The 72,089-nt window shown below is 38.1% G+C and overlaps 1 pseudogene; it reads left to right on the plus strand.

The window, feature by feature from the left end:
- Positions 1 to 15,028: 15,028 nt before the first annotated feature.
- Positions 15,029 to 57,165, plus strand: LOC131434036 (uncharacterized; annotated as a pseudogene).
- Positions 57,166 to 72,089: the final 14,924 nt, after the last annotated feature.

Below are 72,089 nucleotides of genomic sequence, written 5' to 3' on the forward strand. Positions count from 1 at the left end.
TCAAACGCTTAGGTCGTGCTTTCATTTGGACTTCAATCGTCAGGTGGAGCAGTCGTCGATGAAAGCAGACCTTTTGCGTGGTAAAAAACCTCAAACACTTAGGTCGTGCTCTCATTTGGACTTCAATCGTCAGGTGGAGCGGTCGTCGATTAAAGCAGACCTTTTGCGTGGTGCCAAACCTCAAACGCTTAGGTCGTGCTTTCATTTGGACTTCAATCGTCAGGTGGAGCAGTCGTCGATGAAAGCAGACCAGCCAACATTATATAAAATCAGCCGTTCTAATGGCTCTAAATGTTATCTAAAGAACTATTAAGATTACTTCTTTGAAATTCGAAGGTAGAAATCATCAGTTTAGAGAAAATTCAAATTAATTTGATTTGGTTCGTGCACTTTTCGCTGTTCGAAAATCGTTCGAGATAAATGTTCCGAACTGTGCTAAATGTCGTAGAGAACTCCACAATTTGGTCCTTCTAAAAGTCAGAAATTAATCCTGTACAACATCTTAATAGTTTCTTTCAATGAAATATGCAAATCCGAAATGAGATAATCGACGTCAAAACTCGTTGAAAAATATAGTAGTGAAAAGGGGGAAAGTTTCGCAATTCACACAATCGATCAACTATCAATTCGAATTCGAAAGTGTAAAGAAATCGGGTCGGTTTTATTCGTATTCACGACATCCAGTTATGTCTCTGACATTACACATCCGTACTTTTTCAAACTGGTGTGAGGTAAATCGAAGGGCTTTGAACGTTGATAAATGCTCAACCATCACGTTCATACGCAAAAAAGTTCCTATTAGATACAACTACTGCCTTGATAAAGTAGTGACCAACAGAGCCACATGTGTTAAGGATCTCGGTGTAATTCTCGACGAGTAATTGTCTTTCAAGCAGCATTTCAACTTTATTGTAGCAAAGGCAACTCGTAGTTTAGGATTTTTAATGGGAATAGCAACAGATTTCACAGACATTTACTGTTTAAAGTCTCTATATTGCTTACTCATTCGCACAACACTCGAGTACTGCTCTACGATATTAAACCCATATTACCTTAACGGCTCCCACCGAATAGAATCAATACAGCGCAGATTCATCCGTTTTGCTCTTCGACATCTACCTTGGAATAACCCTTACGAGCTGCCTACGAAAACCGTGGATTATTGATTGGACTCGACACCCTTGGCATTTGACGTGATTTGTCCTGTGCTATGTTGGTCGCCGACATGTTGAACAACAAAATAGACTGCCCTGCACTTCTCAGCGAAATTTCTTTAAATGTATGCAGTAGAGCTCTTCGGAATAACATCTTTCTTCGATTGCCTCTTAGCCGTACTAATTATGAATATAACGGTGCTATTATTGGTATACAACGAACTTTCCTTCCAGTAACATACTTAGAAATGGGAATAGTTTTTAATCATTGGGACTACACATTGTCTGTTGATTACATGTTAATAAATTTATAAATTTATAAATAATATATATATATATATATATATATATATATATATATATATATATATATATATATATATATATATATATATATATATATATATATATATATATATATATATATATATAAATATATATATATATATATATATATATATATATATATATATATATATATATATATATATATATATATATATATATATATATATATATATATATATATTAAGTTTTAGATAATGTTAAGAGGGTTTTTAAAAAGCCAAACGTATTGATCGAAGTCTAAATTAGAACTGATTTATTTTCGATACATCGAAGAGCCCTGTCTTTGTCCTAAACTACTGATTTGACGGCTAGCAACGATGGTCCTCCGGTCACGTACGGTGTTGGGTTGCGTTCGTTGGCGTTCCACTTCGGTGTTGCTGACTTCGCTGTATTGCTTGGAACTTCTATCGGTTGTCCGGTTAAGTTTGGTTGGGGAGTATCGCGTTTAACTGCTTTCCCCAATACTTAATTGCTCGTCCCGAGCAATTTCCTGTTTTGGTAAATTTCCAGTATTTGATGATGCCGATGGCCAAAAGTATGAGCGTGAGAATGATGACGGTGCCGAATGATATGGATCCGATTCGGTATTTGAACTCTATAGTTTTCATGAGTTGTCTGTTTTCTAAATGGATATTATGTAGTTCGGAAAAATTTACGTGTCTTTCTACGTGCAACGTTTTGATTTTTGTAAGTTGCAGCGGAAGAATTGATGGTTGATCAAACCGTAGTTCGTAATTCTCAAAAAGCTCATTATTGATGAACAACGAACAGTTGTGAAACGTAACTAGATGAATTCCTTTCAACGTTTCTGGTTGAATGCCGCAGGTGCTATTAATGATTACGTCTTGGTGAACGGTTTGCACTAATAGCGTTCCTGGAGCTATCGTTTTTGTATTCATTGATGGTGGTTTTTCTGATACCGGGCATTGCCCAGGTTGGCCTCTTAGTAGTGGAGCTTCGCATGCATTGTTGCTGATGTCCATTAGTTGACTCCTTTCACAGATCGTAATTTGGTCGGCTTCTCGACATTGTGTTGTAATAGCTAGTATCTGCTGTGGGTTTATCAAAACGGTGTTATGTGTCAGCTTCACTGAGTGGTTGTTACGGGATAACGGTTCAATAATAACTTTCTCGTAGGATATCGGTTGTAGTCTGGGGATGTTTACACATATAATGATTGTTGAGCCCTTATGTAATGTAGTGGTCGTTAAGTAGTTGCTAGCGTCGTCAAAGTGTTGAATTTTCATACCATGCTCTATGAACTCTTGAACAATGATTTGTATTTCTTTTGGTGTAAGTAGAAATTTACTTATGATATTTAATTTTGATAACATAATTGCATATTCTATTGCTTTTAGATTCTCTAGGAATGTGTCTAATTGAAAAGCTATCGATATTTTTTGGTTTTTTCTGACAGAATGTAATCGTCGATTTTTAAAATTGAGTTCAACATGCTTTGGTGATTTCTCTGTTTACTAGGTTAAGCCTGTTTTCGAATTTGGAATTAATTTGGATTTGTCTATTCTTTTGTTTAACGATAGAATTACCAGTTTTTCGCAATTCATCTAAATTATTATTGATAATTTTCAGATCTTCTGCGTCGAGATTACCTGTTATGAACTTGATTGTACTTCCTAATAAGTCGATAGACCTCCTGTATCTGTTTGATTGCAAATTTAGTGTGCTATAAATGAATTTTACTTCTCTGAGTTTCATTTCAAGAATATCTGATAAACTGCTTGATGAATTCTTAGTTTGATTAATTACATTTTCTAAAATAGATATTGAAATTTCAAGTTGCGAGAAATCGATCACATGCAATAATCTGTCGTATCCTGCAATTACTCGTCCATCCCCCCTTTTAAGAAGCAACGCTCCTGCGTTGTTCGTAATGTCATGAATCTGGATGGATTGTGCATGGGATGAAATGAGGGTTATGAAGGTGGTATATAGGAATAGAATCCATTGTTCGCAAGCCATATTTTCTTTTCCTGAAATTAGATTTATGTTAGTTTGTTCTTTTAATATATTCTTTGTGTATTTCCCGCCCAGAGTCGTCTATCAGCAATCTACCTTGATTTTCAGCGACTATGACCGGTGAATACATAGGATATGTTTTTCTTTATTCCTTGCACTTTCTTGTATCTAGTTGAATTTTGTTGGAACTCAGGAATGCTTTCTTTGTTTTTATTGTGATAGCGTAAATTTTCTTGTTTTGATTTTTCATGGGCCAAAATGATCTCATCGTAAATTTTGTTTCTACTTTCTATTAGCATTTCCGTATCTAGAGGCCTATCTTGGGAATCTTTCAGCCCATAAAAAGCTTCTCTAGGTGTCATTTTAATAGCGGAATGGATTGTGCTGTTATATTGTGTGCATGCAATATAGAAGGATTCTTTTAAGTTCAGTTCTTTAAATGTTGGATTGATACAGCGAAAGATTTCTGCAATGGTGGAGTGAAATCTCTCGACATTACCGTTACTCTCACTGTGGTTGGCAGGGGTGAAGAATACTTCAATATTGAGGTCATGAAATAGTCCTCTTATTTCAATTGATCTCAAGGATGGTTCGTTGTCACAAACTATTTTCCGTGGTGTACCATGTATTTTTAAAAACTTAATCAATCCTTTTCTTACGTCTATAATGTTACGGGATTTAATGTGTGTCAACGATCCGAACCTTGAAAATTTGTCAATAGCTGAAAGGAAATATGTTTTCTCTGTAGTAAAGATGTCTATGTGTACTATGTCTAGGGGTCTTTCCGGGTTAGGTGTACTGCCTATTTTTAAATTAAACGGGTGGCGATCATATTTATTTTTATTACATGTTTCGCAAAGCTTGATATATTCTCGTATCTTCGCTTTCATCTTGGGGAAGAAAAATCTATTCGAGATTTGTTCGTTGTTTTCCCAGATACCTCTATGAGCACGTTCGTGCGTTTGCTCTATAATCAGGTTTTCTTCTTCTGGGGTTCTTAGGTCTATTAGCAACTTTTGTGTTAAATAAACTTTAAATTGATTTGCTCTATTAAAATGATTTACACAGTCTGAGTAAGGTTCATGAGGTTCTCTGGACAATAAATACAATTTGTCCGTTTTAAATCCATGTAATCCTTAAACATGCTAAATATTATTGGTACCCCAAAGACAAATCTCGTTATGGTTCTTCGGTAGACTCTCGGAAAGATTTCTTCGTAATGATCGGGTTCATCGGGTCCTATTTTTAGAATAATTTGGTTGCTGAAGGCATTTAGCGGTTGTTCTGTACAACTTATAAACTCGGAATCATCCGTGTCGGCTGAATGAACGGTCATATTGGATGATGCACTTTCATTGATATTAAGCTCATTTCAAATCCGGGAGAGGCTGTCAGCGACTACGTTTTGCTTACCCGGGCGGTAGCGTATTTCATAATCGAATTCGCTCAGTGAAAGACGCCAATGGACAAGTCTATTGTTAGTGTCTTTCATGTTGAGACCATATGTGAGTGGCTTATGATCCGTGTACAGAGTGAATTTCCTTCCGTAGAGGTACGGACGGAAATATTTGCAAGCCCAAACTACGGCTAAGAGCTCTTTCTCTATAGCCGAGTATTTTTCTTCTGATTTGTTAAGGGTTCGGGAGGCAAAAGCTATTGGTTTATCGTTTCCGATAGTCCCTTGAGAGAGTACAGCGCCAATTGAAAAATTACTGGCGTCCGTAGTCAAAATGAATTGTTTAGAAAAATCGGGATACTGCAAAATGTTACTTCCTGTTAGTATTGTTTTACAGTGTTCGAAGGCGATAACAAATTCTTCTGAGTGAGAAATTGTTTCTCCTTTTCTTAGAGCATTAGTGAGTGGTTTCGCAATTTTTGCGAAGTCTCTAATGAATTTACGATAATACCCTAGAATTCCTAGGAAACCGCGCAACTCTTTTTCATTCGAAGGTAATGGCCATTCTTGAATGATTTTGATTTAATCCGGATTCGGTTTGCAACCTTCCGGTGTGACAATGTGGCCTAAGAAAGCAACCTCTTTCTGTAAGAACTCACTCTTGTCCAATTGTACTTTGAGATTGTGCTTTTGCAAAGTTTTGAAAAATTTTGCTAAATTATCCATGTGCTCTGTAAGGCTTGTGGAAAAGACAATGATGTCATCCATATACACTAGACAGATAACACCTATATGCTCGCGAAGAACATTGTCCATCACATGTTGAAAAGTTGATGGTGCGTTCTTTAACCCAAAGGGCATCCTTAAAAATTCATAGTGCCCATTTTCGACACTAAATGCTGTTTTTTGGATGTCTTTTTCTTCTACCTCTACCTGGTGAAACCCAGATGCGAGATCGAGCGTGGAAAAATACATACTCTTTCCTAGTTTGTCTAGGATATCAGTGATGTTCGGTATCGGATAACGATCATCAATCGTTTTCTCGTTTAATTTGTGGTAGTCGATTACGAGTCACCATTTTTGTTTGCCGGAGACATCTATTTTTTTGGTACTATCCATACCGGGGAAGTCCAAGGGCTGTCCGAATGACGGATAATTCCTTGATCGAGTAGTTTTGCAAATTGCCTTTGAACCTCTTCACGGTGACAGTATGGGTACCTATAGGACTTGGCATGTACTGGTACTTCATCCTTTGTTTTAATATTATGTTTTATTGCGCTCGTGAAAGAAAGTTTTGAGCCTTCCGTAAAGAAAATATTTTCGTATTGAGAAATTAATTTAAGTAGTTTCCTTTTTTCATCATCATTAAGATGCTCTGTCCTAAGTTGATCGTATATAGATTCGCTTAATCTTGGATTTTTTTGACTCTAACGTAATGGTTTCAAAGTTATTAATTTCTGGTTTAAGGATATCGTTGTTAATTGAGACGCTACATGGTTCAGAAGAATGATTCATAATAGGCATTATAACATGAGACTCTACTGCTGAGTATAATCCAGAGTGAATTGTGACGTGTGAGTTAACTTCCAAGTCATTTTCTAAAAGAAATTCGCCTTTTACCTTTGTAGGAATTTTGGTAAATTTCGTTTCGTGTGCATTCAGATGTAGAGATATTCTATCAGGGTACTTACGTTTCATTTTGATTGTTTCTCGAGGAAATTGTAGTTCTTTGTTACTAGTAATAATATTTGCCTTGAGATTTTTGAGAAATTCATATCCATATTCATATCCAAAATCAATAATAAGGAATATTTGCTTTTTTGTATCAGGAATTGTATGGAAAGGTTTCAATTCTATGAATTGGTTAACTGTATGTGTGCCTCTTACATTTCTTACGGTAGTGGGTGTTGTGTACCTGCAATTTTGTAATTTTACATGTTTTTCTGAAATATAGTTACGGTTGCTCGCAGAGTCGATTAAAAATTTAAGTTCACCTCTGTTTGTTGAAACGGTGATATACGGAATAAAATTGTTCATGTCTGGCTCGATGGACCGCCGGCCAGTTGAAAATTTAAATCATCGACTGGAGCTGTTTCGTTTGGTTTTGTTTCGGAATCGTTTTCTGCTAACAGTTCGGGTGTATCAACGACGTGGTCGTTTGAATTGCTTTCTATAGGTTGGTAATTGTTGCTTAATTCAGACTCGGGATAGTGATAATAATAATAATCATAGTCGTCGTCGTAGTTATGTGTATCATGCTCTATATGATAGTTGGGTCTGTTCATATAGTTCAATTTACTGGACCTGATGGAGTGGTCGACTTCCATCGGGACTTGTTTCGGTTGTGGTAAAAATCGCGGAGCAAACACATTTTGTATGGGACGTTGTTGTTGTGGCATGTTAAATGAATGCAGTATTGAATAGTGCTGTCTGGGGAAGTTGAACGGAGGTGGATTTGTAGGGTTCTTGGTTTGGTTATGGAAAGGGTTAAGGTTAAACGGGTTCGGTTTGTGTGTATGAATTGGATTTCCTTGAGCTGGGATTAATGGCTTATATGGAAATCGTGGAAATGGTGCGCGATTTTGCATTGGATACTTCTGAATAGGGTGTTGAACTAGTTTACTTGGAATTGGAGGTGGTATTATTAATTGGTTCTGCCTGTTTGGATTTCTTGCATGGTGATAATTTGCTTCTTCTAAACAAAGTCTTAGAGCGTCTTTTAGTGTTGAGAGTGTTTGTGCTCTTATTATCGGTCCTAGGGACTCTTTTAATCCTCCTAAGAAAACTTTAAGGCCCATATAATGATATAGTTTGATTTTAGCTAATTTTACCTGTTCGTTTACCGTGTTCAGGTTAAGTAAATTGATTAGAAGTGAAATAATGTGGGAGACTTTTCCGTAAAAGTCTTCTACTGTCGTTGTTTGCTCGAGGCGATATAGGTCTCGGCTCAAACATACTTCGTCGCGCCTATCGCTATAATGCGTGATTAAATTATTTTTAATTTCGTTCCAATCGAGGTTTGTTCCGTATAGCTCTAGCACGCTATCGGCCTCGCCTTGGATTTTACTTAGAATAGCCTACAACCAGACATTGTAGATTGCAGTCCCTCTAGCGTTGTCAATGATCGGTAGCAATTGATCTATTGACTTTAAAAATGTATGTAATTTTATGGGGTTGCCATCAAACGATGGCTATATATATATATATATATATATATATATATATATATATATATATATATATATATATATATATATATATATATATATATATATATATATATATATATATATATATATATATATATATATATATATATAGATGTATATATATATATATATATATAGATATATATATATATATATATATATATATATATATATATATATATATATATATATATATATATATATATATATATATATATATATATATATATATATATATATATATATATATATATATATATATATATATATATATATATATATATATATATATATATATATATATATATATATATATATATATATATATATATATATATATATATATATATGTATATAATACTATTGGTATTCTATTCAAAACATTTCTCTTCGATTTTTTAAAGAAACCAAGGGTAACCTAGTGTATAGTATAACCTTCAGAATGGAACAGTGCTTTGTTCGCGTTGCTCATGCTTAAGAAAACGAAGTCGGTTCACTATTATATGTAACTAACTGAATTACCCGGCTTTGATGATTTGAGGCGTTTGGAGGGATTTTAATATTTCCTCTACACGCGGTACTGAATTACCCATCTTTGATGATTTGAGGCGTTTGGAGGGATTTTAATATTTCCTCTACACGCGGTACTTGGTTTTGCACAGCAGCGCTGGCTTGAGCAGCGAGTACTGCTTCTGCAGCGCCGATTGCTTCCACTTGAAGCTGTGCGATTTGCTCGTCTTTTTCGTTTAACAGACGACGCAGCTCGCCAATTTGGTTTTGGTATTCCATTGTAAACTTTATTAAATTATTCACTAATTGTTTCGTAAATTATTCACTTTTTGTTTCTTAAATTATTCACTTTTGGTTTCTTAAATTATTCACTTTTTAAATTATTTAAAGATATAAAAATGCAGACTTACCCTTGATTTCACGATGTTCGTTCGCGATCTTAGATGAGTTCTGGATTGCGATTTTCACTAGCGGACTTCTATGTTCGCGAATTTTCCCGGTTTTTAAACACAAATTCACAATATTCACTCGTGAATGCTCGATTGCGGTTCAAAAACTATTCGGTAAAATCCTACCGACTGCGCCAATTAAGTTTAAGATTATGTTAAGAGAGTTTTAAAAAAGCCAAACGTATTGATCGAAGTCTAAATTACACTCTTAGAAAAAATGAAATTTACGCGTGACGTAAATTCAAACATGCCCTAAATTTCTTCGGTGATGACACAATATTACATCTACTAATATGTAAACATAAACTTCGCGTCTATATCGATGTAAGCTTAAGCTACATTAGCTGTTAAGTTACTGATATGACTTATCTTTACATGTTTTTAATCGTGAATGTAAGTGAATCGAGACGCTCCATTTATGTGCATCTATGAAGATGTAAACTTTTCTTAGTGTGTAGAACTGATTTATTTTGTGAAATGTTCGATACATCGAAGAGCCCTGTCTGTGTCCCTAAACTGCTGATTTAACGGCTAGCAACGATGGTCCTCCGGTCACGTACGGTGTTGGGTTGCGTTCGTTAGCGTTCCACTTCGGTGTTGCTGACTTCGCTGTATTGCTTGGAACTTCTATCGGTTGTCCGGTTAAGTTTGGTTGGGGAGTATCGCGTTTAACTTATATATATATATATTATATATATATATATATATATATAATACTATATATATATATATATATATATATATATATATATATATATATATATATATATATATATATATATATATATAATACTATTGGTATTCTATTCAAAACATTTCTCTTCGATTTTTTAAAGAAACCAAGGGTAACCTAGTGTATAGTATAACCTTCAGAATGGAACAGTGCTTTGTTCGCGTTGCTCATGCTTAAGAAAACGAAGTCGGTTCACTATTATATGTAACTAACTGAATTACCCGGCATTGCTCGGAAATGTTTCGGGATGGTAAGGCCGCAAAAACGTTCTCGAAATTGTCCTGCCCAGTGAAATACTCAGATTGTAATGAAGCACAACTTAGCCGGCAATGGCCAGTGTCCCACATCTCACAATAATCATAATTTTCACGGTATTCTCGTCATATCGAGTCAGATTTTTATTGTTATGTTTTCCGTAAAATTCGATTTTACCTTACACTTCCCATGTTTGGGGCACTTGCTATACTCCCTTTCATTAAAATAACTGTTTCGAATGAAACCAAATAAAGCCGTTTCTGTAGCAGCTGTTATTTTTGTATTCAGCAGCTCAAACTGAAATATATTTGTTTCGTGTAATTAAGGTTTTTGATTAACAATTCACTTGACTTACAATTAGTGGTTTTACCCTAGGTTACTTCTTTCTCACCGTTGCCTTCACTCGATCTTATTTTCGCTTTCTTGCTTAAATTATACTTTGCTACATTTCAAACTATTATCGGTAAATAGACTACTTACAATTTTTGCTGTTCAGATTTCGGTAAAGCTTACATATATCCAGTCTGGCGCAACTCACAAGTAAGTATTCTACTTTCTTTTCCTATGCTTTCTTCCTATTCTATTTCTATTGTTTATTTCTTTTCTTTCCAGGTGTAGCTGCAGGTAAGTTGGGAAGCGAATGTAAGTACAACGTATTTCAACTAATAAATATTTTATTTTTACTTACAGATATCAACCTTGCAATCTTTATATCAGTGCTTCAAATCAAATCAAATAATAACTTAATAATTCAATCTACTACTTGACACCGGCTAGTTTTACTGTTTATTCTTGTTTTGTTTAATTGTTTTTGTCTACCTATCAACGAAGCATAAATGTCAGTCGGGGTATGTTTAGCACATCAACTTTATTCCCTCAATGCTGCGTTTAGCGATTCTATCGCCAGTGTTGCCAGCGGTGTTAACATCCCAGCATATAACATCCGATGTTTCTTCGGGACTTCCGGATTTACAACTCTCAATTTCTAAGTCCGCCAAATTCGCCACTAAACGCCTATGGATTCCTGCTGCAGTTCTAACTCTTGCTTCTCGGGCTCGACCATCGGGCCCTTGCATCACTTCTTCGACCATTCCTCTAGACCATTTATTTTTCTATTTGCCGTCCACAATAAACACGAGGTCTCCAACTTTCCGTAGTCGTCGCTCATCGTACCACTTGGTACGCCGATTAATCGTCGGTAGGTAATCTTTACTCCAAGGCTCTCACATCCAGTCCGATAGATACTGTGACCGCTTGTACACATCTTAAAGGTTCACACCGCAATCAACAGTAAGATCTGCATCTTTCACCGTTCCGCGTAGTAAATGGTTCGGGGTCAGAGATTCTATCTCGGCAGATTCTTGAGGAACACAAGAAAGAGGTCGTTTATAATGTCTTCTACCTCCACGAGTGTGGTGCTCAATATCTCGTCCGTTAGCTTCCTGCCATCATCCAGAACCTTCATTGCTTCTTTCACGGAACGAACCATCCGCCTCCATGCACCTCCCATGTGCGGAGTGCCGGGCAGAATGAAGCAACAGGCCGGCATAGCCGTCGTTATTACTTGGGCACAGTCACTGTGAATCTTGTTCAGTTTTCTCTTCATCTCCTTGCTAGCACCCGCAAAACATGTTGCATTATCCGAGAAGATGAAATCAGGAACGCCTCGTTTGCAAGTAAATCGACGAATTGCGTTGTCATACTGTTAACAACGTCGAGATGTACTGCTCTGATGCTGAGGCATATGAACACTGCTATCCATCGCTTTTCTCTCCTTCTTCCAACTGATACTTCTACTGGTTCCAAATAGTTGATGCCGACCGAGCTGAAAGGACGCAATTCTGCCTTGACACGTTGTGTCGGAAAAGGACCCATCATTGGTACTTGCGGGTGACATCGACGAACTTTGCACCATGCGCACTCTCGCATCACTTGGCAGATCACTGCACGGAGGTTTGGCATCCAGAATTTTTGACGTAGTTCATTGCAGACAGTTACTCTGTTTGCGAGCTCGAACCTTTCGTGGTAGGAATGAATCAACTTTTTAGTGATATCGTGGTAATCGGAAACTTCTTATCTTGAGGAACGTTATCCGCCATTGCCAATCTTAAACCCATCCGCAAAACTCCGTTGTCGTTCAGACAATTTTGCTAGAATACTCGATCTTCCGATTTTAGCTGGTATTCGCTCCGGCTTTAGATAGAGAGCTTCCGTTAACGCACTCATTTCATTCGGAAACTTGCCAACTGTACTGTTTCCACAGAATTATCTCGACTTTCTGCAGTTCTTCCTGCTGAAGAGGTTGCAGGACTGTGGGGTATTTCGTTTTAATCGATCGTTGTTGGTTTGTTCTGGCTTTGATCGTTACTACCGGCTGTCCTTTCTTTTTTCGCTTACAATTTTCTGTGAATCGAACCGCATATGCAATAACTCTCACCAGAGTCGCCCATCTTGAAATAGTTACATTGTCAACTAGTTGTAGAAACAGTACCACTCCTCTAGCCTCTTCGCTTGTCTCCTCGAACGGTTTTTCTTTTCTTGGCCAGTCTTCTTCGTGCAGATACAGAAACGATGCTCCGTTGAACCATTCTCCGTCCGACCCATGTCCCCATGACCCATGTCCCCACTTAGTCAATACATCCGCGATATTCAGTTTAGTAGGAACCCAACGCCAATCAGTTACACTAGTTAGTTCCAGTATTTCATCAATTCTGAAAGCAACGAATTGCTTGAATTTGTACTGATCCGACTCTTCACTCTCTGAGGTTGAATTATTTGGGTTGCCCGGAATCATGTTATCCAATAGTTGTCATCTGTACGATTTTTATTGAGGTTTTGAACACTAAGTTTGCGCGATTGATTTTGCTGTTCTCTGAAGTCGGTACCTGAAGTACCCGGTTTTGGAACTTTATTCGAATTGCCCTTTTTAACGCGCAACGCTTCAAACTGTTTATCGAGACGAGCCCTGTGCCTTTTCGAACGAATTTTGATTGGCCTTCCTTCGTTGTTTCTGCTCCTTCTTTCTCCGGAATGCTTCCGCTTGAAGAGCGCACCTTTCTTCTTCTTGCTTCGCGCGCATCTTCTCCTCCAACAATATTCGCTTTTTCGGAAACTCACGTTCCATTTGAATCTCTTCCTCCTTCAACAGCATTTCTTCTTCTAGTTCGTGCTCGAGCAGTTTCTGCTTTACTTGCAGGGATTTTCTTCTCTGTTTCAGAGAGGAAACACTGGGTATCGCGGAAGTATCCGCTGTTTCTGATGTTTTTTTTGAGCGGGACTTTTTGCTCTTTAAATACTCTTGCGCACGTACCTGGCAAATTTCATTCGTACAATACCACCTGTTTTCCTTTTTCACCGCGTCAGTCACTCTGACGCATCGATAGTTCTTTCAGGTGTAGCGAATGTAAGTACAACGTATTTCTACTAATAAATATTTTATTTGTACTTACAGATATCAACTTTGTGATCTTTATATCAGTGCTTAAAATCAAATCAAATAATAACTTAATAATTCAATCTACTACTTGACACCGGCTAGCTTTACTTTTTGTTCTTGTTTTTTTTATTGTTTTTCTCTACCTATCAACGAAACATAAATGTCAGTCGGGGTACGTTTAGCACATAAACTTTGTTCCTTCACTGCTGCGTTTAGCGATTCTATCGCCAGTGTTGCCAGCGGTGTTAAAAACAACCTTATAATCTTCTTTGATGTAAAAGTATTATCTGTATTTGTGAAGAAGCATCGTTTCTCGTCGAATACATTTAACATTGAACTCCCTATGTCTTAGTAAACTTACTACAGTTCTCCTTTATGACTACTCTCATGATCACCTCTGAGTAGTGTAACTTTTTCGATAAATTTTTAAGTGCACAGATACTTTTATCTGTGCACTTAAAAAAATATCGAATTCCAGCTTTGGTGCATGTGCCAAACTTGGTGGCTATTCGTTTGGTAACATAACTACGAAACAAGTTATGTTATGAAACTTGCATACACTTGCGTTCAAAGGCAGATAAAGATTAATATTCCCTTAGTTCTTCGAATTATTTAAAAAAAATTGCGTTGCTTTCGAATTAACAATAGCAACACTATTTTGCACGACTTTGAAACTCTTGCCCTTCTCTTGTTTTACAAAAAATGAGACGAAAATTGATTTTCAAAACTTTCTCCTTCTAGTCTAAATTTGTTCTCTCTCTTCCCTTCAAAATACTCTTCGGATCATCTGAAGTGCAAATAATATCTGTACTTAGCAATAAGTATCGTTTTTTTGTAAAAATCTATCAACTTCATATTAAACTTCTTTTTTTAGAGGCACTCATTATATCCACAAATACTCTCAAGACCATATTTCAGTTTTTCAAAAAGTATATATGGTCTTCAAGAAGTATCGAACCGGAAGTCGGATCCAGATTTAATTCAATAGCAACCTATGAGACTACAAGGCCTTCAATTTAAAGCTTAATTGAAGAAAATCGGTTGAGTGGTCTCTGAGAAAATCAAATGCACTTTCCTTCATTTTTTTGCGCATTTCACCCCGTTACTCTCGAACCGGAAGTCCGATCCGGGTCAAATTCAATAGCACCCCATGGAACCAAGAGACCTTTCATTTGATTCTAAGTTTGTGAAAATCGGTCCAGCCATCTCAGAGAACATCGAGTGCATATTTTTGTTACATACGTACACACACAGATATTTGCTCAGTTCGTCGATCTGAGTCGAATGGTACATTACATTAGACCTTCCGGGTCTTGGACACAGTGATTGCATAACCTTTCTATATGAGAAAGGAAAAAAAACTTATTAAATAATATTTCTCACAGATTATGCCTGATGGAGAAACGAAACGACGTTGTGCTCTAACACCTCACTGCTCTTATACACAAAGTCAGTTTCGATTACAAAAATTTTGAGCGACACTTCAGAGATAAACATCCGGAAGAGTACGAAAGGAATATCGAAAGATGTATACGCTTCGTCAAGTGGACTTGAACCGCCGATGAAAGTTTATTTAAGCAAATCGCGTCTTCTAGGAGGAATTATTAAGCTCGTCAGCATACATTAATCGCCGTTTGCAGCGATAGAATGGGAAGGACTCTGGGAAATAATAGATCCATTGCTGACAGTGCACGATTTATCTGTAAATAGAAGGAATATTACAACGCAGTTAAAAACTGCCGCTATGGCGCTAGATCAAATTATTGCTGAAGAAGTATCTGAGAAGAAGGTTGCTTAAAACTAGATATTGTTTCGAAAATGTACATATCATTTTTGGGAGTAAATTTACAATATCTGTCGAAAGAGGGCATAATCGTAAAACGAAGCCGGTAAGAATATACATTTTTTATCGATTTTTTTTAAAGAATTCGTCATATTTTGATTCAATAGTGTACCTTACTATAAAAAAGCAACGCTAACAAAATTTTACAACTATTTCACGACAAAGGAATATGCGATCTCTCAGAATTTCATAATATTTGGAACAATCTTTCTTCGTAGAAAAATATTAGATTTTGGCACCCAAGGCAAAATAAAATTTGGCGCCCAGGGCAAAATAAAAGACTTGCCGCCTCCATCGTTGGTTTAGTGAGCAAAAAAACAAAGCTGAATTCCATCTCCGGAAAAAAAGGTTCCAAGCATTAGTTTGCCGCCCCTCTAAAATTGTTGCGCCCGGGGCGAATGCCACCTTCGGCTTAAACCCTGATGTATTTTTTTACTCGAATAATCAAAATAATCGATTAAAAGGCTAGAGTAATCGAGTATTTGTAATTGATTAACGGCAGTGGCAGTAATCGAGCAAATCGATTAATAGCAATCAATTAATCGAGATCTTCATCAATTTTTTGATAACGTTTAGTTTCAGGCTGCTGACAGCTGCTGGTGCGTGTCCTCGGCATCGTTGAATAAAAAAAGAGTGAGCGCGAGAAGCTGAGCTGACTGGTATTAGCAAACCAAAAGGTATGATACTAGCAGCAAATCAAGCGATACATTGACATAGCTTTCACTCTGAACGGGTTTCACTGGTTTGCCGTAAGTACATTTTTGGTTTGCCGTAAGTTTTCCGCTTTGATCAGCATCAAGCTTGGCTTAGCTTCTCGCGCTCACTCTGACTACAGCCAAAGGTTGAGTTTTAAGACTGGACCAGATGACAATGTTTTCGCTTATGAAGCCAGATTTGGACAAGCCCACGATTGGTTAAAATTGGTATAAGCAAATACACGACTTTGAATTTTATTTTACCGCAGTGTGAAAAAAGTGTTGTCAGGATCAGCCTTTTCATATTCACGCCGCAGGGTGGATCCCTGATGAAAATGGATTTCATCTTGGAAAAAGCGGGTTGAATCATATACGATTAAAACTGACATGACCTTTTTCACATTTCCGAATATCGATGATTGTGGAACTGGACTCGGGTCACCACCTTGAAAGCATCCCTTACCCGACAGTAATTTAGGTTGAAAAAACCTACGATTGAAGTGGGTTGCTTTTTACAACTTTCCTTGATATGCCGAAAATATAAAATCTTTGTGATGTAATACCTGATGCTGAAGTTGTACTTGAGAATTTATTACAATGTGTTATTTGCACCTTATAAGGGGTGTAAGTATTTAATTAGAGAACTATATGCTTCAGAAGAGAACGTTTTCTTTTTTAATACTTTACGTCACAACGAGTGATAATTAAGTGAATCTCCAAAAGTCGTCGGTTTTACTTCGGCCCGGCACAATTTTCATAAGTTTGCAGCCCGACATCTTCTTTTACCCGACACTGTCGGGCGAGGCCCGAGTACGTGGGAACCCTAAACTGGACTCTATAACTAGACTCAAAATCTGGGACAGGCTCATAAATCAGTTGCGAAATTCTGAAACTGAACTGAACTGAAGTTCTAGAACCTGAATAAAAGAACTGAATTCAGTTCCAAAATCTAGTTCCAGAATCCAAGTTCGGAATGTATTAATTCAGTTCCCAAATGAATGTATTATATTCAGTTCCCAAATTTAGTCTAGAAATCAGTTCCAGAATTTAGAATTAGAATTCAGTTCCAGAGTCATAGTATAAATTTCTGAACCTGTAATCTGGACCTTAATTCTGAAACTGAATTTTGAAACAAAACTTTAAACTTGAATTTAAGCTCAGAATTCAAGTGGACTAGAATCAAGGTTCTGAATGTAGTTTCGAATTTTGTGCCATAACCCAATAAAAAAAAATCGGTTCCCTGATACAGATTCAGCATTCAGAAGCTGTATGCGATTACTGATAATTTGTTGCTGCTGGTTGAGAAGACAAGCTCGACACGACATCCGATTAGCGAATAAAAGCCCGACCTGAACGTTTCACATTTTCTCAGATTTTTGCTTGCTTTATGATACATTAATGATGTATAAAATATTCATTTCGATCTAAGTAACAATGAGAAATTCTCTTTGTTTACTTTATCTTTCGATTAGTATCACGGTACAATCCTTATCTCTTATTGTTTACTGGTAATAATAACTAAAGCTATCATCTTCGTATCCGCATTGCAAAAAATATCAAAATAAGTAGGAATATTTAGCAATAATCGAAAGAGAAGTAAACAAAGAGAATCTTTAATTGTTACTTTGGTCGAAATGAACATTTTATACAGAATGGTAAAGATTTTTTATTCAACATAGATTTTCATTTGGCAGCTCTGATTCCGCCTAGAATAATTTGATCAATTAATTACATTAATCGATTAGTGCTTAATTGTAATCGATTATTCTAATCGTCTACTCTTTTATTAATCTAATACCTAATAATCGATTAATACGAAAAATCAGACATCACTACTTCCAGAGGAAACCGAGCAATATGTAAGTGAAATTATAGATATAGATGACTTATTATTGGATAATGTCGATGAGAAAAACTCGAAACACTCGGATTCTTCTGAATGCAAAGAAGATGATGAAAATGATTTCGATTATAGCAAATCCGAAACCAACATCAACGAAGAATCGGCATGGGCCGACGCACTGCAAGAATAATTTGACAGTAATTTCGTAATGATAATTCGCTGTGGTGCTCAAACAATACAGTTGGTTGTAAACAATACTACAAAATTCGATCCGTTCGATCTAACAGATCGGCTGAAAAGTTCGTATCGTTTCTATGAGCGCCCTCTCATTAAATTACTAGAATTAAATCCATACCATTTTCAGTTAGTACCAACCTTCGAAAGATACGTGTATAAATTTGACAGCTGTCTGATTATTAGTTTGTGAGATGTTGCATTTTGAGTGTAGCTACTTTTGTTATTGTGAAAAAAATGGAAAAAAAGGAATTTCGTGTGTTGATGAAACACTACTTTTTGATGAAAAAAGTGCCGCCGATACCAAAAAATGGTTTGATGAGTGTTATCCAGACTCTGCACCGGGCGAAGCAACAATTCGTAAGTGGTTTGCAAAATTTCGTACTGGTCATATGAGCACCGAAGACGGTGAACGCAGTGGACGTCCAAAAGAGACTGTTACCGGTGAAAACGTGAAAAAAATCCACAAAATGATTTTCAATGACCGTAAAGTGAAGTTGATCGAGATAGCTCACACCCTAAAGATATCAAAGGAACGTGTTGGACATGTTATTCACGAATATTTGGATATGAGAAAGCTTTGTGCAAAATGGGTGCAGCGTGAGCTCACAATCGATCAAAAACAACAACGAATTGATGATTCTGAGCAGTGTTTGGAGCTGTTATATCGAAATAAAACCGATTTTTTCCGCCGATATATAACAATGGACGAAACATGGCTCCACCACTTCACTCCGGAGTCCATTCGAGAGTCATCTGAGTGGACTGCACGCAATGAACCGAACCCAAAGCGTGGAAAGACTCAACAATCGGCCGGTAAGGTTATGGCGTCTGTATTTTGGGATTCGCATGGTATAATTTTCATCGACTACCTTGAAAAGGGAAAAACCATCAACAGTGACCATTATATAGCGTTATTAGAGCATTTGAAGGAAAAATATCAAAAAAACGGCCTCATTTGAAGAAGAAAAATGTTTTGTTTCATCAAGACAATGCACCGTGTCACAAGTCGATATAAACCATGCTGAAATTAAACGATTAGGCTTCGAATTGCTCCCTCATCCACCGTATTCTCCAGATTTGGCCCCCAGTGACTTTTTTCTGTTCTAGGACCTAAAGAGAATGCTCGCTGGTAAAAAATTTAGAAGCAATGAAGAGGTAATCGCTGAAACTGAGACCTATTTTGAGGCAAAGGACAAATCGTACTACAAAAATGGTATCGAAAAGTTGGAAGATCGCTATAATCGCTGTATCGCCTCTGATGGCAATTATGTTGCATAATAAAAACGAATTTTGGCAAAAAAATGTGTATTTCTATTAAACGATATGAATTTTTCAGCCGAACTGTTAGTAGATATCCGTAAAAAGGGTAACAAGTTTAAACTTGCAAGTACATCCTTTTCTTCGAGGCGACGGGAGGGAAATATCCATCCATCTCAAATGGTACGCATTGGAACTCGACTTTTCAGGCCACGCTCGATTCGATAAGCGAAAAGCGACAATTCTTGAATTTGGGAAAACAATTTCCAGAGTTGGGTAAAAATGATGAAGCATTTAAAAGAATTTATAGTCTAACTTTTTTTATTAAAATCTACAGAATTACTCGACAAGAATCGCTTCAAAGTACTGCTACTTCTGACTATGGACGAGAGATAACGTAAACTTTTTTCGAATCGTGCCTTGAAAGCTGCAGTGCACTTCGATTCTAGATTAACGTTTAATGGATCGAGTTTATTTTCTGCAACCCAGAAAGAGGAAATTGTGGTAAGTTTGTTCAAAAGTCTACATGGAGTGTTGTGTATGTGCATATAACCATTTTTTTCAGTAGAAAAAAATATAGAGAATTTCAAGACGTAAAGACTGTCCCAGAAAGTATGGACGCACTTTGATTTCGCTGTAAATATTTCACAAGTGTTAGATATTCAAATTTTATTCGATATACTGATAATATTAGACTTGTTGCCCCGTGACTCGCTCAGTGGACGGTTGAGGAGGGGTTATTCACATTACTACTTTTCAACGTTCGGTGCTAGCATATACTCACCACGTCAATTCTTTTGCTAACGGGAACATTAGGAAAACGAAACATTCACTGCAGGTAATGGTCTAGGTGGACTACCAATAGGCGCAAACGCTACTTTACCAAATGCTCAAAAGCAAAATTCGGATATCTTTCTTTGAGGCTGAAGGCCCCTTTTCGAGCCTGGAAACCGATGCAAACTAGTGTGTAATGACACTAATAATGACTACCCTTCAAACTAAACTGCCACAGATTTTCTGAACATTAATAACAAATTTATTGCTAGCATAAAATTGGTTTTCTTTAATCTATGTGACGTCACATGGGATTGTTTTACTTGCGGTTTTTATTCAGGTATAGTGGTGTACATTATCTTCAACGAGATAATCGATGATTTTCAATATTGACTGACCATGTGCCAGCCGAAGGACGACTTGGAATTTTCTACAGAATCGTCCCAACCAACGGTATGTGGGATGCCATCTCATAGAAGCAACACACGTTTTTTTATCCTGTATGCCTTGATGTTTATCGAATCTGTCTTTAATAGTTCACCAATTGACATGGAACTAGTGAGGTCGGAGTTGCCTTGTTAGTGGCTTGCGGTTGGACCGCGTCAGATTTCTCTCCGTCTCCAGCCCAAAAACAAAAAGGCCGCTGGGGCCTACTCAGAAGACATTAGCTATTTTGTCATGTGTATGCTGAAGTATAACCTACATCCACTATACAGAATTTATTTTATTATTTTACCTTTTAACAAATTTTCCAAAGTTTTCGTGTTAACTGTGGATGCCTTGTCGCTGTTTTAACACTATTAGATATAAGTAAATATTTTAATTTGTATGACACACTTTGAATTTGTAATTTAACTAACCGTATTAATAATTTTAACTGTACAATAGCTTTATAAAATTATAAATGCTCACTGACTTTCATTTTCATTAAGCTATAAGAGAGGATAACATTATTAAATCGGTACATCACTTTATTTTTTTAAGTAAATCACTTTAATCGGGTGAATCGCACGCACTTCTTACTCCTTTGAGTGCTACTAACAAAAAGAACATTCCCAACGTTTGCTGAGCTTAGCCAACTTTGTATAGAATCGGAAATCGGAAATGTTTTTTATTTTATTTTGTTACCTAGTCCATACAGGCTGACTTTATAAACTGTCATATATTGGTAGCTTTTCCAATAGCACCAACCACAGCGAATGGGATGTTGCGCGACAAGATGTTCTAACCGCTGCAGTGATACACGTAAGGTGCATATCTGCCACATTTACCTTCGTGAGTGACCCATCCGTCTCGTATGTAAACCCGGACGTGGAAGGCTATCACTCACACTGGTGAATGCCTTAGACTAATAGGAATCTATGATTTTGGAAGAGAGGAGTGAAAACTGAGCAGGTCGCGTTTAGCCAATGTTTGTGGCGGAGACCAACAATCAAAATTGTATCCACTGGTTACAATATCCCATCGCTCCCCTCCCTTCAACGGGGGGACCTACCGTTTAGATCCTGTGTGCATTGAGTTTCGCGGGCATTATACTTCTGCACCTTGTTTTGTTTTTGTGCTTAAATTAGGCCAGGGAGTTGCCTCTTACGCTTCTCATTTCGGAGTTTCTTTTCTCCCACTTTAGTATATAAAGTATGGAAAGAACTGACCACACCAACACGCTTACGTGTTGAGAGCTGTCAACTTTCCATCAATCAGTGATGTTGCATTCGAACCGTCCGCAATGTTTTTTTTTCAATCGTGTTCACGTTCTATTGAATAACGAGTCATTTCGTGTGTTTTTTCGTCAACAATTAAAGGAGAATCATGTCATTTCAAAAGAAATTTTCTCTGTGTGCAACTATAGTGAGATTGCTAATTTACGTTTTTTTGACACTCTACGATTTGTTTACATCTACCGAGAAGGAAAAATTCGATTGAATGAGGTGTCGTATTCTTTACAACATCGATCGACCTATGAGTTCACTAATTCAATTTTTCATCATGCGGGTGCCCAGGATGTCGAGACGATCCATGGACACAGAATCTATTCTGAACTAGGTTTTGAAGATATACAGTATCGTTCTAGGAAGCTGATTTTAAATCTGCTACGGAGAAAACTCCGACAGGTATTCCCTTTTCATCGGCCAACTCATAACAGTTCGTGCCAACTCGGGCCAAGATTTTGCACGGCACATAAAGTGCATCGTATTTTGCACTATAGGTATTCATCAAGGATGATTGTCGGAAGTTTCGCCTAAATACCAGCTGACCGACCGAATAAACCGGCGCAGGGTGCTTAGATCGGAGATTGTACTGTGTTATGCTCTTATTGTGAGTCTTTCTTAAATTGTTTACAACGATCGATTTTTTTTTTTTATTTCCCTTTTCCTTTCGTCCCTCTCGTCCACCGAAATATCCTTCTCATCCCTATCCATTTTTTGCTCTCCACCTTTTCCTATTATTTCATGTCCGAAAAGAACACGATATGGAAAGTAACTGGTGGTTGAATGCGGCGTACTATTGAGGAAAAATTCGATTTCGGACACACGGATGTCACAAAGTTTTTGGTCTAGTTTCACGTAGGAACGAATACATGAATTAATGGTACGGTTTAGCCGTTCGACTGGATTAGGTTGGCTGTGATACCAGTGTTGTATATCGTATTTGGCTAATAGAGCTTTGAATTCTTTAGAAAGGAATGTGCTTGCATTATCGGAAATGATATAGTATGGGACTGAGTACCGCCTAAACCACATTTCTTCTAGGATTTTCCCAACATGCGTCGCTAAAATTCGTTTTACCGGGACCAGCATGAACCACTTTGTAAAAAAATCCATGATAACTAAAAGGTGAACATGTGCTACTTTAGTTCGAGGCAGCGATTGAATGAAGTCCAGGGCGATTATCTGAAACGGTTTTGTTGTCAGATGTTGCTTGCCTGGTTCAGGAAGTTGAGAACGGTTGGACGGTTTATTTTGTTTACTAATTTCTTCGGCCATGTTTGGCCAGAAGTATTTTTTTTAATTCTAGCTAACGTTTTTTCGCTGGCAAGAGGAGACTATTGTCATGTTCTTATATTAAGATTTGTGTTCGCAACTCTTCCGGTACGCAAATCTTCCACGAGAAACGATAGTCTAGGAGATCGTCCGGTGATGAGATAAATTTCATTAGGGTACCCTTTTCTATTTTGAAGTCTTTATATTTTTCCGGTGCGTTTTCATTTTTTTTGATCATGTTGGCATACCACCCATTCCTCAAGTTCAGTTCTTCAACTGACCTAGATAGGGCATCTACTACCAGATTGTCGGTCCCATTTCTATGGACGATTTTCATGTCATGGCGTTGTAGTTCCATACTCCAACGACATCGCATTATATAAGTAAGAGCAGAGGCATCGGTGAAGACCGTAAATTTCGTACCTTCCAAATAACATCGAAATTTTTCAATGGACTTGAGAACGGCCAGGCTTTCTTTTTCAGTCGCAAAATTTCTCTATTGGGGAGTTGTAAGTTTTTGCGAGAAGTACGCAATTGTTTTCTCCACACCTTCGTAAACTTGCGTAAGAATGCCCGCTATCGCCGAGTCACATGCATCGCAATGCACCGCAAAAGAGCGCGAAAAATCGGGGTTGGCTAAGACTGGAGCCCTTATTATAAGATTTTTAATTTGAAAGAAAGCTTCTTCTGCCTTGTCATTCCAATGGACAGTTTTGGGCTTATTTCTTAATAATTCTGTCAAGGGTTGTGTAACGTTACTGTAGTCGATAAGAAATCTTCGATAATAGTTACACATTCCCAAAAATCTCCGGAGTGACCGAAGAGATGAGGGTCGCTCATAATTTACTATGGCCGACACGCGATCTGGGTTCGGTCTGAAACCTCCTTACCCCATGATATATCCCAAACATGGAACCTCTGGTACACAGAAACGTGATTTTTTAAAGTTTATCGATAAATTGGCTGACTTTAATCGATTGTCTACTTCAGTAAGCAAATTTAAATGCTCCTGAAATGTATTGCTAACGATTATTATGTCATCCAAATATACAAGACGTTCGGTTCCAGTTCAACTGCTGTTACGGACCAGTTTAATAATTCAATTATATCAGTTTATAATTAAATCAAATCAGGGATTTTATCCGATGGCCCAAAGAGTGGGTCTAGACAGTTGTAAAGTATTAAGAAAATAATGAACAAAACAAAACCGCTCTTCAAGCGGTTGTAGTGCCTGAATAAAGCAAGTATAGATTTATGATTTGTGTGCAAGCCGAGATAAGCCGCTCTTCAAGCGGGTCTAGGGCCAAATATAGGAATTTCCACATTTAGAGCAATAAAATCTTTCCGCTCAGCATTCGATAAGGACTAAAATATGTAAACACACAGCATCGGTCTGAGCCGCGCACCAGGATGTATGAAGTAAATAATACCTTTGTAAACAAGCAGGTAAAACTAGTGCAGCGCCCTTAGCAAATTTTCCTTCGAACATGTTAGTATTGTGAATAAAATAGGGAGTCATGAAGGAATAACGACATTGCAAGAACAGCAACCTAGTCGTGAAGGAAAAACTTTCATGTCAGCGTAAACGCGACGAGCAAAAACAAAGCTATTATTTTCACGGACACAGGTCACTGCCTCTGGCCTAGCGACAGTGGTCTCGACTTTCGGTAGAACTTCGGGAGAAAGTCGGATGAACTTTCTACTTGAAATCACAAGCTCGGCTTGTACTAAAATCTTCGGGCTTCACCCGAAAGTAAATGTTAGGAGCTTAAAAACCCATAGTTGGGAAGAGTTAGGAGCAGTTCAGTTTTACAGAGTGCGGTAGCTAGGCGCGAGTCTCGGGAATCGACCCGTAGACAGATTAAGTAGTTTTTGCTTCGAGTATTCGGGTTAGTTCAGTTCGGAGTGTAATACAGTAGCCGTAGGAATATGCGTGCATGGTGAGGCTTGAGTATCAAGTGACCTCAAAATCAAGTAAGAAATATTGTTTATAATGGGATATAGTAGATTTCGGAAGGCATCTAAAGAATTGAGTGAAAGATTGCTGTAATGAGTGAAGATTTAACAGTTTCATGTGCATTGTTTGATACTCATATGCGAGAAGAACAAAATAGTTAGACACAACCATTGCTCGTGTTAGGGTAATGTTGATAATATACGACAACAAAAGTATGTGTTGAAGAATAACTTCTTTTATTAATGTAAGCAACTAAATGTTGAGACATATATTCGACGAGATCACCATGAAGTGTTGTGAATAGTAAACAACATTCGTTTGTATTATAAGACTGAGACAGCCGTTTCACAGTTTCCACGGTTGTGAATAGATTTACAAACTCGTGGAGTATGCACTAGACTGTACTGTAGTAGGACATACGTTCATATGTGCATAAACCTAATGATATGCCGAGCTTAGTGAGACTGCGTGAAGTGTTAGCCTTATTAACAATCGTTAGTGACTTTTGTTAGATTGTGGGAAAGAACTCCTAAAACAGCCTAATCCTTCACTATTGAGAATAAGTAGCCGTCAAGTGAAAAGCACAAAAAAATTTGAAACTCAGAAAAGGTAAAATTCGTGATATTAAACTCAAGTACATGGGTGAATCAATACAATGACATAAAAGAGAAACCGAATTGAAGAGTATTACTTCGTGTAGAACTGAAAGAAACATCCTCTTCGTTATTCCTCTTCCGCCACCGCTCGGCCGGGAGCTTGCACTAGATGCGCGCGCTGACATAGCTAGGTATCCGTGTGAGCTAGGATCCCGCAATGGGATGGAAAGGGAAAACCGAGAATGTTGCGGTTAATGTCGCGCAAGATTTACATTTGTTGTAAGGAAAATACTTGTATATATAGTTAAGATTTTGTTAAAATAAAACACTTGCAATTCACTGCAGTCAGGGGGAAATTGTTACTCATCCGAAAACCAGCCCAAGTGAAATTGATTTCAAGGTGGATAGAGCGCTACGAGAGCTATCCGGCTGCGAAACAATTACACTTGGCTTCATACAGATACCCCTCAGTAACATTGGTGGCCCCAAGAGGAGCCAAGAAAAAACTGGTCTCTTTCGCCAGTAACATTGGTGGCTGCAGAAAGGAATCTCTGCGGTCAATAACATTGGTGACTCTAGAAAAGAGTCTCGCCACTAATATTGGTGTCCTCCAGAGAGGACGAGAACTCACGTTATCAGCACGATATAAGGCTTTCGTTAGCAACGAAAAGGATATCTCGTGAACTAAACACAGCTAGAAACATGATGCTCACGACATATCGACCGAACCCCCATGGCAGTTGCCGTCTGTGTACGGCAGCTGATAAAAAAGAAGCCATGATCGCATGCGACGAATGCGATCGATGGTTCCATCTGAAGTGTGTGAAACTTTCAATTTCACCACCAGAGGAAGAAAGATGGATATGCCCTAAATGTTTAGACGCAGAAAGGGAACTTATTCAATTGAAAACTCAACAAAAACAATCGCTAAATAAAGACGTCATCCAGGAAATACTTCGGGAAAATAGAATTGCGAATACTGAAGAGCCTGTACCAGGTACATCGGCAGCAGGAATAAAACCCACCAAACAAGAGCCCGATTGGACGGTTTATTTGAAACGACAAGCGCTTATGAGTTTGCCCAAATATAGAGGCACGGCCAAGGAATAGCCTAAATTCAAGAAAATATTCTTGGAAACAACCAAAGAGGGGTTGTTTAACAATCTGGAGAATCTCACTAGACTCCAGACTGTGGTGTACGCCAACGCAGAGACCAATTGAAGAGGACGGGTTGATTTTCAACCATTATGGAACATGCATCCTCAAAAGAGGAACCTGGAAGACGAATCTAAATACACAAGTGATTCCGGAAAAGGACATGAATACTATTGATGAAATTCACCATAAGTTATCTACGGCATTGGCTACGATGAAAAAACTAACAAGAGATCGCAATATGGAACAAATAGTAACATCATTACAACGTCAGGCAAGTAATGCAAAATTGGAGATTCAGTATTCTACAAGAATAAAAAGAGGAAGAGGAATATTAGGATTTCTCAAGGACTTATTATTTGGTGGAAACGATGTCGATGACGAAATTCAAGCTATGCGCATACACGAAAATGAAAGGTTCGATAAAATAGCGCATTCTGTGAACCTAATGAATGTAAAAGCAGCACAGATGGGAGACACATTTGCAAGCAGGATTTCTATCCTTCATGACGGAATGGATAAACTAAAGGTTCATTAAATAGAAGACCGTGTAGCTATTACTCAAAGAAAAGCCTTGGAGATAGTATTTCTTGCTCGGGAAATAATCGACGAAATATTGGCAAAATATAGAAGGAGTCGTTCCTATCCTTTGGATAAAATAGAACTTCAGCAAATATTGCATAACATTACTGAGCAATTGCCGAATGGGTATAAGCTTTTAGATCACCCTTCTGCAATTCAATATGATGCAAAGATAGTGAATGGCACAATAATGATTACCATGACGACGGTAATTATAAATAAGAAAAATTATGAAATTTTCAATGTGATGGCCATTCCAGATCACGAGAATAAAACAATAATCTCTGTAGAAAATCCATATATTGCTATAAATGTCAAAGGAGAATACCTCTACTCGATGAAGGAAATGGTAGCATTAAACAGCAGTTATTTTATCATGAATCAACCAAAAATATTAAAGGCACCCGACTGCATATCTGCTGCAATATTACACGTGGAACCAAAAATCGGATGTATAGTTAATCGATTACCTGGTAACTATACACAACTAGTATATCTTCCTATGCGGAACTGTGAACTTTATTATACGAATAATCCCAGCACGATCGTAGTTCATTGTGAAAATACAATAATTTCACCGCCATACGAAGCAGCAATTGTCGAGATGACACCAGAATGCAAGATACAAGCGAAAAAGGAAACAATTTATGCAACCATGGAAATTAGTAACAAGGCAACGTTTAAGCCAAGGTCACAGATTGACATCGAGTTGAATATTGACAACACGACGACAGAAAGATCAACAACACCATGGTCGGTGAATCCTTACAAGAATTTTCTAGATATAGTGGAAACTGAGGCACCGATAAACACTTATAATCGTATTTGGATTATTTCTGGTCAGAATTATAATAACAGCACTTTGTGTTTTAGTGACGAAAACATCGAAACCAGGTTCAACGCAGATGGATCATCAATAGCTCGTCGTAGAGGTCATCCAACTAGAACTACTGACTCAGAAGTCGAGTCCCAGCTGTAAAGAAAGTGAATCATATATAAATGGTCCGTTCATATTTTATAAATTTATTAATTCATCAGGGCTGGAATGTTACGGACCAGTTTAATAATTCAATTATATCAGTTTATAATTAAATCAAATCAGGGATTTTATCCGATGGCCCAAAGAGTGGGTCTAGACATTGTAAAGTATTGAGAAAATAATGAACAAAACAAAACCGCTCTTCAAGCGGTTGTAGTGCCTGAATAAAGCAGGTATAGATTTATGATTTGTGTGCAAGCCGAGATAAGCCGCTCTTCAAGCGGGTCTAGGGCCAAATACAGGAATTTCCACATTCAGAGTAATAAAATCTTTCCGCTCAGCTCAGAGTCTCGCCACTAATACCTGCCCCTAACACTCGGTCCATTAGTTTCGATAACGTGGCATAACTATTGACCAGACCGAAGGGCATGCGAGTGAATTAAAACAGACCTCTCCCGAGTACTGAGAACGCTGTAAATTTTCGAGATCGAGGATGTAATGGAACCTGTAAAAAGGCTTTGGATAAGTCAATCGTCGAAATGAACTCGGCTGTTCCCAGTCGTCTTAATATTCGATCAGCATGAGGAAGCAGATAACAGTCTCTAACGGTGGGATCATTAAGTTTTCTTGCGTCTAAACATAGGCGAACAGTACCATCTGGTTTGTCTACGGGAACAAGAAGCAAGGCCCAGTCACTATAAGACCTTCAATTATTTTTGCTTTAAGCAGTCTGTCCAACTGTTCATTGATCTGTGCTTGTCGTTTGGGTTACGTTGGATATGGATTAGTTCGTGCCGGTAACATTTTTTTTGCTTCTTCCGTTAGCTCAATTCGATGACTAATCCAGGTTGTAGTATCAAGAAACTCTACGTCTGCGACTTTAAATTTCGATTTAACTGTTTCTAATTGTGCGATCTGCTCTTCACTAAGCCTGTCTAACTCGTCTAACCCGACATCGGGTGTTCTGTTTGGGCTTCCTGAGTTGGCGTGGCATTCCAAATTTTCAACCGTCACCGGTTCAATCATAGGATTATTTTGAACGATTTCCAAAAGTTCATTCCTAATAAAAGTCGCCTTTTTAACGAAGGTACGATAAGAGTTTCTACAATTTGTGTCTCGCCATTAAAAGTAACGGGTAGATGAACTGTCCCAGTTACGTTTAATTCTTCTCCATTTTCGGTTCTAAGACACACCTCGGAGGGGAATACTTGTAATTTGCATCTTTCAATCAGTTTGAGAGCACCTATTCCCAGGACACTGAGATGGGCTCCGCTGTTGAGTAAGCCCACCATGGGACTACCGAGAATAGTTATTTGTGCGAACGGTCCCTCGTCATGTTCGAGGTGTATAATATTTTCATAAATTTCAAATTTTGAGGTATGAATATAATCAGTACTAAGTACTTTTTCATAACCAAGAGACTGAAAAACTTCTCTTTGTATATTTTGTGAGAGGGGCTTTACGAACGCTAGACGTGTTGGCCTTCGGGGACAGTCTTTGGCGCGTTTTTTCGCAGAACGGACACGATTTGGTATCCACGTTATGGAAACCACACTTTTGGCAATACTTATGCCTGGGCCGCTCACACTCCCGAGCATGATGCCCTTTCAGACGGCAATTGAAACAAACACCATCTTTAGGCGGTTGGTAATTTTCCAGCAGAATTATAGGACCTTCGTGAGAATCCTTAACTCGTTCCTCCCTACCGGTTCTACCTACGTTTTTGCTTTCTTAAACAGAGTTATTACCGCGGGATTTAGATTTGTAAAAATTTCGCGATCTGTATTGTTCGTTTTCGAGGTTACGCGTATTTTTGGGCCTTGCCCCTGTATTGATTTCGTTCAAGTTTAAGTACGACTTGTCTGATGACCAGCCCGATTCTGTTAAGGTTGAACTCCCTGAACTTGGTATACGACTGCGCGATGTTTTTTTTTGTTTTATAGGACGAGAAATTTTTTTCCTAGTTTTATTTTTATTTGAACGATAATCCGAATTCTCACTTTGGTCATCTTTATTGCGTGCTTTTCCCTTTCCGCCAAACTTTAACCTATTCTGTGCCCCCTGATTGGTTTGGGGTTGTCCAAACATCCAAGGATATGCATGAAACATGGGATCAAATTTGTTTTGTAGAGGAATTGGATTTTTATCTACCGATTGTAAATTTCGTTTCATCTTTCGACCTGGAGTAACAAATGCGTTATTATCATCGGTACTAGAGGAGCTCGATGAATCTTTCGCGGGATCTGGCGTTGATTTGATTGCTAAATTTGATAACGTTTGGTTAATTTGATGTATTATTTCTTGTTCTCCGATTTGGGAGAATTATGAAAAATTTTGATTATAAATTCCACGAATGCAGGAGCATATCGCGTCAACATCACTAAGATCGTCATCATCCTCAGCGATTTCGGAAATACGTTTCGTACGCGCGAAATAATGAACCAGTCGCGTCTTTAAACTTTCTTTTGTTCCTTCATAACTCTTCTGTTTTTCCAAGAAGTCCTTAATTTCCTTCACCTTCGCATCTTTTTCCAAAAATTCTGTATTGGTATTTCTCTCTACTCGATTAAAATCAATATTCGCATTACCCTGTACTCTCTCAGTTTTTAGTTGCTCTCTTTGCTGCTCTAATCGCGAGTTCATATTCGATCTCCCCTATGTCTAAATGATGAACTATGAGGTTTTTATATTGCATATCGAACTCAACATCCATTTTAGATGAAAATTTCACCGTTTGGTTGTAACTCAAAACATGCACTTCGTTTGGAGGACTGTGACAAAACTTTGGTTCAGCTCTTTGAAATTTCTTATTTGAACTAATATTAACCTGCATAAAACTCTCAGGGCAACAGGGGAGCGATCAACAAAATAACACTTACCCGGATCTCAAAGGTCTCACAATTTTCTTTTACTATACATAATTAAACAAATCTATTAGAAGTTCAAAACTCATGGTAATTTTATTTAAGGTAAGCATAAAAAAATTATTATCAAAAGCATTTCATTTGTGAAAATCAGGAAATAATGTAACAAGGCTTAATTTATTTAACTATTTAAAAAATTAAATATTTGCGCACAAAAAAAAACGTTGGCATGCATAATCGTTGCGGCCGTCGGACGGTGGGGCGCCTTCGACGATATCCGAACAACTGCTGCTGGCGATCCCGATGCACGAGATCAGAGCACTCCGAGCGAGAAAGATGGCGAAAGAGACATACCTTGGTGAGTGAGCACGTGTACACGTACTATGGCTGTCGCACCGTTCGTTAGCCGGTCAGCGCTATGGCCGAGGTCCCTTTCGTTGAGGCTGTCTCCGTCGATATCACTAGCACCCGTATCCTGGGAGGGTACTACACACTTTAGGCCAATATCACTGCTGTATTCTAAATTTGTGGCCGGAACGGGGACCGTATATTGATGGACGGTCTGAACTTATACGACACGCGACACTAGATTTTGTTTCATTGTGCACTTTAGAGTGGGTTTTTTTAGAGGAGGTGAAAGTCACTTAACACACATCGGGCATTCGCACTAAAAGTCGATCTCTAACGTTCACTTTTCCGATCTTCTTTTGGCGACACTGGGACCTGAGTCCACCACTCTGCGACTTCACCTCCGCACTTTGTTAGCCCGATCGTAACTTTTTGGTGATCCTTTGATCACCCGCGCGTCGTATCACCACGTTCCGAACCGTACTAGTGTCAAAATTATACAAGAGAGACCTCGCCTTTACCCTGACCTCTGTTATAGCTCGGCTCGGGCTCGTCTCAAGCTCATCTCGAAGAACGGATACTGTGGTACCACTGGGCAATAACCAGCGATGGATGTCAAGCAGAACTCATCTCAAAATTGGGATGAGTAAAAGGATGTTTTCCGGTGTACACAATTTTAGATTAAATTATTAGTAACCTATCTTTAATGAGTGTTAAATGGAGAGAAGTGACTTGGCGCAATTTATCTAATTTTGTTTAAGTTCATTGAATGTAGTTAAAACTAAAAGTTATATAAATCAATATAAAAATTTTAAGTTGCCCGTCAGTTGGTCATTTGATTATATTTGAAACTCCTACTGAGTCACTTCTCACAGCATCACTACTTGCTAAGTCAACCCCATCTCGCTACCAAAGCTCGTTTATTCAAATTAGGTACCCATTGGAAACGTACCTTGATAGTAAACTGCAACATTGTTTGCAGTATATTGACTCAACTAGCATGATACTTTCAAACGTTTTACAGTGATTAAAAAAAAATGTACATAAGAAAATGGAAAAAATCTACTTTTGAGAAACGGATTGGAACCGGTGGGTTACAATATTCCCCGGACTAGAAAAAAAAAATGCAATAGTATTTTTTTGTCAAATGCTGTAGATATGGCTCAGACACGACAGACTCAATTCTCTACATTCGTCTATCGCGAACACGACTTGTTTTTCTCATCGTTCGCATACTGCTGTAAATCCAAGTCACGACTGTTCTATTTATCGACAATCATAGCCATACCCGAATATCTCCCTGATGTGTTTACATCCGTCTCACATATCAGGAAATCTGTTGGAACTCTTCTCCCGATTCGGTGGATTGTTATCAAATATAGTGCTTTATCGCTCTCTTTCATTCCCGTTCACTCCTGATTTGAGGCCTCGAAAATCAACTATCACTCACTCTCATCCTTTTCATTCGACTCATTCACTCTATCCCGCAGACAATTTACTATTCTGGGTATATCTATTACTGTATGTATACTGATCGGTTGACCTACAACTATTATTATATAAATCTAAGTAGAAGCTTCTGTATTTATCTCTTTCTCCGCGTCCGGAATAATTCGAGAACGAATCGTCGCTCACACCGGCGTACGAAATCGATCATCATTCGGTGATTGACCGTCAATCGCTGATTTTCTATGGATTTGACGTCAAATGCTTGGATTTTTTTTGTAATACAAATTTTTATCTAATGAGGCGCATTATTGGAACGGAGCATCCGTTTGCCCTCGATACGTTTAGTTCAACCCGGCTTCAGGTGAACTGCTGGCCAAATGCCTAACGATTTGCCTTGCAGGTCCTCTAACTCGTATGAAGAGCTGCCTACTTTAGATTTTACCTTGCAGGCTAAAAACTGTGGACAATACTTAGCGTTGTAATTTTCGGCGGAACTAGACTGGCGCATATTACGACGGTATACAAGTTGGCCTGGTTTGAAAGCTTTTGCGAATTTTCGGTGCCTTAAATTATATTGATTAGTGCAAATTTTTTTTGCAGCTTCTAAATTTTTTTTAACCATAGAATAAATATCGGTGAATAAATCACGTCTGCTATTTTGACGTTGTTCTACAGTCGTTACTTTCTCTGTGAGAGGAATTCGATGATCCGACCCTTTCGTAAAAATTTCGTGTCCATGAGTAACGAAAAACGGAGTAAGACCAGTGGAACTGTGCGGGTGGGAATTTAATATGGTTTCAATCTCGGTTAATCTAGTATCCCACAGTCACTTTTAACATAGGTTCTTATAGCGGCATTCACGGTTCGATTAACCCGTTCGACGGGATTAGCTTGTGAATGATAACGTGAGTTAAGCCAATGCACGATCTCAAATTTATCAATGAGTGCTTTGAATTCCCTGGAGACGAAATAGCTTGCATTATCAGTGATAATGATTTCAGGGGTTGAATTCCGAAAAAACCAAAGATCTCTCAGGATAGCACACAACCCCGTGCTCTCGATTCGTCGTACGGGATGTAATAGAATCCATTTACTAAACAAGTCAGATATAACGAGAATATGTTGATTACCCTTTTTACTTCGAGGCAAGGGACCAACGAAATCAATTGAAATTATTTGCCAGGGATAATTGGCTATTTTACGATTACCCATAGGGGGTGTTACAGGTACAGACGCGGCTTTTACTTCCTTACAAGTACTGCAATTCTGAACATAGCGACGAGTTTCGGTCGCTAGTTTCGGCCAGTAATATCGTTGTTTAATTCCAGCCAAAGTTTTATCAAAACCAGGATGCATCTTTTCATCATGGCAAGAGTAAAGAATGTGGAGACGTTTATCGGGCGGTGGAATTAACTTCCACTCATAGCGATGATCGTACGCGGTATCATTGAAGGGAACAAATTTGAACAATTGGTCATTCTCTACTCGAAAGTCAACAAAGTCATCTGGATTTTCCAATACTCTCTGCTTAATCGATAGATATTCGTTCGAAGTCGCGTCATTTGCTACCATTGCCACACTGCGTGACAAGGCATCCGCGACTACATTTTCTTTTCCCTTGCGGTGTATGATGGTCATGTCATGCTGTTGCAGACTAAGACTCCATCTACTACATCGTGAACCGACTTTCCACGAGGTCGTCAGTATATGAGTAAGAGCTGACGAATCGGTGATTAGAGTAAAGTGACTAAATTCGACAAAACCTCTGAATGCTTCAATCGACAACAGAGCTGCAAGGGCTTCCTTTTCCGCTGGGTGATAATTACGTTGTGGGGTTGAAAGTTTTTTTGAAAAATACGAAATAATTCGTTCGTGATCACCTTGAACCTGCGTTAAGATTCCGGCCACTGCGACATCCGAAGCGTCGGTTTGTATGACAAATTCTTGTTTAAAATCAGGACTGGACAATATTGGGGCAGTGATGAGACGCTCTTTCAAATCTAGGAAAGCCTTTTCCGCGGCTTCCGTCCACGGAATAATTTTGCATTTTGTTTTCAATAATTCAGTAAGGGGGGCAACTATTTGGCTAAATGTCGGTATAAACCGACGATAGTAATTTCCCATACCGAGAAAACGTCTCAATTTAGTAATGGTAGTCGGTCGTTCAAAATCGACGATGGGACGGATTTTCTCTGGATTGGGTCTCAGTCCTTGGGTAGATAAAAGATATCCTAAAAATGGTAATTCTGATACTCCGAAACGAGATTTTTCTAGGTTGATAGCCAGATTAGCAGTTCGAAGCCGGCTGGCAACCTCTGTCAAAAGACGGATATGCTCGTCGAATGTTTCACTTACGATAACTATGTCATCCAAATACACAAAAACGTTTGGCTCTAACTCTCCAAATCCTAACACTCGGTCCATAAGTCTTGAAAGGGTGGCCGGACTGTTTATCAAACCAAATGGGAGTCTGGTAAACTGAAACAGACCTTTGCCCTGCACACAAAACGAAGTACATTTCCTTGATTTCTTTTCTAAAGGAATTTGAAGGAAGGCTTCGGACAAATCAATAGTTGATAAATAGTTGGCTTTGGGTAGTTGACCTAGTATGCGTGCTGGATGCGCTAACGGGTATGAGTCTCTCAATGTTCTTTCGTTTATTTTCCTTGCATCCAAGCACAAACGTACCTTTCCTGTAGGTTTAATTATGGGAACGACATTTAGGGACCAATCAGAATTTGTTCGCTCAATTATGCCTAATGTTAACATTCTTTCTAATTCGTCTGCTACCAACGATTGCACCTTTGGTGACATGACGTAGGGAAATTGTCTGACGGCGGGTTTGTTTTGCCATTCATCCTTCAACTCGATCACATGACTAATGAGAGAAGTGGTTGACACTACATCTTGCTCTGCAACATTGAATAATTTTTTTACTTGTTCTATTTGTGCTGCCTCTAATTCCGTCAGTGTGAAATCCGTGGTTGAAGGAAGGGTCAATTCTTCTACCGACGCGGTGTATTGGACCATCGGGACTATGTTAAATTTTTCCCAAAAGTCCATTCCACACAGACAGTCAACGGCTAATCTGGGAACAACTAAGGTGAGAAGTATTTTAGTTCGTCCTTCAAAAGTGAACGGTATATTGATTTCTCCGATTATATCTAAAATGTCGCCTCCCGCGGTTTTTAAAATAACGGGGCGAGAAAGAGATTGCAGTCGATGACTTTTAATCTTCGAGTACATAGAACAATTAATCATCGTAGATTGACTACCGCTATCTAGAAGCGCTTTCGATGCTACCCCGTATAGTTTAACGTGGATATAGGGTCGATTATCGTGATTATTAGATAGTGTTATTTGGTTAACTTCAGTAGGGTTAGAATAAATGGTTTCGGGGGCGGGTTGCCACCAATGGCTAACATCAAGATGGGATAATACTGTATTCACATGCGCGGGGGTAGACTCGGTGGAGGGCGACTTACGTCCACCTGAATCCCGTTTTTTTTACAATACGGACAGTTAAGGGATTCAAATCCTTTAAATCCGCAAATTAAGCAAAAAACCTTCATGGCTTCACGACATTGTTCATACTGATGATTTGATTTCCCGCAATTATAACAATCTTTAAAGTGTGGTGGCCTGTATGCAGCAACCAACTGATTAAGGGTTGGACCGGGTGTTTGTATACCCGATGCTACTCTATTAATTTGTTTTTGATATTTTTGAGATTGTTGACTTATTCTGTTTAGTTAATGGATAATTATGTTGACTTATTCTGTTTAGTTAATGGAGTATTTAAATTTATATTTTGGCTAGCTGAGTTGTTGAAACTTTTCTTGCTATCGGGGTTCTTGTCCTTTTGCAACGAGATCAAGTTTACTGGTTTTTCAGTTCCAAACATGCGGTTATATAACGAAAAATTATTGGCATCTACTTTTCGCCCTGCTGCGATTAAGGAGTGCAAATCATTAATAGGAAGAAACGTTAGTTGACGTCGATAATCGGAACGCATATTTTGGTGTACTATTTTCATTTTTTCATCTTCTTGTAACTGAGATGGCATTGAACGGAATAATTTTTCTAAATCAAAATAATACGCTTGAAATGATTCATTACGTTGCTGTTTACGCAAATAAACTTTAATTTTTATCATGCTATCTAAATCTGGATGTGCAAATGCGTTCCTAAGCTCGTGGACTAAATGATCCCAACTAATAAGGCGACCGCTTGATCGCATCGAATGATACCAATTTAAAGCTGGTCCACTGAAAAGATGTAAGGCCGAGTCGAAGAGTTCTTGATCAGATACTTTTTCTGAGAGGGCTAAACTTCTCACTTTAAACAAAAATTCGTTCAGGTGTAGCCCTTGGTCGTCACCTGTATACTTTTCAATTGCCCATTTTGACACGGGAAGCGTTCTTTGGTGTTGCATTGGGGGCTGCAAACCCCAGTTTGACTGATAGTTACGAAATGATTCTCTATCAGGTAGCGAAGGGTAGCCTTGTGGCATGCACTCGGGTGCTGCCGAAAAAGTAGAAGCAAAATTATTAGTAGAGTGTGGTTGAAAGTAACTGGTTTGATTGGCTTCGAATGGTGCCGCCGGAAAACTAAACATGGACGGCTGAATTGAAGTGGACGGAATTGGATTTGGAACTGACGAGCACGGCAAATGGCTCGTATATGGGCGGTACCAAGGCACAGCCGAACTATGAATGGGATTTGATAAATGAGAGTGAGTGAAGTTATTTGAATATGATGAAGAATAGATTGGTACACCCGATGTACTGGTATACGACATTTCCATACCTGCTCTGAATTGCGTATTGTTCGAATTATATTCCGATTCTGTTGTAATTCCATGGGAAAGGTGACGGTGTGACGTCTGGAAACCTACCGGGTTACCCAATGTGGAACCCATACTGAGAAACTCAGTTTGAGCACCACAATCTCGAACCACTGGACGCTGTTCAGATAGCTGTAATTTGAACTCCAGATTGGCTATCACCTCTTTGAGATGGCTCTCGGTCTCTTCTCCCTTTTTTCGCATGCTAAGCTCCTTTACAAGAATCGATCGGTCAATTTCAATTTTTTCTGCCTCTGGGTGATTTAATAAAATTGATTCTAGTGTCAAAGTTTCTTGGATTGGTGTTTCCGGTTCTATGTCTTCCTGATCTGACATTTCTGATGGTTCATCATTTAAATCAAATCGAACCGCTTTATAAAAAAAATAATATAAGTGATCAACAACAATTGTGAATAGTGTTTCCAGATCATCTTTTATATTGCCTTCCGCCTGACTCATAACCATAAGAATTCGCCCACCTAGATGTAGCAAACGATCTTTTCCCGATACGAACCCATCTTTTTTTTCGCGGAACACCTTTTCTAATTCTTCTAACTTTTTCCTACATACCTCTTCTTCCTGACTAGAGTTACCCTTAAATGTTTTTATTGGAATTTCATCTCCTTGCTTTTCTGCCTTCAATTTTCCTCGCAAACACCGTAGCAGTTTCGAGCGGTCCCCATCGATGAGAATCTGTCGAACAATCAACTCAAATTTTATTTCTTCATCGGTTAATAAATCTGGGCGCATATCATAATACCACTCTGTAAATATTTCATGCCGATTCGATGATTCGGGAAAGGAGTTATAAGATTCCATTTTCGCGTGACACTTATGTAAACTCATTTATAAAGCAATATTACATAACAACTTATTTTACACTGGGCGAAATGAAACGTATAAATATCGTACTTGGATTTATTCATCTGCTAATGACGAAATCTCTTTTTCGTGCCTTTGAACGTCGAACTTCAAGGTTAAATCATTGTATCATCCACCATATCTACAACAGACTGAATTTTATCGCGATAAAGTGTTATTTTATCGATCTTCCCCTTCACAAATGAAAAAAAAATATTCGAAAGAAATATATTTTTTTTGTAAATTTACGTTGGGCGCCAATTGTAACAAAACTTTGGTTCAGCTCTTTGAAATTTCTTATTTGAACTAATATTAACCTGCATAAAACTCTCAGGGCAACAGGGGAGCGATCAACAAAATAACACTTACCCGGATCTCAAAGGTCTCACAATTTTCTTTTACTATACATAATTAAACAAATCTATTAGAAGTTCAAAACTCATGGTAATTTTATTTAAGGTAAGCATAAAAAAATTATTATCAAAAGCATTTCATTTGTGAAAATCAGGAAATAATGTAACAAGGCTTAATTTATTTAACTATTTAAGTAAATTAAACATTTGCGCACAAAAAAAAAACGTTGGCATGCATAATCGTTGCGGCCGTCGGACGGTGGGGCGCCTTCGACGATATCCGAACAACTGCTGCTGGCGATCCCGATGCACGAGATCAGAGCACTCCGAGCGAGAAAGATGGCGAAAGAGACATACCTTGGTGAGTGAGCACGTGTACACGTACTATGGCTGTCGCACCGTTCGTTAGCCGGCCAGCGCTATGGCCGAGGTCCCTTTCGTTGAGGCTGTCTCCGTCGATATCACTAGCACCCGTATCCTGGGAGGGTACTACACACTTTAGGCCAATATCACTGGTGTATTCTAAATTTGTGGCCGGAACGGGGACCGTATATTGATGGACGGTCTGAACTTATACGACACGCGACACTAGATTTTGTTTCATTGTGCACTTTAGAGTGGGTTTTTTTAGAGGAGGTGAAAGTCACTTAACACACATCGGGCATTCGCACTAAAAGTCGATCTCTAACGTTCACTTTTCCGATCTTCTTTTGGCGACACTGGGACCTGAGTCCACCACTCTGCGACTTCACCTCCGCACTTTGTTAGCCCGATCGTAACTTTTTGGTGATCCTTTGATCACCCGCGCGTCGTATCACCACGTTCCGAACCGTACTAGTGTCAAAATTATACAAGAGAGACCTCGCCTTTACCCTGACCTCTTTTATAGCTCGGCTCGGGCTCGTCTCAAGCTCATCTCGAAGAACGGATACTGTGGTACCACTGGGCAATAACCAGCGATGGATGTCAAGCAGAACTCATCTAAAAATTGGGATGAGTAAAAGGATGTTTTCCGGTGTACACAATTTTAGATTAAATTATTAGTAACCTATCTTTAATGAGTGTTAAATGGAGAGAAGTGACTTGGCGCAATTTATCTAATTTTGTTTAAGTTCATTGAATGTAGTTAAAACTAAAAGTTACATAAATCAATATAAAAATTTTAAGTTGCCCGTCAGTTGGTCATTTGATTATATTTGAAACTCCTACTGAGTCACTTCTCACAGCATCACTACTTGCTAAGTCAACCCCATCTCGCTACCAAAGCTCGTTTATTCAAATTAGGTACCCATTGGAAACGTACCTTGATAGTAAGCTGCAACATTGTTTGCAGTATATTGACTCAACTAGCATGATACTTTCAAACGTTTTACAGTGATTAAAAAAAAAATGTACATAAGAAAATGGAAAAAATCTACTTTTGAGAAACGGATTGGAACCGGTGGGTTACAGGACGAAGCTAAATATTAATCAGCGTACTGATTTCAATCTCCCCGATTGGGGTTTTGAAAAATTCTGGGTTTTAGGAGTTGGGCGCCAATTTGATGCCCCCCAACTCGCTCATCGGATGGCTGAGGAGGGGTTATTCACGCTACTACTGTTCAACGTTCGGTGCTAGCATATACTCACCACGTCTATTCTTTTGCTAACGGGAACATTAGGAAAACGAAACATTCACTGCAGGTAATGGTCAATGTGGACCAATAGGCGCAAATGCTAGTTTACCAAATACTCAAAAGCAAAATTTGGGAATCTTTCCTTGAGGCTGAAGGCCCCTTTTCGAGTCTGGAAACCGATGCAAACTAGTGTGTAACCACACTAATAATAACTACCCTTTCAATCTAAACTGCCACAGATTTTCTGATCATTATTAACAAATTTATTGCTAGCCTAAAATAGATTTTCTTAAATCTATGTGACGTCACATGGGATTGTTTTACTTATCCTGTATGCCTTGATGTTTATCGAATCTGTCTTTAATAGTTCACCAATTGACGTGGAACTAGTGAGGTCGGAGTTGCCTTGTTAGTGGCTTGCGGTTGGACCGCGTCAGATTTCTCTCCGTTGGTCACTGTAAATGAAAATGGCTTCGGATCAAGTCTCCAGCCCAAAAACAAAAAGGCCGCTGGGCCTACCCAGAAGACATTCGATATTTTGTCACGTGTTTGCTAAAGTACAACCTATATCCACTATACAGAATTTATTTTATTATTTTACCTTTTAACAAATTTTCCAATGTTTTCGTGTTAACTGTGGATGCCTTGTCGCTGTTTTAACACTATTAGATACAAGTACATGTTTTAATTTGTATGACACACTTTTTGTTTGTAATTTAACTAACCGTATGAATAATTTTAGTAAAATTATAAATGCTGACTGACTTTTATTTTCACTAAGCTATAAGAGAGGATAACATTATTAAATTGGTACATCACATTATTTTTTTAAGCAAATCACTTTAATCGGGAGAATCGCGCGCACTTCTTACTTCTTTGATGGCTACTAACAAAAAGAACATTCCCAACTTTTGTTGAGCTCAGCCAACCTTGTATAGAATCGGAAATCGGAAATGTTTTTTATTTTTTTTTGTTGCCTAGTCCATACAGGCTGACTTTACAAACTGTCAAATATTGGTAGCTTTTCCAATGGCACCAACCACAGCGAATGGGATGTTGCGCGACAAGAACTTCTAACCGCTGCAGTGATACACGTGAGGTGCATATCTGTTGAATGGTTTCGGCTGCCGAGACATGTTTCCTAAGATGTGTCTTCGTTAATGCCCAATATTCCCCAATTGATCGAAGTTGTGGGCAATTTGGTGGATTCATGTCTTTTGGGATGAAAGTGACATTTTTTATAGTATACCATTCTACCGTTGATTTCGAGTAGTGGCAAGAAGAAATATCTGGTCAGAAGACAACAGGATCCTTGTGGCTTCGAATCATGGGTAGAAGTCGTTTTTGTAAACATTACTTGATGTGTATTTCGCTGTTCGTTGAAGCTGTGGTGATGAAGGGTTTCGAAACCTTACCGCAGCTACAAATTGTTTGCCAGACTTTAGCTTTCTTACCAAATTTTTTGACTTAAATCGTTGTCTCGGACTGGTTTAACACTTGCTCTTCTCGCACCGTATAATATTGTGGTCCCGGACAGGTTTTGTAATCGAGTTTCGTTCAAATTTCCAGCAAGAATCGTATTGTACAGCATTCGAACCCTCGGCCTGATCGATGCTTCTTGTTTCGGACTACGTTTTGGTTGTTTCTGCTTCTTATACAGGGTCCGGCACTCGAAGTGTAACCAACTTCAGACCGCTCGCGCAGCTGACGCACGGGCATCAGCTCTCTAGAAATTTGCTAAATGACAGTTCGGAGTTGTATTGTTTACAAGCGCAAGAAAGCATTTTGCCAAAAGTGAACGCGAAAAAAAAATCAGTGATGGATTTAAAACGTAATAGTGTGATTGCTTTATATTTAGATGGAAAATCACAACCAGCGATTGTTCGTGAGCTCAAACACCTTAAAGTGAATAATGTTGTTGTTTATCGCACCATAACTCGTTACAATAATACTGGTAGCATCGCAAAACGTCATGGAGGTGGTCATCAAAAGACTGCAACGTCACGTGAGATGGTTCAAAAAGTGAAGAAACGACTTGAACGAAATCCTCGACGAAGTGCCAATCAAATGGCAAAAGAACTGAAAATATTCGACCGTAGCATCCGCCGCATACTGAAAAATGATCTGAAGGTCAAGTCTTACAAGATCCAAAAGGCGCATGATCTCACACCGAAGCAGAAACAAGTTAGACTTGAGAGAGCGAAGGAGTTGCTTCGTTTGGCCGAAAGCGGTCAATTTCCGAACATTGTATTTTCTGACGAGAAAATTTACTTGACCGACCGTTCATACGAGAATTTGAGTCATCGATTGGCCACCAGGAGGCAGCACCGGCAACAGATAATGGTTTGGGCCGCTGTAACCGCAGATGGGCGCTCTCCAATCGTTTTCATCGAGCCTGGCGTCAAGGTAAATGCGACATATCGGGAAAGTATTCTGGAGGTTGCTTTGAAGCCGTGGGCAGACAAACATTTCGGTGGCAGACCATGGACGTTTCAGCAGGACTCGGCACCGTCTCACAAAGCTCGAGTGAACCAAGAATGGCTGAAAAACAACGTTCCGAACTTCATCACGTCCACACAATGGCTCTCGAATTCACCAGATGCGAATCCAATGGATTATTCTTTTTAGGCCATTTTGGAGAGCAAAGTCCGAACTAAAAGATACACCAGTCTCGAGGCGCTGAAAAAAGTTATTGTCCGCGAGTGGGCCAAAATACCTGCAAGTCACATTCGGGCAGCTTGCGATTCGTTTTTTGACCGTCTCAAGACCAAAAGGTGGTCATATCGAGCAAAATAGAATTGATTCTGAATTTTGTATTATTTTTACACATTTTGTACTTTGAATTAAGTAAAAGTAATTTCCCAAACTGAATTTATGGCCTTTTAAATTGGTTACACTTCGAGTGCCGGACCCTGTAGGTTCGAAGATTCAAACGCACGAAGAACATTTGACTTTGAAGTGCCCACTTTTTTGGCCACATCCCGAACTGAAACCTCCTTCTTTAGCACGAACGCCTTCATTTCAGGTGTTATCCTCACCGAACACTTTATTAAAAAGACGACAAAAAAACTGTAATTACCGTTAAAACCGCTGCCATTTCGCGATGGTTCAGAATCTGTCAATTTTTATGGCTGCGTCCTGTTGTTTACACTCGTCTCTAACCACTTGTGAAGTTGTTTATTCGTTTTCATTAGTTTGTTTCGAAATGCGTGGACTTTCAGCAGAACAACGTCGAAAAATTGTGTACAAATGGTGCACAGAACGCGGACTGTCATTGAGAAAGTTAGCAAAAATGGAAGGAAAAAGCAGTGCGAAATGCAATCAATGTAGGTTCGAAGATTCAAACGCTAGAAGAACATTTGACTTTGAAGTGCCCACTTTTTTGGCCACATCCCGAACTGAAACCTCCTTCTTTAGCACGAACGCCTTCATTTCAGGTGTTATCCTCACCGAACACTTTATTAAAAAGACGACAAAAAAACTGTAATTACCGTTAAAACCGCTGCCATTTCGCGATGGTTCAGAATCTGTCAATTTTTATGGCTGCGTCCTGTTGTTTACACTCGTCTCTAACCACTTGTGAAGTTGTTTATTCGTTTTCATTAGTTTGTTTCGAAATGCGTGGACTTTCAGCAGAACAACGTCGAAAAATTGTGTACAAATGGTGCACAGAACGCGGACTGTCATTGAGAAAGTTAGCAAAAATGGAAGGAAAAAGCAGTGCGAAATGCAATCAATGTAGGTTCGAAGATTCAAACGCTAGAAGAACATTTGACTTTGAAGTGCCCACTTTTTTGGCCACATCCCGAACTGAAACCTCCTTCTTTAGCACGAACGCCTTCATTTCAGGTGTTATCCTCACCGAACACTTTATTAAAAAGACGACAAAAAACTGTAATTACCGTTAAAACCGCTGCAATTTCGCGATGGTTCAGAATCTGTCAATTTTTATGGCTGCGTCCTGTTGTTTACACTCGTCTCTAACCACTTGTGAAGTTGTTTATTCGTTTTCATTAGTTTGTTTCGAAATGCGTGGACTTTCAGCAGAACAACGTCGAAAAATTGTGTACAAATGGTGCACAGAACGCGGACTGTCATTGAGAAAGTTAGCAAAAATGGAAGGAAAAGGCAGTGCGAAATGCAATCAATGAATTGATTGCATTTCGTCCGCGTTCTGTGCACCATTTGTACACAATTTTTCGAGCCGGTATTCAGCCGGTATTCAGGAACCAGCTTAACTCAAACCGATTCGTATGGCTATATGACGAATAAATTGCAATAGTTTTGAGTCCAACTTTCAAGCTTTTCGGGATTATCATCTTCTATATCGGTTTGAATTTTAAAAATTCATCCTCCTGTAATTCCAGAATCGGAAGTCTGCATTGGATAAAATTAATTAATTTTGTGTGAGACTATAAGTTTATTTTAATTTGAATTTTTGTTTCTGAAATTCGATTTGGCTTTATTTGAGAAAACGATTGAGCTTTGAGAAACGATTCGATACTGGAGCCGGAATTCGAAAATCGGTGTAGCCGAAGTCAGACAAATTCACCGGCGTAGTTTACATTTGTTTCAAAATGTTTAAAAATCAGTGTAGACATCTTTGAGAAATCGTAGTACGAGTTAAATTGTTGGGTGCCTTCCGAATCGAAAACTGAATACCACTAAAACTGAAATAAGTTTTTTTTGGTTGTCGACTATTCAAATCAGCAAATCTTAGATGATTCTTAGATTTCATTTGAGTCTTAGATCGGTTCAACCATCTACGAGTTACACAATTTCAATTTTGTTTCACATATCATTCTGTAGTTCCGGAACCAGAAGTCGGATCCAAACATTATTCAGGAACCTTGTTTAGGAGCATACGAATTTTCATATGAATCTGAGTTTGTAGAAAACGGTTGAGTCATCTTCGAAAAAAAGGTAAAAAATTGAGTGAAATTATTTGTCACATACGCATTTGCTATCTCGACGAACTGATTCGAATGGTATATGGGTGTTATGTTCTTCCAGCATTTATTGCTGTGAGTAGTTTAAATCAATATAATTATGAAATTGTTCTGAATTCGGAAGTACTGCCATCTTTCCAATATGTCTGTCATATTCGAACGATTTTGTTGCCAAAAACGAACCGTGCTAAAATCGGTCCGAGGCAAAATGTCATGAAAAAGGATGCTGTACACAGTCTTTTTGGTACTTAGAAACAATTGTATGTAACAGTATAAAAAATCGTGTTTTACGTTGCTCACAAGCCTTTCTTTGCCATACAGCGCTCAGAACTTCTACTGCTGGAATATGGGGGAAAAGTCGCTTACACAAAAATTTCGATATCTCCGTTAAAAATGGACGGATTTTAACAATCTATAGCTTTTTGGATAGCTGTCACCGTGCGGAATCTAAGTCTGAAAACATATTCTGTTTTCGAGGTCAATTGTGACAGATACTGTCAAAAAACTGAAAGTTTTGACATAAAACTTCGTATAACTCAAAAAGTGAACATCCGATCTTAAAACCATTCAATAGCGTTCTGGGTGACGAGGAGACCTTTCATTTGCGACCAGTTTGATCAAAATCGGTCAAGCCATCTCTGAGATCTCGACCTCTTAGTTGATAACACACATACAGACACACACACATTTGCTCAGTACGTCGAGCTGAATCGATTGGTATATGACATTCGGCCCTCCGGGCCTCGGAATTTTTTTCGAAAGTTCGAGCGAATTCTATACCTATTTTTATGTATATAAAAGAAGGTAAAAACACCATTAATACAACACCTGATAGTGTGGCAACCTCCAAATGTTTTAGTTTAAATGCATATTTAAGCAAGATGATTGGAGCTGGTACATTATCTTCCAGTCAACAGACTTCACTGGAGTGGACAATTCGTGCGATCCGGTTTAAAAAGGGGTTTGATGCGGACACAGACTTCAACCTAATGAAGTATTGGATTACACAGAAGTATGACTCTCCCATGTTCTGGACAATTTTAGAAGTCATTCTCGCTGTCCCACCAACGCAATGCAGTGCGATCCGACAACATTCAGAATATTTTAAAATTACGTGCAAATCGTGACTTAATTGGCAGTGCAATTAAGCGTCTGGCAAGCAGTGGTGGTAAAGCATCGATTTCGAACACGTAAAACGTGTTCGTTCCGAACCAAAAAGCGAACCACCATCGCGAGTATGAATTTGCCGATACCATCGTTCGAGCGCAGGCTTCCCAGCAGTACTGCTCTTCAATGACATCCGCCACGAGATAGCATGAACTGTCGGAGCGCAAAGTCGAAAGCCCAGTCTACAATATGTGTGCAAGCATATGCCGAACTGTAATGGCAACAGCGCTCGCATGCCTAAATGAATGCTGTCACTGAGACAGTTTCTACTCACCAGTTTGATGAGAGTATTCTATCCGGAGAGTAGTCAAACCGAACGGGCTGTTTGTATCCTGTTTCTTTCTGTTCGCTCATTCGCATAAAATGTTACGGGGACAGCCTTAGAAAATCGAAGACATCCTTTGATTTTTAGGGAATTACTTTTACGAAGGGCTGTCGCAAGCCGGCTGTCTCATCAATGTCTCTTGAAGCAATAAACCGGCTGTTTCTGGAGACGAGCTGTGGTTCATAGTGCGCTCGCACTATTTCGGCTGCCTCAATGAAATGGTACTAGTACATACGATTGCGTTGTTGGGATTAACTTTGCAGGAAATTTTAGGGTTTCATTACATTACCATTGTGAAATAAAGAAATTGTTTTAGATTTATATATACTGTCGGCGAAGGCAATGAATTTTAATAACTAACGAATATTAAAAGATAAACACAGAGTTTTGTGTAACGGCTCATATATCTGAATTACTGAAGTATTCATCCTTAGTGCTTCCTTCTTATTCCTAAAGAAACAGATACACTAGCATTCATTGATAATACTCCGAAAATATCTTCTGCACCCTTATTCTGAATAACGACGTTTTGATTTTTCTGTTTCTCCTAGGATAACTAAACCAATGAATTTTTTAGGGTCGGAAATGACAGCCACAATATTATTATTATTATTATTATTTGATGAGTTGGCTAGAGCTGGTGAAACGAATGATTTCGTTGGTCCTGAACCAGCTTTACCACTTTCAACTAGTTGGATAAAGCACAAGATTCGTTCTTGGGCTGCATCCAAACATGCCAGCTACTGGCGCAGCTTGCAAACTTGCGCTCAGACAAAAGCATGTCTACCAGATTTAAATCTGAAAATGTCAAAGTGTCTACTGTATTTTTCCAAGCATCATTGCAGTATTCTGGTCAGAGCTCTGACTGGACATAGCAAACTCAATGATCACATGGCTACTATTCAACGTGCTGAGTATTATAATTATTATTATTATTATTATTATTATTATTATTATTATTATTATTATTATTATTATTAATAATATTATTAATATTATTATTATTATTATTATTATTATTATTATTATTATTATTATTATTATTATTATTATTATATTTATTTATTCCCGCTTTCAAACTTAATTGTGGTCGTTCACCGGGGAATCACACCTACATTTTTCAATATATCATTTTTCATTTTTTTTTAACATAATTTCTTTTCAGAAAGAAAACTGCTAAATATATGCAATGAACTCGGCTCTCAGAATGTTTCATTATTCATTTACAATATTTAAAGTTCCAAACGTTTGATTTTTTTAATGCGGACACAAGCTACTTAGCCAATTAGAGTAGAAAATTTTCGACATTCTTAGACTTGTAACTGCGGAAGTCGGATCCGAATTAAATTCAATAGTAACCTATGCAGCCTTTTCATTTCAGCCTGATTTGGGAAAATAGGTGCAGTCATGCCTGAGAAATTGAGTGACGTTGTTTGACACATACAATACACATACATACACACGGAGGAATTGCTTAACTTATCCTAGTCGAATGTCAACTTTCACTAGTCGAATTTTCAAGTAATTTCAAAACCTTTTTTTATGACAAAATCAAAATCTATGTATACACACTATGAAATTTTTATAATTCCAATGGCAGATATAAGATTCTTCAAAACCAAATTGAGCTTGAATTCATGTTTAGGTAGTTTTTGTTACTTACCATTTTTGGAAATATAAGTGTACTTTATAGGTAATCGTACTTATCCCCAAATTTCCTAACCAGAACCGGCAATGAAATTCAATACGATGAATCTATAGTGCATCGAAATGTGAGGGCGTGAGGGCCGACTGAAACAGAGAACCAAAAATGTGTACGAGAATTGTAGCAAGCGCATAGAAACTGGATGTGCTGTTTGAAATTTCAAGGCACCGCATCTTCTTCTGCGTGCGCTCGTGATTGAAACATCTACATTTCCAAAATTGGATTGAGCGTAAAAGGACATAGAGGAAATGATTAAGATACTTCTCAAAGTTTACATGAAATTGTTCTTTTAACTGCAGCTATAAATTTGGGCCTCAGTTACTTTTATATCAAGTTTTGTGGTAAACAACGACATTAAGCTAAAGAATTCAAAATATACTGAACACAAGCTTCTACTTGATGAAAGATGCGCTTTAACCGAGTTTTAAATTTTACAATGTAAAGTGACAGTTTTAATGTGTGTAAAAGTCGCGAACTTCTGGTAGCTATGACCAAAATAATATAATAGTTAATATGCCATTTCTAGAGATAAGATAATTCAATGCATAACAGGAAGAAAATGAATTCCAGATTATCAGCACATATGTGTTTTGGAATATATTCCAGGTTAATAGAAACACTATACTATTCATATATAGAAAATAACTGGATATGTCTGGAAGGCTTGAGACCATATTACTCAAGAAAGACATTATTAAATACCTTGGTGAACTAAAACTTTTTTCTAAATAAAACGAAATAAACATTCGAATCTGTTACGGGCAACCATGCTGCATTCCACGCTTGGAAACATGTTTTTTGGAAGAACCGCAATTTTTCATTCAGTTTTTGCATTCAAAGGTACGTTGTACGGTACCTGCAAATAAGTTTCTAAATGATTTTTGCATTGCTAATTCCGACTCCAAATTTTGCACTCAAGGTTTTTATTCGATTGGTCAATGTACATATAACGAACTTAACGAGTCAGATTGTGTATGTTTCAGTTCTGACTTGGAAAGATTCTTAGTGTCCGTAGTATTGCAACACTGACCATGCAATAGTCCCGTAGACATACAAGTCGACCGCAAAGTTGAATGCTATTCAGAATCACGCTAACTAGTATCGAATACAGAATCTTTAATTTGAATATATCTTTTGCTACAAACATTCATTCACCGTTTACATCTAAAATCTGATTCAATTGACTTATACACTCTTGTATAAGAAACGATCGCGCCTTTGATATTCTGAAGGAAGAGATAAAGAGGATGGGAATAATGCTCCAAGCACATCAGTACGCGCCTACACTATGATTGTTACAGCCCACAAACCGAACGTAAACTGCCTGAAACGAGCACGCCGAACTGTCCCAGCTCTTTAATTATGAATATAATTTCTTGAAAACAAACTTTTCTTTCTATAGAATTTCATTGATCGATCGATTCATAGAAGATCGAACAAAATAAAAAAATTGACTATTCATTTAAACCAAAGTCCGTTCTTCCATCCATTTCGTATTAGTAGTTTCGTATATTATTAATTATCAATAATATTGTTACCAATGCCTTAACAACGGTGATTGCTATGCGCAATGATCAACCGCTGCGCAAAGCAATCACCAAAGGCAAAACTAAAACCCACATGCTTGCCTCGAATCTTCATAGCAAACCAAGAGCAACAAATTTGAACCGCACCGGCTACTGTCGCAGACCTGGTCAAGGGAGAGTAATATTTTGCTCTCGACAGAAACAACGCAGTGACTGATACCCGAAGTTTACTGTCGCATCAGCGAGAACTTCATGCTTCTTCGGCTGTCGTGGACCATGACAAAATGTTTTGAGATGGAATGAACTGTCGAACGAAGGGAATGACGGCAACGTTGGCTGTACAGAACTATTTGTCTAAGGGCTGTCGTGATGAAACCTATCACAAGGCTGTCATGGAAAGAGTAGCAAGACAGCCTCAATAATAATGTCGCGCGGCGGTACATTTGGGAAGCCTGTTCGAGCGAGCATCGCCGAACCAAGAAGCGATGCTGATGGTGAAAGAACCGATGCTTTAGTTTGTGAGCCTATCGTTACTAGTATGTTCATGAACATCCGATTCGAGTACTATAGGCTGTTGCTTCGGATGAACCGAACTTTGTCAGCTGCGGCTGGACGTTTCAGTTTTTGGGTAGCTTAGCAGAGTATGGTAATTTTGTACATTTCCAGTGAGCGTAGGGTGGCTCAATATGATAAATTGAAAATGTTTTAACATTTGCAAATTCGATATTGAATAAATTGGTGAGTCAATAGCAATTAAAATTGAGTAATTTTGGGCATTTACAACGAGCGTGGGGTGCCTGTATATGGAAAATAGAAAATTTTTTGACTAATCTCATTTCGATGCTTTATTGATTAGTAAATAAATAGCAGTTCGAATTGAATAATTTTTTACATTTTCAGCGAGCGGGGGTGGCGCAATATGAAAATTTGTAAATTTTTTGATTTCTACTAATTTGATGTTTTATTAAATATTGATTCAAAAGCAATTAAAATTCAACAATTTTGAACATTTTCAATGACCGTAGGGTGGTTCTATTTGAAAAATCGACAAAAATTGTATCTTAGACTAATTCGATGGTCTGTTGATTCTGGAAATAATTTTTTACATTTTTATCGAGCGTAGGGTGGTGCAATATGAAAATTTGCATATATTTAGACTTTTGCTGATATCATGTTCCATTTAATAGTGAATCAAGAGCAATGTAAATTTGATAATTTTGGACATTTTCGACGAGCGTGGGGTGGTGCTATTCGGAAAATTTTAAAATTTTTGACTGATGTCGATTCAATGTCCTATTAATTGATGAATCAATCAGTTCTAATAGGATTTCCAATTTACAGCGAGCGTAGTGTTGTTCTATTTGAAAAATGTTAGTATTTGAATTTGCAGATCCGATGCTTAATTGATTGATGAATGAATTAAATTCGAATAGAATAATTTTATACGTATCTTGTGGGCGTGGAACGGCTTAATATAAAAATTTGGGAATACTTTACCTTTTGCTAATTCAATGTTTAATAGATAGCAATTGGAATATTAGAATTTTAAGCATTTTATTCGGCGGTAAGGCAGCTTTATATGAGAAATTGTGAACTATTTTTCCAAATCGGATGCTATATTGATTAATATATATATAACATAGTGGTGGTGAACCATCGGATTTAAACATGCAAATCGTCGAAGTGCCTGTGATTTTGATTGGGAGCGGGTCATATCGCCGAAAGCCATTTCGCCGAAAGTCGTTTCGCCGAATGCCATTTCGCCGAAAGTCATTTCGCCGAATAGGTCATTTCGCCGAAAGTCGTTTCGCCGAAAGGGTCATTTCGCCGAATGGGTCATTTCGCCGAAAGGTTCATTTTGCCGAAAGGGTAATTTCGCCGTAAGGGTCATATCTCCTGCATGTTATATCTCCTGTATAACTGATGTGGCGCAGCCACATAACCGAAGCCAAGATGGCTCGGCGGCACAAAGCCGCCGAGCCGACGCCAGCTGAGTCGGCCGCCGACCCGCCGTCGGAAGCGGCGGCCTCTTGCATACAAACCTGTAACCGCCTCGTTTGCCCGGTCTACTCAAAGCTAGGTTTCTTTGCTTTAGTTAGGTCCGAACGAGCGGTAGCGAGGTCGGACAGCACATGAACCAAAACGATGTGGCGTAGCCGCATTAGATATTTTTTCATTTTCACTTAATAAACGGAAAATACCACCTACATTTGCCTGGTAGATACACCTATGCAATTGCTTTGGTGCTTACTAGCTAATAGTCAACAAGTTTTCTTGGGAACTACTTTCTGAGGTTCATGAATTAATCCTTATTCAAGAGTACAACAATCAATCATTATTCAAGAAGTACAATGGTAGGTCAACAAAACGGGCGTTAACGCTATCATCTTTCGTTTTTCTTTAATTTAAATTAATTCTAATTACGATTTCAGGATTCGGCGAAATGACCCTTTCGGCGAAATGGCTTTCGGCGAAATGGCATTCGGCGAAGTGACCCATTCGGCGAAATGACATTCGGCGAAATAATCCTTTCGGCGAAATGACTTTCGGCGAAACGGCTTTCGGCGAAATGGCTTTCGGCGAAATGACCCTGATCCATTTTGATTGTAATTTTTAACGCGCTATTACTTTGCTCATCAACTGAAATAGAATTTAGTTTTGATGCTGTAGGTAGGCATTTCATCGAACCATAAATAATGAAACTACGCATCGAATAGAGCTCAATTGACCTTCGCCGATGGTCTGCCAACTGAATGGTTTGGTACATATTGCTCCGCCGAACAGCAAGCGAACTTTACCATAAACCGAATGAACAGCTTTTGCATATTTTTGCTAGGAAAACATTTCTAAACAAATATGTATAAAGCATTGGTGCTCGGTTCCCGCTTTACCGTTGGCATGAAAATGTAAATAGTTTAAAAATTACAATTTCTATATTAAGCCATCCAGCGCTCGCTGAGAATATCCAAAATTAACAAACGTCGCTCGCTCGCTAGAAACGTCCAAAATCATCCAATTCTACCTGCTACAGATTCGCTCATCTATTGAACATTAAAATACAAAAAATCAAAATATTTTCAAATTTTTATATTAAACCCCCTTACGATCGCTGAAAATGTTCTTATCATCATCATGATTTGAACTGCTTATTTGAACTGCTATTAATTCATCATCTTATTTGAACTGCTATTAATTCATCAATCAATAGAGCATCGAATTGACATTAGTCAAAAACTTTACCATTATACAGATAGAACCATCCTATGTTCCCTGACAATCTCAAAAATGAGGAATTTGTAATTGATATTAATTCACTATTAAATGAAACATTTTATCAGCAAAAATCAAAATATTTACAAGTTTTCATATTACGCCATCCTACACTCACCGAAAATGCCCAAAATTATTCAATTCGAACTGCTATTGATCCAACAATCAACAAACGATCGAATTGGTATTAGTCAAAAATTTTACAATTTTTCAAATAGAAAAACCCTACGGTGGCAGATAATTTCCAAAGATTTTTTACTATTTAATAAACCATCGAATTAGTAAAAAAAAAATCCGAATTTTCAAATTTCGCCACTCTACGCTCTCTGAAAATGTCTAAAATTATCCAAGTTGAACTTCTATTGATTGAACAATCAATAGAACATCAAATTTAAATACGCTCGTTGAAAATACCTGAAATTACTTAATTTTCTTTGTTATTAACTCACCAGTTTATTAAACAGCGAATTTGCAAGAGTAAAAAAAATCCCTTTTCATATTGAGCCACTCTACGATTGCTGAAATTTTCCAAAATATTCAATAATGATAATTTCAAAACCAGGATGCGAGAATTGAAATCAACAAACCATCGTATCGAACGCAGTTTACTCGGCCCTCGCCGATGGTCCGCCAACCGAACGGTTCGAATCAGATTGCTTCGCCAAACACCGAGCACAGAACACCTTCGCATTAAACGAGGGAATAGTTTTCGAACCTATCGCATGCTTACGCTCGGCGAACATTTTTGAGTAAATTTGCAGAAGCATCGGCGTTCGGTTCGCAATTTACCACCACTGCTGGCAAGTGCTAATACAGCCAGCAGTGTTGATACTAGTTAATAGAGTGATATGGCATAATAAATGCTATGAAAAAATTAATTTCGAATTGTATTTTTATATAGCTGTGGATTTTATAATTGCTAAATGTAGTAGAAAAATATTACAATATTTTTTTAATAGTTGTGAGCTAATCAGGATCATGTGTGGTTCAAGAAAATATTTTATCAATATTATGAATATGTAAATTTTTTTTTGATCTAGAGCTCCGAATTTTTTTGTACCGCGTTTTGTCGTGCGAAATGCAATTCAATAAAATAAAATATGTTAAAAATTGACGTTCGCTGAAAAAGTCCAAAATTATCCTAATCGAAATGGTATTGATTAACCAATCATTAGAATACCAGGTTTGCAATGATTTAAAAATTGACAATTTTTCACCCTACACACGCTGAAAATGTCCAAAATTATCCGAATCGAAATACTATTGATTAACTAAGTAACAGGTTTGCAATGGTTTAAACATTGACAGTTTTTCTTATAGATCCACTCTACGCTCGCTGAAAATGCCCAAAATTATCCTAATCGAAAGTCTATTGGTTAACCAATCAATATTCTTATAGATCCACCCTTCGCTCGCTGAAAATGTCCAAAATTATCCTAATCGAAATGCTATTGATTAACCAATCAATAGAGTATCAGGTTTGCAATGGTTTAAAAATCTACAATTTTTCACATTGCGCCTCTCTACCTACATTCACATAAAGTTTACAAAATTATTTAATTCGAACTTCTATTGATTCATCAATCAATGGATTACCGACACTTGGCAGTAGTCCAAAATTCCAAAAAAAATGTTCAAAAAAATAAATTTTGTTTACTATCGATTCACCGATTAGTTTAACATAGAATTTCGGAAAGGCAAAATATTTACAATTTTCTATATTGAGCCACCCCACTCTTGCTGGAAATGTTTAAAATTACCATACTCTGCTAAGCTATTCAAACACTCTAATGACCTGCCGCATGTGACAAAGTTCGGTTCATCCGAAGCAACAGCCTATAGTACTCGAATCGGATGTTCAAGAACATACTAGTAGGGATGGTACTCGGAAGGTAAAGTATCGATACCTAGGGTATCAAGATGCCAAAATTTTTAGTATCGATACAAGGTATCAAAAGGCAATAAAGTATCGATACCTTTAATAATCAATTGATACTTGCGCAGCAATCATTTCGAAATAAACTAAAATTGTATATAGTATATTTCTTTCCACACAGATTGCATTCGTGACTTTTGGTCCACGTCAAAGAATTTCCACTAGCCACTTTGTGTTGGAGCCATGATGATTTCACATTTCACTCATTTTCTCAAAAAATTTCATGTCATAACCTATAAGTCGATACACGGGTACTACACTAAAAGCCAATTCTAATTGAACATTTAGGAGTTTTGTAGGGTTTTGCTAAAAGTACATATTTTGTTTCAATTTCTTCGGCTCATAAGTGCTAAGCTTGCGGTTTAAATTGAACTACTAAGCGCGAGATGGCAGTTCAGTTTTTTTTGGTTCAGTGTATACCGAGTCCACAGAAGTTACATTTTTCGCTCTATAAATAATCGCCTATAAATAGTGTAAATCCATATCAATCCTTCTAATATTTATTTCGCTAAGTGCTCTACGTGCATCCAAAGTCGGTGACATATCGCTTTCGTCATACTATACGCATAGTGCGCCGTTATTCGTAGAAATTTTTTTTTGGTGAAGACAATAAGCTGCTTTTTGTGCTACTCAGTTCCTAGACGTCAGCACTCAAAGTACTCACCATCTCTCACGCATCTGTCATTTAATTACCGGTAGCTTCATAATGACAAGAAGCAAATGCGATGCCGATATTTGTTTTGGTTCTTCTGGCTCGCGAGGCACCAACATTGTTTGTCGGTGTTGTTCCAAAACTTACCACGTTAAGTGCACTAATTTAAATAACTCGCAGGTAAAATCTTTTCGCGAGTGTCCGGGAGTATACTGGCTGTGCTTCCAGTGCCGCGAATTACCAAATCGCAACGAGGCCACCGATGCAACTATGCAATTAATTCTCCAGCGAACCACCTCAGCTCTTTAACGGATACTATGCAACTTTTCTGTCGCATGTATTCTACAACTTGTACTAGGACCAACTGCATCCACCGTTCTGGATCACGGGATCTAGCCGAACGTTCTGTCAACGATGGTACACGTTTCTTTGAAAAACTTGACGACCTTCATCTCGATATCATAAACCTCTTCGAATCAATACTCGAGGACAACAACAAACGGCCGCGGGCCAGCAGCACTAGTAGACCATCGTTAGCGCAACCTGATAAAATTCCGAGAGTTGACGTTCCAGTACGTATTCAATTTTCTTCGAATCCTATAGTTCCGCTCATTCCAGACGAAACCGAAAATCCCACAAATACTACCTCTGCTCAATCACCGTCGCTCATAACCACCGCTAATACTTGCAATGCCGATACCGTTCCACCGCTACTGCAAAATGCTACAGCTTCAACACTGGCACTTTCTGCTATCTGTACCAACAACGTAAGCATTCCACCGCCTATATTCTCCACAAGCCACCACAACATTACTACTACGCACCCGCCGTCACCTCTATCAACACATGTTTTCAACCACCGACATTCCCGACCGGTTATCATAACCGCACTGTTCCACATCCACCACCAACCACCACCATCGCTACTGTGATATCTACCAACGCTCATGCAAGCTGCACACCCGTACGGAGCAATGGATCATCGACTACCAATTTCACACTACCAGCCTACTACAACTGACCTTGCCGTATCAGTTTCGCATTCTACATCATAGAATTCACCTCAAACTTTAATCATTCCGCAATCAGAGTCTAGAACAACCAACATTCTGCAACCGTTACCTAAACGAATTAACAAAAACAGGCAAGTTAATAGCATTTCAGTTCTATCAAATGTGCCTTATGTAGGGCCTAGTTATTATAGTATTTTAATTACTTTGTATCCAACTCGACAAAGCCAAACACTTGTAACAGTTCGGCTGAAAAGTTCGTATCGTTTAATAGAAACACACATTTTTTTGCCAAAATTCGTTTATATTATTCAACATAATTGCCATCAGAGGCAATACAGCGATTATAGCGATCTTCCAACTTGTCGATAAACATTTTTGTAGCACGATTTGTCCTTTGCTTCAAAATAGGCCTCAGTTTCAGCGATTACCTCTTCATTGCTTCTAAATTTTTCACCAGCGAGCATTCTCTTGAGGTCTGAGAACAGGAAAAAGTCACTGGGGGCCAAATCTGGAGAATACGGTGGATGAGGGAGCAATTCGAAGCCCAATTCGTTCAATTTCAGCATGGTTTTCAATCATCAATTCGTTGTTGTTTTTGATCGATTGGGAGCTCACGCGGCACCCATTTTGCACAAAGCTTTCTCATATCCAAATATTCGTGAATAATATGTCCAACACGTTCCTTTGATATCTTTAGGGTGTCAGCTATCTCGATCAACTTCACTTTACGGTCATTGAATATCATTTTGTGGATTTTTTTCACGTTTTCATAGGTAACAGCCTCTTTTGGACGTCCACTGCGTTCATCGTCTTCGGTGCTCATATGACCAGTACGAAATTTTGCAAACCACTTACGAATTGTTGCTTCGCCCGGTGCAGAGTCTGGATAACACTCATCAAGCCATTTTTTGGTATCGGCGGCACTTTTTTTCATCAAAAAGTAGTGTTTCATCAACACACGAAATTTCTTTTTTTCCATTTTTTTCACAATAACAAAAGTAGCTTCACTCAAAATGCAATTTCTCACAAACTAATAATAATAAGACAGCTGTTAAATTTATACACGTATCTTTTGAAGGTTGGTACTAACTGAAAATGGTATGGGTTTAATTCTAGTGGCGCCCTCTCATAGAAACTATACGAACTTTTCAGCCGATCTGTTATAGGAATTTACTATCTAAATATCGGAGGAATGAATAGCTATATCGATCAATACCGTCTAGCTTGCGCTGATCGTGCCTATGACATATACATATTCATCGAAACGTGGCTGAACAGTAGCACACTATCTAAGCAAATTTTTGGAAATGCGTATGCGGTATACAGGCAAGATCAGAACGAACTGAACAGCTTTAAAAAAAGTTGCGGCGGATTTCTGTTGGCCTGTCGTTCAAATTTTCATTCTCGTTTGCTACATGTTCCGAACTGTACTAGTGTTGAACAGTTATGGGTTGCTCTTACACTAAAAAAATGCACACTTTTTATTCGTGTAATTTACATACCGCCTGATCGCATCAACGATATGGAATTGATTCAGCAACACTTGAATTCGCTCTTGCTAGTTATTAACCAAATGGAATTGAACGATAAGTTAATGATTCTAGGCGACTTAATTTATCTGGTGTTAAATGGATTCGCTCCGTTTCCAATTATTTGTATCCAAATGCTGACTCCTTGAATAGCACTGTTTATCATAGACTACTGGATGACTATAACACTGCTGGTCTAGTTCAATTGAATGATCATTACAACAGCAATCATCGCCTTCTGGGTCTTTGTTTTGCCTGTCAGGAATTTCTGAATTTCTGTTTAGTTGGTGCAGCCCTCGAACCGCTGGTTAAACTCTGTCGTCATCACCCACCTCTCCATATTTCTTTAATGTAATCTTCGCCACTAATCTTTAACAATACATCAGAATCAACTTATTACAACTACAAGAAAGGTAACTTCGAGACGATGAATAGGTTTCTGTTATCACTTGATTGGTGTTCGCTATTATCGGACAACGACTGAAACATCGCTGTCACAGTTTGGACGAATATTGTGCTTTATGCAATTGACCAGTTCGTTCCAAAGAAAACGTGTCGTCAACAAATTTATCCTCCCTGGTCAAACTCACTTCTAAAACGCTATAAACGTGAAAAAAGGTCTACCTTAAAAAAAACTTATAAAGCATCCTTCTCTTCAACTAAGATCACATTATGTGTTTGTTAACAACCGTTATAAACGATTGAATAAGGCGCTCTACTATAACTACCAACGCAACATCCACAATAATCTTAAAGATAATCCCAAACGTTTTTGGAACTATGTCAACGATCAGAGGAATGAATCCGGATTACCAACTCATATGTTTTTTGGTGAACTGGATGCTTCGACCCCTTCTGGTGTTTGTGACCTATTCCGCAGCTACTTTAGCAGTGTTTTCTCCAAAGAAACTTTGTCTACGCAGGATATTCTCTTGGCCACCAGCAATGTTCCACTCCGTTCATCGTTTGGTCCTCATCCTACGATTACGACTGCTGACGTTAACAACGCATTTTTGAAACTGAAATCATCATTAAGTTCCGGCCCTGATGGTATTCCGTCATTAGTGTTGAAAAAATGCTGCAGAAGTCTTCTTGCACCTTTGACAAAACTGTTTCACCTATCTCTCCAGCTTGGATTTTTTCCCGAATCTTGGAAAAACTCCTATGTTTTTCCCGTTTATAAGAAAGGCGATAAATCCCTTATTTCAAATTATCGAGGAATTGCTGCATTATGTTCAGTTTCAAAACTATTTGAAATAATAATCCTGGACTTCATAACTCACTACTGCTCCAGTTACATATCTGATACTCAACACAGTTTCATGCCTAAACGGTCTAAGTCTACAAATCTTGTTCTATATACATCATATATCATTCGATCTATGCAAGCGCAACATCAAGTTGATGCCATCTATACAGATTTCACTACTGCATTCGACAAGATTAACCATCAAATAGCAATTGCAAAGCTCGACAGGCTTGGATTTAGCGGCCTTTTTCTCAATTGGATGGAATCATATCTGACTGGTCGTAGTATGACCGTGAAAATTGGCGACTGCATTACTACATCATTCATCGTGAGCTCTGGCGTTCCTCAGGGAAGCCATCTAGGACCATTCATATTTCTGCTATATCTGCTATATCTGCTATGATCTGAATTTCGCATTGCAATGTATGAAGCTATCATTCGCCGACGATTTCAAGCTGTTTCATCTCATCAATGATCAGAAAAATTCAAATTCCTTGCAGTCACAGCTGGATATATTTTCGAACTGGTGCAACGCCAACAGAATGGTCCTGAACGCCTCTAAATGTTCCGTTATCTCCTTCTCTCGTAAACGAACCACGATCACTTATGATTACACTATTTCGCAAGCTGTACTAAAACGGGAGACATCAATTAAGGATCTAGGTGTGTTATTGGATTCAAAACATAGTTTCAAAGGTCACATAGAATATATATATATATATATATATATATATATATATATATATATATATATATATATATATATATATATATATATATATATATATATATATATATATATATATATATATATATATATATATATATATATATATATATATATATATATATATATATATATATATATATATATATATATATATATATATATATATATATATATATATATCTGTTGGATCTTCCAATGTAAATTTCAGCTCCAGCGGGCTTTTCCCTGCTTCCAAATAAATAAATAAATAAATAAATAAAATGAATAAATAAATAGATGAATATTTACGTGGGATGAGTTTTTACTCGCTCCTAGTGACCTAACTCTCACATGCAGTATTCCTTTCAAAACATTCAATGTGAGACATCCTCATCGTGAGGAATGGTTGACTGGTTATTTGAAACGACAACTTGATGAACAATATAGTGATCGCAGGTCGAATTTAAATTGAACTCAAACTCATCTCAAATATTTCTTATGGGTACCCGGCCATTCTGGTATTACTGGAAATGAATGGGCTGATGAGTTGGCTAGAGCTGGTTCAATGAATGATTTCGTTGGTCCTGAACCAGCTTTACCACTTTCAACTAGTTGGTTAAAGCACAAGATTCGTCCTTGGGCTGGCGCAGCTTGCAAACTTGCACTCAGACAAAAACATTTTTACATATTTGAATCTGAAAATGTCAAAGTGTCTACTGCATTTTTCCAAGCATCATTGGAGATTGGATCATTCTGGTCAGAGCTCTGACCGGACTTAGCAAACTCAATTATCACATGGCTACTGTACAACGTTCTGAGTATTATTCGTGTGATTTGTGTGAATGCGATTACGGTACTTTATATCTTCTGATATGTAACTATCCCACATTGAGGCAACTTTGTATCCGGGTTTTTGTTTCTCCATACATGGTTGAGTCTGTGTATGCGGAGCTAAAATTAAAAGATATTCTCTCGTTTCTCACCCAATGTGGTCAGAAGGGATCATCGTTCTTCCTGGAGTGAATGAATCTTTTCTGTATTCACCCTAAATAGATTTTTAGAAGATTGTTTGGCATCCTTTACGGGGTGCCGAATTCACTTTTGCTCATACATACTGCGAATCGTTCTGCATTCTTCCGGGAATGCAGAATAATGTCGCTCTTGTAAAATCTCTAAATCCTCTCGGGGGTTGGAGGATTTATTAACCGTGCATTTTGGCACCTGCAGATCATTCAGCATCCTTTCGTGGATGCAGAACGATTTATTTCTTTATATTTTGTGCTGTTTTTTCACCTCACCCACATCACAATTCCCTTCCATGTTCCTTTTATCTTTCCCTTCCCATCAGGAAGTTGATGAGAAGCTACGGCAAGGCACAAATATCTAGGAGAACGTGCCACTTGAGCCAATTATTGCTGATTCCTGAAACGTCTTTTAATACAATGTACGCTGACGATCTAAAAATTTTGTCGCATTATCACTACGCTAGTGGACTCTGCAAATGGACATAGTGTGACAGAAACGGTATGAAGGTGAATATAGATAAATCAAATGTTATTACGTTTGCCGTATACGCTCCCCTATTGTGTTTGAGTACTCTATGAACACCATCTCAGTTGTACGAGTATCATCTGTTAAGGATCTAGGTATCATTCTCGATTGCAAGCTTCGTGTAACTCGAGACTTTACAGACGTTTAAAGTCAAAAGACACTTTACATTTCCCTGGTTCGGAGGATCCTTGAGTACGGAGTTATTGTGTGGTCCCTGTATCACTCTATTCATATCGTTCCTATCGAACGTGTTCAAACGAGCTTTATGAGGTTAGCTCTTAAACGATTTTGTTGGCCTAATCGTTTCCAACTACCTTCTTATGAACATCGCTGTGCTCTCATCAGTTTGCCTACTTTAAATGATAGGCGAATCTTCCTACAGCAACTATTCGTTTTCGACTTGAGAGCAAGCTCAAACAACATTGACTGTGGTGCTCTTTCAGCTAAATTGTATATCAACGTTCCAAACATATTGCTAAGCCGAATGGATTTCTTCCGATCATCAGTTCATAGAACGCAGTACGGCCAAAAAAATTCATTGTACGTTTGCAGTCAGCAATTCAATAGCGTTTATAATTTATTTGATTTTAATATTAGCAAAGAGACTTTTAAACAAAGAATAATATTAGGATTAAATTAGTATAAGTCTAAGTCTGTGCGAAATTATTTTTTTACTCGAAGCCAAATAAATAAATAAAAACAAATGCAATTCAGCTGCAGTAACTTGGATTCATATTGTGTGGATCAGTTCATAAGAAAAAACTATAAGGGTTGTTCGAGCCATTGATGTCGAACAACACTTTTGAATCCGCAAATGCACAAGAGTCCAACCTACCTCTAGCATGCTACGAGTAGGACTGAAACGTTAGCTATAATTTCGCTTCTATTTATAGATTCGCGTACTTCCAACAGCTTCTCATTTGCATCGATTGACCAATCAGATCGATGCTTTCCCTTTGATATATCGCTTACTCCTTCAAAACCGTCGTGGTAGGGAAATCCGGTATACCGAAGATTTTTTGCAGACAAAATAGGACACTGCTAGCTATTAATCAACATTTCAATGATATACAATTAAAAATACATGGCTATGAACATTCCAATCAATACGTAGAAATATTTCCAATCAAATGGTGAAATAATATTAATAATTGATACAAAATTGACTGAGCTGTAATTGTTCAAAAGCTGACCACATTTCTACGTGTATTTCTCTTGAGTTTCTAATTTGCACCCCTATATAGAAAACAAAAATGTGTTCCACATTAAAAGACACCCCGGAAAGCAATCCACCCACCATTGCCTAATTTCTCGTTGAAGAACTATAAAAGAGCAAAGCGATTCGCTTTGAAGAAGTTATCCAAATATCCATCTCTACACCTCAGATTACACTATTCGCTTCCAAATTACCGTTATAAACGTCTAAATTAGACTCTCTACCATAACTACCAACAACGGATACAGAGAAGGATCTTAGAACGAACCCGAAAAGCTTTTGGAGCTACGTTAACGAACAACGTTAAGAAACGGGCTTTCCAACTCAAATGTCACTTGATGGAATTCAAGAACGCATTCCTTCCGCTAGAACGAACTATGTTCACAACGAGTCATTTGTCAGTATGTGTTTATAATACAAAAAGTGTTGTAAAACATCTTCATTTCTAGAACCGTAAAAGAATGTATGCAAACACAGGTTTATAACTTTTGATTAACTGGTTCTACCAAAACAAATGCCTTTATCCGATTACTTTTGGGCCGACTGTCGTTCAGGAACGTAGCGTTTATCAGACCCAGTAATAAATAATCGTTAGCAGCGAAATTCGGTCAAAACTAAACTCGTTCTTTCGATGCAAATGTTTGTTCGGTTCTCGCAAAATACATGTTTTCGAAACGATTTTAGTAATGCTGAGTCCGTTTTTGCATTCAAATATACATACTTAAACTGCTTTTCGTAATTTAATTTATTCATCCGATATTGACATATTAAAAGTTGCAAGTTAATTTAGTGACATGATATGTTAAATTTGTACATGCTTTTGGTTGTAAATTTAGGTAAATTGAGAAGTAAATTTACATGATTTTCTCTTAGTGTGTCCCTTACAAAAATTTGCAAAAAAGCCTCTTTCGAAATGGAATAGACGAAATTGATTCTGGTTAACATATATTCTGTTTAGACTTCACAAAATGTGTTTTATTGGGAACGGGTCTTACTCCATGCTAGTTCCATGAACATTTGAGATATTTTCTCCCTTTGTATTGTCGAATCAAGGTTTGTAATATCCATTTGTCATAAAATTATATGTTTTTTTCTGCTAAAAGGGTTAACCTAATTCCTTTTCAAAAATCGTAATAATTAAGAAATCCGCAATAAAAAAAACTTCGTTCTTCTGTCGATTCCAAAACTCTTTCAAAACATTCGAAACTACTACAGTGTACCGCAAAACGGGTGAATAGTATTATAATCTCGTAGAGGTGCGATGAACAAGAACTCATTGCGTGGTTATATACTTTTTTTTTGTTTCAATTATAGAGGCTTTAACATCTTAGGCCATTCGCCTCTTCGGACCAGAAAATCTTTCTGACTCTATATGCGGGGTTGGGAATCGAACCCAGGCGGGTTGCGGGAAAGGTATCGACTATCCCATCACGCTATTCCCTTCCCCAAAGTTATATACTAAATGCACCTGAAAAATTTAACATAGTTGTTATAGGTTTATTTTGTCGTGAATACGACTTACTTTACTATGGGGTGCCTTTTCAAAATTAGCCATATGGAAGAATGGGCAGAACTTAATCGTGAATATCTCGACTTGTATTAATGGTAGCAACATAATTCTTTCACCATTTCATCAAAAATATGATCAGGAATTTAGGATAATATTTTGAATATTTTTGTGTGAGATAACCACAAACAACTCAAAAATTAAGTTTTCTCAAAATTTCAAAATAATGCGGAAAACTCTTCACTTTCGCTTGGGTTTTTCGCGCAAGGACGACGATTTTGAGGTAGTCAGGCACATATCTTCAACTGAATGCGTATAAAAGGGGAGCCGTGGTGAAAATCGATCATTTCTTTTCGTGTTCGATGGGAGCAGACGTCGTGGAAGTTAAACCTTCAACCAGCAGCGACGGAGAGGGCGCTTTTGCGTGATTAAAACCTCAAACGCTCAGGTAGCAACTTTCATTCGCTTGCTGGCCTTCAAGGCGAGCAGACTGCCATCGCGAGAGTTAAACCATCAACCAGCAGCGACGGAGAGAGCGCCTTTTGCGTGGTTAAAACCTCAAACGCTCAGGTAGCAACTTTCATTCGCTTGCTGGCCTTCAAGGCGAGCAGACTGCCATCGCGAGAGTTAAACCATCAACCAGCAGCGACGGAGAGAGCGCCTTCTGCGTGGTTTAAAGCTCAAACGCTCAGGTAGCAACTTTCATTCGCTTGCTGGGCTTCAAGGCAAGCAGACTGCCATCGCGAGAGTTAAACCATCAACCAGCAGCGACGAAGAGAGCGCCTTTTGCGTGGTTAAAACCTCAAACGCTCAGGTAGCAACTTTCATTCGCTTGCTGGCCTTCAAGGCGAGCAGACTGCCATCGCGAGAGTTAAGGGCACTCCGCATTCGGCCGAGCCAACCGATCCGAGCTCTCCGGTGTTGACTTCGGCTATGGCTGAGCTACCAGCGTGCGCATGTATAGGTACGCCGGACCCGACACGATTGATACGGTGCGGAAAGCTCGGTGAGGAATATCGTTGCCAAAGATATGGATTTTATGTCGGGTCCGGCGTACCTATACATGTGCACGCCGGCAGCTCAGTCATACCCGAAGAGCGAAAAAAAGATCGGCTATGGAAATGTCGGCCGAATGCGGTTTGACCCTTAAACCATCAACCAGCAGCGACGGAGAGAGCGCCTTCTGCGTGGTTAAAAGCACAAACGCTCAGGTAGCAACTTTCATTCGCTTGCTGGGCTTCAAGGCGAGCAGACTGCCATCGCGAGAGTTAAACCATCAACCAGCAGCGACGGAGAGAGCGCCTTTTGCGTGGTTAAAACCTCAAACGCTCAGGTAGCAACTTTCATTCGCTTGCTGGCCTTCAAGGCGAGCAGACTGCCATCGCGAGAGTTAAACCATCAACCAGCAGCGACGGAGAGAGCGCCTTTTGCGTGGTTAAAACCTCAAACGCTCAGGTAGCAACTTTCATTCGCTTACTGGCCTTCAAGGCGAGCAGACTGCCATCGCGAGAGTTAAACCATCAACCAGCAGCGACGGAGAGAGCGCCTTTTGCGTGGTTAAAACCTCAAACGCTCAGGTAGCAACTTTCGTTCGCTTGCTGGCCTTCAAGGCGAGCAGACAGCCATCTCGAGAGTTAAACCATCAACCAGCAGCGACGGAGAGAGCGCCTTCTGCGTGGTTAAAAGCTCAAACGCTCAGGTAGCAACTTTCATTCGCTTGCTGGGCTTCAAGGCAAGCAGACTGCCATCGCGGGAGTTAAACCATTAGCGACGGAGAGAGCACCTGCCATCATTTGGTTTTCGGTAGTCATAACGAGAAGTTCAATTTTCAGATTGTAGTTCCGCAATATAGGTTCAGAATTCAGAGCCTGCGTGCTGAAACTGGATTCTGGAACTATATTCCGGAACTAATTTGAGTTTCGAAATTGCAATTCTAGAATTGAAACTGGATTCTGAGTCTGTTATTGGTTCTAAATTTAGTTCTTGAACTCAGGATCCAGTTCTTTATTCCAGACTTCTTCTATTCGGTTCTTTTTAGAACTATAATAATACTCCTAAAGAATTATGCGGAAATTTACTTTACTGTACTCTATAAAACCCATTCTGGTAGTCATGGCGAAAAATCGTCTTCATGTTTTAGAGCTTAGTTCTGGAATATGGGTTTAGAATTCAGAGTCTGCGTGCTGAACTAACTAAAATCGTCACCATTTTTTTTATTATAAAGAACTATACTGCTTATTTCATAGTATTTAAGTGCGTTTCAGAATGTTTAATGTAACTAATCTGTAATTTAGTCTAGGCGCATCGTTTAAATTTCTAGTAATGAAAGAGGGGAAAGTTGCACAATTCAAACAATCGATGAACTACCAATTCGAATTCGGAAGCATAAATAAAGCGTGTCATATTCGTATTCACGACATCCAGTTATGTCTAATAGGTATAAAATTCGCTCAAACTTTAGACAAATTTTCCGAGACCCGGAGCGCCGAGTGTCATATACCAATCCATTTAGCTCGACGAACTGAGGAAATGTCCGTATGTGTATGTGTGTGTGTATCTGTATGTGTGTTGTCAACATAGAGGTCGAGATCTCAGAGATGGATAAACCGACTCTGATCAAACTAGCCGCAAATGAAAGGCCATCCCGTTACCCTGAACGCTATTGAATGGTTTTGAGATCGGACGTTTACTTTTTGAGTTATACAAAGTTTTAAGTCAAAATTTTCAGTTTTTTAACAATATCTGTCACTACAGATCTTGAAATAAAAATATATACTTAGATTCCGCACGGTATCCAACAAGCCATAAATAGTCAAAATCCGTCCTTTTTTAACGGAGATATCGATGTTTTTGTGTAAACAACTTTTCGCTTCATTCCAGTAGTAGGAGTTTTACGTGTTTGATGATAAAGCGCTGTTTCGGAGCCAAATGAAATACGTTTTTTATGCTGTTACATACAATTGTTTCTAAGTACCAAACAGACTGTGTACAGCATCTTTTTCCATAGCATTTTGCCTCGTACCGATTTTAGCACGGTTCGTTTTTGGCAACACAATCGTTCGAGTATGACATGTAAACTAGATGATGGCAGCATTTTTAAGTTGAAAGTAATATCATAATTATTTTGATTTAAATAACTTACAGATTTGGATAGTCGATTACCAAATAAATTTATTTCAGTTCAACTGGTATTCAGTTTTCGTTTCGGAAGGCACCCAAAAATTTAATTCGCACTACAATTTCTCAAAGATGTCTACACACTCTTCAGGTGAATTTAACTGATTTTGGCTACACCGATTTTAGAATTCCGATTCCAATGTCGAATCGTTTCTTAAAGCTCAATCATTTTATCAAAAAGGCCAAATCAAACATCAAAAATAAAAATTCAAATCAAAGAACTTATGGTTCCATACAAAATTAGTGAATTTTATCCGATTCTGGAATTACAGGATGATGAGTGTTTAAAATTCATACGGATATAGAAGATGTAAATTGTTTGGCGTATTAATTTATGGCTATACGAATCATTTTGGGTTATGCTAGCTCCTGAATACCGGCTCTGGAAGTACCATAAATAATGACGAAAAACTCTAAAGCGGAAATTACTTCGAAATCTCATGGAATGTTCAATCGATTGTCACACGTGAAGGTTGAAATTCGATACGATTTGCAGTTTCGACATTACAAGGTAGTGAATGATTATAATCTCAATTTGCCGTTCAATATGACGATAATTAAAATAATGTCATGAGAGCTAAAAAACCGAAGAATATCAATGCAAAAAACACATGCGGATTGATAAAAAATGGTATCATCTCACTGCTAGGTAGATCAATCACGTTTTCACTACATATTTAAAAATTACATGGATGAACTTGGAATGCATGCACAAAAGTTCATTAATTTATTATTTGTATTGATGAATGTTGCTTGTCGAAGTAAATATAATATCTGTATAACCTCATTCACATTTAACATTCGCAAAATATTTTTTTATGCTCGAGAAATGGTTAATCATGCTTTTTAGATTATTAATACTAAACGCAGACTAGATTTTGCAATTCGATTATTCATTACCACGAAAAGCGAAACGTCAATCAAATAGAAGTAAAAATATCTAGACGGGAGGAAAGAGATAAAAATTAAACAGTTCGAAGAAGCGATGAAAGCGTTCTCATTTCTGTGTGATCAAGTCATTTAGTAGGGCTGAATAATATAATGGCTGTATTTTCACTCACCATCAATCGAATGCCATGGCCTTGCGTTGAAGCTACCGACTTCCACTTCAAAAGCGTAGGTTTGAGACTGTTTCATCTTTAACACTCCTAATACCAAGCCTAAAAAAGTTACGCGGAGCACCAAGCCTAAAAAAAAACTTGGAACGGTAACTTTGAGCTATCATAGCTCAGTTGTTACTTGACCAATTTCGATAAATTTTACACCCTCGAATTTTGTGAAGTTTGTAGATTATTTTAAATATATCATTATTAACGATCGTTTAGGATATACTAATGAAAATCTGATTTTTTTTTCACATGTTTGTACAGGGTGATTTTTTAAGAGCTTGAGAACTTTTTTAAACAATAAAACGCATAAAATTTGCAAAATCTCATTGGTTCTTTATTTTAAACGTTAGATTGATACATGACATTTACTTTTTGAAGATAATTTCATTTAAATGTTGACCGCGGCTGCGTCTTAGGTGGTCCATTCGGAAAGTCCAATTTTGGGCAACTTTTTCGAGCATTTCGGCCGGAATAGCCCGAATTTCTTCGGAAATGTTGTCTTCCAAAGCTGGAATAGTTACTGGCTTATTTCTGTAGACTTTAGACTTGACGTAGCCCCACAAAAAATAGTCTAAAGGCGTCAAATCGCATGATCTTGGTGGCCAACTTACCGGTCCATTTCTTGAGATGAATTGTTCTCCGAAGTTTTCCCTCAAAATGGCCATAGAATCGCGAGCTGTGTGGCATGTAGCGCCATCTTGTTGAAACCACATGTCAACCAAGTTCAGTTCTTCCAGTTTTGGCAACAAAAAGTTTGTTAGCATCGAACGATAGCGATCGCCTATCACTGTAACGTTGCGTCCAACAGCATCTTTGAAAAAATACGGTCCAATGATTCCACCAGCGTACAAACCACACCAAACAGTGCATTTTTCGGGATGCATGGGCAGTTCTTGAACGGCTTCTGGTTGCTCTTCACTCCAAATGCGGCAATTTTGCTTATTTACGTAGCCATTCAACCAGAAATGAGCCTCATCGCTGAACAAAATTTGTCGATAAAAAAGCGGACTTTCCGAATGGACCACCTAAGACGCAACCGCGGTCAACATTTAAATGAAATTATCTTCAAAAAGTAAATGTCATGTACCAATCTAACGTTTAAAATAAAGAACCGATGAGATTTTGCAAATTTTATGCGTTTTATTGTTTAAAAAAGTTCTCAAGCTCTTAAAAAATCACCCGCGATGACATGTACATTTTTTTGATTCAAAATATTGAAATCATTACCACAAACAATGTATTGATGACCAAAATTATATATCCGTTCAAAGAAGCTCAAGAAATTTGGTACAAATACAGAGAATTTAGATTGGGAAAATTTTTTCCAAACAAAATCAAATCAAAACGTTTAAATTTCATGACATATATTTTTTTATTATTTTTGTTGGAAATTTATTATAAACCAAATTTACAAAAAAACTGAAACTTGGATTTCACTGAACATTTTAAAAATTTTAGTATATAACCTGAAACTCTAAAAATAGTTATATTTTTGTATTGGACAAACGATCTAAACAATTTTTATGCACAACCAAAACGCAATTGATAATTACTGAAATTCTGATTTTGTTGTAGGTTTGCCGTAGAATCTCAAAAAATAGGTAAAATTTCCGAGTTAAATTGCATTTTTAGCTTAACCTTATACCTTAGAGCTATGACGTCTTCAAAACAAATGATCAGTGAAGATAAGCCATATGTCGATGTACATGGTATTAGGGTGGCTCTTATTATTAAGGTGATCCAACACTTATTTTCCGGATGTACTGAGGTAGAGGACTGCATTCTTCAGTAAAATTGTAGATAAACTTATATCGAGCAGCGTTGCTGAGGACACCATAGTAGTATCTGCAACGGTTTCAGTGTTACAGCTATTTTTAAAAAGCAACTTAGGGTGTTCCTCGAAAAATCAGATTTTTTGCTCTAGCATTTGTATTATTCTCTTTTCGTATAGGTATCTTTGAACATCTTTTAGAGTTTGTTAAAACCAATTTTTGATGACTGGTGTACACAGGTAGCATTTTCTGAACCGAAGTTATTAACAAAACTAGTTCAAAAACAGGTTATTTTTAAACTTCTATATCTAACATTGAGGCAAACGAAAAAATCCGTTTCTTGTATTTGACAGAAAATATTTTCGAACATGTTTATAAAAACCTGTTTTAATCCACCTAGTGGTGTAATGATGCCTTTCTCATGTATATAATATTGTGGCATTCTATTCAGAATTTCTCATACAGAATAAAACAGTGCTTCGATTGAGTAACTCATCCTTAAGAAAACGAAATAGGTTCACTATTATATGCACTTCCGGCACCGGAACCCGAGAACCGGTATAATCAAAGTCGGTTCGTACGGCCACCAACTAAAATGACGTACAAACTCTTCTAGTACGCACTCTAGATTAAGATTTAAATGTTTGTTGCATCCGAAAATATTTTAGGTGACGGTGTACAATATTGAACACACTTTACCCTATAATTAAGGAATCGAAAGTCGAATCCGGATGTAATTCCGGAATTCCGTATGAGACCACGAGACCTTTCATTTGAATCTAAGTTTGTGGAAATCGGTCAAACCATCGCTGAGAAAAGTGAGTGAGATCCATTTTGGTATATATGACCACTATTTCCGGTACTTCCGGAACCGGATACCGAGAACCAGGATAGCCGGAATCGGTTTGTTTAGTTGCCTACTGATAATAACTATCGATTTGTGTAGTTTTGAGACCAGTTTAGACAATTTTTTACGTTTTTTGTTTCGCCGGTTTAAGTGACGGTGTACAATATGTAACACACT

The sequence above is a fragment of the Malaya genurostris genome, chromosome 3 (assembly GCF_030247185.1).
Source record: "Malaya genurostris strain Urasoe2022 chromosome 3, Malgen_1.1, whole genome shotgun sequence".
NCBI lineage: Eukaryota > Metazoa > Arthropoda > Insecta > Diptera > Culicidae > Malaya > Malaya genurostris.